The sequence below is a fragment of the Haliotis rubra genome, unplaced genomic scaffold, assembly GCF_003918875.1.
Source record: "Haliotis rubra isolate DU_JTF1 unplaced genomic scaffold, ASM391887v1 Scf2042, whole genome shotgun sequence".
Classification (NCBI taxonomy): Eukaryota; Metazoa; Mollusca; class Gastropoda; order Lepetellida; family Haliotidae; genus Haliotis; species Haliotis rubra.
In genome coordinates, this window is record NW_025766051.1 from 3,448 (window position 1) to 71,792 (window position 68,345).

At 40.9% G+C, this 68,345-nt stretch overlaps 2 protein-coding genes across 2 annotated transcripts; one reads left to right on the forward strand and one right to left on the reverse strand.

The window, feature by feature from the left end:
* The first annotated feature begins 34,566 nt into the window (after positions 1 to 34,566).
* On the forward strand, positions 34,567 to 40,609 carry LOC124275945 (GTPase IMAP family member 4-like). Its single transcript, XM_046711648.1, has 3 exons — positions 34,567 to 34,577; positions 37,419 to 37,458; positions 39,253 to 40,609. The coding sequence occupies exons 2-3, from the start codon at positions 37,428 to 37,430 to the stop codon at positions 40,377 to 40,379; spliced, it is 1,158 nt and encodes a 385-aa protein (XP_046567604.1). The 5' UTR covers positions 34,567 to 34,577; positions 37,419 to 37,427; the 3' UTR covers positions 40,380 to 40,609.
* Positions 40,610 to 45,810: 5,201 nt separating this feature from the next.
* On the reverse strand, positions 45,811 to 60,640 carry LOC124275944 (CUB and zona pellucida-like domain-containing protein 1). Its single transcript, XM_046711647.1, has 8 exons — positions 60,561 to 60,640; positions 57,100 to 57,269; positions 55,278 to 55,450; positions 54,223 to 54,376; positions 52,744 to 52,946; positions 51,233 to 51,561; positions 46,783 to 46,896; positions 45,811 to 46,138 (listed from the first exon to the last, which is right to left on the reverse strand). The coding sequence occupies exons 1-8, from the start codon at positions 60,638 to 60,640 to the stop codon at positions 45,880 to 45,882; spliced, it is 1,482 nt and encodes a 493-aa protein (XP_046567603.1). The 3' UTR covers positions 45,811 to 45,879.
* Between the last annotated feature and the right edge of the window lie 7,705 nt (positions 60,641 to 68,345).

Genomic DNA, 68,345 nt, shown 5'->3' on the forward strand with positions numbered 1-68,345 from the left:
AAAGAGATGCAAATTCTGCTTCATGAATACATAAGGATCAAGAAGGGGTTCATGAGGAGGGGCATGGACTTGCATAAAAAGACTGTCAGTGTCTGCCATGAGCAAATCTAAATGTTCAAGGTCATATTGTTTTTGCATGACATTGCAGTAAAAGTCATAAATTTCATATTTGGCCTAATCCAAAATGGTGAAACCAACAGTGATGGGTTGATCTAAATGTACACTCGTCTTTTCTAATTCAACAGCAACCACCTCATCTGAATACATTTTGATCTGCTTGGTTTTTACTGACAGTTTTTGAAGTCTAGGTCTTTGTGTTACCAACTGCACTGTTTTGTGTTTGCGTTTATTCATACAGAAACGACCAAAAACACAATTGTTCATCAATTTGTAACGGTCTTTGTCACAATTATCTTTTGCATTTTTACGATTTCGCAAGTTGAGTTCAACAAACGGTTTTAACCACGGTCCTTGGGTAAATTTTAAAACTCGGTGTATACAGTCCAAAATCAAACCATGATTCAAATACAACTGCAAGGTTTTGAAATGAACCACATAATGTGAATTGTCTTTCAATGTACAAAAAAGCTTTCTGCCAGATGATTTCTTTGGAAGTTTGTGGAGTGTTTTTTTTAAAGAAAATGAGCCAATAGCTCTTTGTGCTTGACTGATAACTCATCAAAGGGGGATATCATCATGTGTTGGGGCCATGGGGAAAGCTGCATGAGCTTTGTGTAAATGATTGGGGTATCATTTACACAAATCAACTTCTAAGATATACCCTGTGTCACCCTCTGCATCTATGGTGGACCAGGCTACGGAGTTGAAATCTGCAGGTTCAATGAATTGATAATTTCCTATAGGGAGTGGTTGCAACATTACAGTGGCAAACAAAGAATTTACATCAAAGTAGAGAAGAGTGGAAGTGTCTTTTTTCTGGATTAAAATCGGGCATGTGTTCATTGTTGCTTCCTGCATATTTTGACCTTAAACCAAACTGATAAACTGCTTCCTCTGGTTTAGGTAAAACAACTCTTTGTGCCTTCTTATAACAATAATCTTTGTGAGCTTCTAATCTTTCTTTACTAGTGTAAGTCCACAAACATTTTCTACGAAGTTGGCACGATGATTTCTTCCTCTGACTAATCCATTTAAATTATTAATGAGACAGAAGTGTGTTTTGGGCATGGAGTCTACATCCATGGTTTCCACATGACATTCTAAACCAAGAATTCCATCAAAATCATCTGGCTGACTTTCTTGTGACAGTAGCAATACATCTATTTGTCTGTTATCTTCTACATCCATCTCATTACTGATATACATTGTATACAAGGTTCCCTCTTCAAAACCATACACATTGATGCTCAACAAGTTCAGTTGTTCAAAACGTGTAATTTGCTTCAAAGTCATAGGGAAGGTAAACCCTTCTAAATTGAGCCTATGTAGATATGGGAGGTAATTGGTTTCTCTCTCCTTATGTTGAGAAGCTGGGTGCAATTTGGCAAGAATGGATAAAACAAAACATAATTCATTGTTTTCATTTTTGATATTGGTAATACTCTTGCTATGTTTTGCCAGTGCTGGTGGCAATGGGATGTAACTGCCATCTTTAAATGGAGTAAACTTCACCACAGTGTGTTTCAAATGGACAATGGCTGAGACATTTAAACCTGAATGAACCCCTTCATAATCATCTAATGTTTGTAGCATTTTGTTCATTGCTTACAAATATTGATCAATTAAATCAGTGCCTTCTGTAGCTATTTGCATCTCAGACCTGAAATAGGCTTCATTTCCACTTGGTTTTTCCATTTTGATGTGCAAACATAAACTCCATTTAATTGACTTTTTTTCATTTATTTCCGATTCAAGAGTTGGAATAACATTACTCTGTTCTCTGACTAGAAATTCTAATGGGTCGGAAGAATTCCCACCAAAAAAATCAAAAACCCTGACGTCACCATTGAAAGCCTGACTAGAACATGGTTTTGAAACAATGTCTTTAGCATTCATTACAACTAAACAGTAATGTGCATAACGGCTCAGAACCTGTGAAAAAGAGAAATACTGAATAATATATCTGCTTACAATGATCATCAAGCGGCTCCCGAACAGAACTCCTATTAAATATACTACTATAATCATCAAGTAAACAGTGAGCAAAACCCCCATTACCTATACATCAATAATGAATACCCTCATACGCAACATATGATATAACTCACTCAAAATTAAAATGTGCAGTAAAAGTTAGTGATAGCTTACCTTTCTATTGAGTGTATATGTGTGAAGGAAAAGATAAATTCGTAGTGATGCAGAAGACAAGGGTATGTTTTCCTTAGGTGTAAGTGGGCAATAATAGAAAGTAACTCTCTATGTTGCCTGATGAGTGTGACTTGAATAAGATTTCCCAAATTAAGGATGACAGGGCAAAATGTTTTGACATCTTGCTTCAAGAAAGTTCTTAAAGCATCAATAGGTATCACTATTTCCACGACACAGAGCTCAATTTCAATAGATAAGTTTGTGTGTGAAAAATCAAATTTCTCATGATCTGAAAATCACGTGATCAGAAAGATTGTGCATAAATACGGCTTGCAAGTCTGGTCTCTCTCACACTGCTTCCCACAGTGCGACTGGTCAAAGATCACCTCTTTCTGAAGATGAGCAAATCAATGTTTCAGTTCGCAGAAAAACATTATCTTTCAATCAGTTACTTCAATGGATGTGTGTACGTTCATCTTACTAATTGGAATACTCGGGGAATCAAGAAATCCATCTCGATGACTTCGGGAAATCTTCAAAAGTCTCATGCAAGCAGACTATACTGGAAAAGTTGAGGATTTTGAATTGATGTGTCATGTTGCAGACGATGTACCTGTACCTGAACCGGAAATTGGGGTCACATCTGTGGGGTCACAGTCGACTGCACTGATGATGACACCAGGAGTACCGACTCCTCCTGCAGCCGCTGGTCATTGTAGAGGAGGAGCGAACATGTCCTCACACCTGCTGCCTGTTGGTAACAGACCAATGTCACCAATTTCAGTCTCCAAAGCGCTTCATTCAGGAGAATGTTTCAATGGCCATGCAATAATATATTGGCCATGGGATTATTTCCATTGTTTTTGAAATAAGAAAATGTGTTTCACGGGAATTCCACGAAAACCACAGACAAATGCACGTGGCTTTCAATCCTCTCGTAACACAGCAATTCCACAGGTGTCACAAGTTTACAGGTATCAGTTTCAGACTAATGAGGACATTGATTATATTTGTAAGGACAATTTAGTGCAGCGTGCTAAACTTATTTGGTTGAGTATATACTACACTCTATGTAACATGTGGTGTTGCGAATGAACCAGTTCGTTAACTTCATTGCTGTGAAAGTACCCTTTACTCTTAGAGGTTTATTTAATAAGCAAGTTTATTCAGTATATCCATAGTACACACCCTGAATTAGTCAAGAAACATGTCAATCCCGCCATGAAGTAATGACAAAAAGCAGCACTAACGGAATGTGAATACAATGTTGTAGAGACGCTCGATTAACTCATGCTTAACAATAAGAGTTAAACAACATAGAAGTTCATTTATGTCGCGCAACACTGCGCATGTCAATGTTGTTGACCGTCCCCTATCTGCCGCACATGCCAACAGTAACAATGCAACATACCTCGTGTACAGATATTTGATTTTAGCGCCCATCTTTGTTGTGTTAATGGTGAGATACAAGACTACAGTGCATGTTTCTTGTGATTGACTTCTGGAAGCATTCTCTTTACCTGATCAAAGACAACCGTTGATCACCTGATTGTCTGGTCCATACTCATATAGCTGGAATATTGCTGAATGCGGCGTCAAACAACAAACAACATACAAAGAAAACCTTCATTTCAATGATTACTATTCGAATGAAATCGTCATGCAGTTACGAGAGTTGTGGTTAAGATACTCAGTACATGCTCTCGTAAGTCCATCTGGCTAAGGTAAAGAAGTTTCTTGACACGCTCGGAGTTCGGATTTGGCCCCTGTCTGCATTATGTAGACTTCCAAAATTGGAATTTACCCATGAGACTTGCATTTCACAACAAAAAAACAAACAAACAAAACAAAAAACAAACAACAACAACAACAACAAACAACAAACAATAGAACACACGAGTTAAGGGCTGTTCAGTTTTACATAAAGGTATTTTTAATTTTGTTTTTGAATTTAAACAAAAGAATGCATGAAGATCTTTGTTCTAATTCATAATCGTGTCACTTTCCTACGTAGGAATCCAATACAAATGTCTTAAGCTTCAACATATCATGCTTGTAGTACAGTAACTTAATATTCTTAAAGGTATTTTGTATTAATATCTTTTAGGCTCGATGATTTTTCATTTTGTCCTGCTATACGTATGTATCCATTGTATGTCCGTGATGCACCGTAATGGCATTCAGATCGGAATTCATTTGTATACGAAGGACGTGACTGAAGCATGTCAATGACAAGTTATAAATACCTTAATAATACTACGTACTAAAACTGAAAGATGTTCAAATAAATCAATGATAGGATTTGCCAAGGGTTAAATATATCAAACAACTACTATTTATCTATGAATTTGGAAACGTTCTGATTTCACTGACGGTGGAAACGAAACACCATTTACAGCGGATTTTGTCCAACGAGCGAAGGATTGTAATAAGCAAAATAGGACTAGGAATAAATAACAGTGAAAACAAAATGTCATTAATATTATTGCTGTTTAACTGTCAACCCATCCGACATAGAAACGGTGTTTTTAATATTATAATTAAATCATACAGCTAGTTTCTAATCGTTATATACCGTGAAGGTCCGGGTTAGAATATTGATCTTCAGTAATCCATGCTTGTCGTAAGAGGCAAGTAACGGGATCGGGTGGTCAGGCTCGCTGACTTGGTTGACACATGTCATCGGTTCCCAATTGCACAGATCGATGTTCCTGCAATGACTGAATTGTCTGGTCCAGACTCGATTATTTACAGACCGTCGTAATATAGCTGGTATATGACTGAGTGCGGCGTAAAACTAAACTCACTCACTCTAATCGTTAGAATATTTATGTTGTCAATCACAAAGGAATCTCGAAATCACACAACAAAGATTGAACATTCTCTGGTGTTTTAAATATTACCGCTGAGGCAGCCCACCGTTAGAGAAACAGTGCTTTTCTGATATTTTATGATTAGTGATACTTCTACATTCTAACCCTTAAGCCTAGGGACAGCTCACTGACACACAAAGCGTGCCTTTCCGATATTCATGTTTTAAAGATATTCCTGATCTTTAGCACAGCAGCAGCCTTAAACAGTTCAACGTTTTGAAAGTCCGGCTTTTCGCTGTGTGTAGCTTAGTTGGGTATTTTCAACTTTAAGCATGTTTTTTATGGAGAAACAAATGTATATTTTGTTATTACTATTTGCCGCAACAGTCTCCCATTACGCATGATCGAAAATGAAAACAATGATCGTTTGTTTTCTTTTAGAAGGATTCTGGTCGGAAATGACCATGGTGAGACCAACCAAACACTGCAGTTCCACTTTATTTGATCTTTTGACATATAGCCGCAATTGTTTTTCACTTTACCGCTGTTTATTACAAATTATTTTAATGGCGGCTATTTTAAACCGAACAAATAAAATCAAACATGATCAAAAGTGGGTAATCTGTATTAATCCAATGTTTCCAGTGTTCTGGTTTCTAAACAACTCATTTTCAGCTTTCGTGTATATTTCCTTGTTTAGTTGCACACTATTGTATTACCATTTATCAAAGTATTGTTATAGTGTAATGCACCTACATCTCCCTATTGTTCCGAGTCGACTTCCAAACTAAACCCGGAAATGTATATGCAGAAGAATTCATCCTCAAACCGATTTGCAGTAAAGAAATGTTTTACAATTAACAGTTGTACCATAAAATTAACTGAATTTACATGTCAAAATAAATGACTGCAAAATAATTTCTATAGCAGAAGACAATAGATTGGCAGTGCAAAGTTCAATGGCAGTACCATTTTTAAATATTTTAGTTCAGTGGGAAATTGACAACGGTAAAGGTGAACAAACACCAATTTTACTTTGAATTGTATGAAATATATTGAAACCTTAATGTGTTGTAATCTTTACCAATTCAGTATTTTCAAAGTCCGTCTTTTGCTTTCCAAATAGCTTAGTCGCACATTTTCAGCTTCATATATGAGTCTTTGCATATCAAAAAATGAACAGTATTCTGTTACCCTTTGTGTGAATAGTGATTATAATTCCCCGCATTTGAAGTTATTAGAAATTGCTTCAGCTTTCATTATAGTTTACCACAGTGCAGTTATTACGATTCGTTGCCGTTCTTATTCAATTGTATACTGTAGTATTACTGTTTACCTCAGTGTAAATACGTTTACCGCGTTATTACAATTTACATCATAACATCATTACTACAAGCTACTTCTCTCCTTCGAAAACTGATGATGATGAAGTTAAGCATTCTAGATGGTATGCTGTAGAAAAAAGCACTAATATTTCTCAAAATTGTTAAAATACTTTTACTTACATGACGGTAGTTGTTACTGTCAAATTGACCATGCCTAGTCAAAAACCCAGCAGTGCAGAATGTCCAGGCGAGTGTGTGTAGTTTACTCCCACACCGTGCATGAATGTGAGATACTGACCATGTGTTTAATCTATACCACATCGTGCATGAATGTGAGATACTGACCATGTGTTTAGTTTACTCCCACACCGTACATGAATGTGAGATACTGACCATGTGTTTCATCTATACCACACCGTGCATGAATGTGAGATACTGACCATGTGTTTAATCTATACCCACACTGTGCATGAATGTGAGATACTGACCATGTGTTTAATCTATACCACACCGTGCATGAATGTGAGATACTGACCATGTGTTTAATCTATAACACACCGTGCATGAATGTGAGATACTGACAATGTGTTTAATCTATACCCACACCTTGCATGAATGTGAGATACTGACCATGTGTTTAATCTATACCCACACTGTGCATGAATGTGAGATACTGAACATGTGTTTAACTTATACCACACCGTGCATGAATGTGAGATACTGAACATGTGTTTAACCTATACCACACCGTGCATGAATGTGAGTACTGACCATGTGTTTAATCTTCACCCACACCGTGCATGAATGTGAGATATTGAGCATGTGTTTAATCTATACCCACACCATGCATGAATGTGAGATACTTACCATGTGTTTTATCTATACCACACTGTGCATGAATGTGAGATACTGACCATGTGTTTAACCTATACCACACCGTGCATGAATGTGAGATACTGACCATGTGTTTAATCTATAACACACCGTGCATGAATGTGAGATACTGACCATGTGTTTAATCTAAACCCACACTGTGCATGAATGTGAGATACTGAACATGTGTTTAACCTATACCACACCGTGCATGAATGTGAAATACTGACCATGTGTTTAATCTTCACCCACACTGTGCATGAATGTGAAATACTGACCATGTGTTTAATCTTCACCCACACCATGCATGAATGTGAGATACTGACCATGTGTTTAATCAATACCCACACCGTGCATGAATGTGAGATACTGACCATGTGTTTAATCTATACCACACCTTACATGAATGTGAGATACTGACCATGTGTTTAATCTTCACATACACCGTGCATGAATGTGAGATACTGACCATGTGTTTAGTTTACTCCCACACCGTACATGAATGTGAGATACTGACTATGTGTTTCATCTACATGTATACCACACCGTACATGAATGTGAGATACTGACCATGTGTTTAATCTATACCCACACCGTGCATGAATGTGAGATACTGACCATGTGTTTAATCTATACCACACCGTACATGAATGTGAGATACTAACCATGTGTTTAATCTTCACATACACCGTGCATGAATGTGAGATACTGACCATGTGTTTAGTTTACTCCCACACCGTACATGAATGTGAGATACTGACTATGTGTTTCATCTACATGTATACCACACCGTACATGAATGTGAGATACTGACCATGTGTTTAATCTATACCACACCGTGCATGAATGTGAGATACTGACTATGTGTTTAATCTTCACCCACACCGTGCATGAATGTGAAATACTGACCATGTGTTTAATCTATACCCACACCGTGCATGAATGTGAGATACTGACCATGTGTTTAATCTATACCCACACCGTGCATGAATGTGAGATACTGACTATGTGTTTAATCTCTACCCACACTGTGCATGAATGTGAGATACTGACCATGTGTTTAATCTATACCCACACCGTACATAAATGTGAGATACTGACCATGTGTTTAATCTATACCACACCGTGCATGAATGTGAGATACTGACCATGCTTTTAATCTATACCACACCGTGCATGAATGTGAGATACTGACCATGTGTTTAGTTTACTCCCACACCGTGCATGAATGTGAGATACTGACCATGTGTTTCATCTATACCACACCGTGCATGAATGTGAGATACTGACCATGTGTTTAATCTATTCCCACACCGTGCATGAATGTGAGATACTGACCATGTGTTTAATCTATTCCCACACCGTGCATGAATGTGAGATACTGACCATGTGTTTAATCTATACCACACCGTACATGAATGTGAGATACTGACCATGTGTTTAATCTTCACATACACCGTGCATGAATGTGAGATACTGACCATGTGTTTAGTTTACTCCCACACCGTACATGAATGTGAGATACTGACTATGTGTTTCATCTACATGTATACCACACCGTACATGAATGTGAGATACTGACCATGTGTTTAATCTATACCACACCGTGCATGAATGTGAGATACTGACCATGTGTTTAATCTATACCACAACGTGCATGAATGTGAGATACTCACCATGTGTTTCATCTATACCCACACCGTGCATGAATGTGAGATACTGACCATGAGTTTAATCTTCACCCACACCGTGCATGAATGTGAGATACTTACCATGTGTTTCATCTATACCACACCGTGCATGAATGTGAGATACTGGCCATGTGTTTAATCTATACCACACCTTACATGAATGTGAGATACTGACCATGTGTTTAATCTATACCACACCGTGCATGGATGTGACATACTGACCATGTGTTTAGTTTACTCCCACACCGTACATGAATGTGAGATACTGACCATGTGTTTAATCTATACCACACCGTGCATGAATGTGAGATACTGACTATGTGTTTAATCTTCACCCACACCATGCATGAATGTGAAATACTGACCATGTGTTTAATCTATACCCACACCGTGCATGAATGTGAGATACTGACCATGTGTTTAATCTATACCCACACCGTGCATGAATGTGAGATACTGACTATGTGTTTAATCTCTACCCACACTGTGCATGAATGTGAGATACTGACCATGTGTTTAATCTATACCCACACCGTACATAAATGTGAGATACTGACCATGTGTTTCATCTATACCACACCGTGCATGAATGTGAGATACTGACAATGTTTTTAATCTATAACACACCGTGCATGAATGTGAGATACTGACCATGTGTTTAGTTTACTCCCACACCGTGCATGAATGTGAGATACTGACCATGTGTTTCATCTATACCACACCGTGCATGAATGTGAGATACTGACCATGTGTTTAATCTATACCCACGCCGTGCATGAATGTGAGATACTGACCATGTGTTTAATCTATACCACACTGTGCATGGATGTGAGATACTGACCATATGTTTAATCTTCACCCACACCGTGCATGAATGTGAGATACTGACCATGTGTTTAATCTATTCCCACACCGTGCATGAATGTGAGATACTGACCATGTGTTTAATCTATACCCACACCGTGCATGAATGTGAGATACTGACCATGTGTTTCATCTCTACCACACCGTGCATGAATGTGAGATAGTGACTATGTGTTTAATCTATACCCACACCGTGCATGAATGTGAGATACTGACTATGTGTTTAATCTATACCCACACCGTGCATGAATGTGAGATACTGACCATGTGTATAATCTATACCACACCGTGCATGAATGTGAGATACTGACCATGTGTTTAATCAATACCACACCGTGCATGAATGTGAGATACTGACCATGTGTTCAATCTATACCACACCGGCATGAATGTGAGATACTGACCATGTGTTTAATCTATACCCACACCGTGCATGAATGTGAGATACTGACCATGTGTTTAAGCTATACCACACCGGCATGAATGTGAGATACTGACCATGTGTTTAATCAATACCACACCGTGCATGAATGTGAGATACTGACCATATGTTTCATCTTCACCCACACCGTGCATGAATGTGAGATACTGAGAGTACCGACACGTACGCAATTCATTGTCATGTGAAACACGTGCAGGTCTTGACCGAAGATGAAAGGTGCGACAAATGACGGTTAACTTCAAAGACAGTCACAGCGTGCCCTACACCCTTCCCACCTAATATTGTGCGTGCAATCATGTTCGAGATAGCGTCGACCGGTAAAGTATGTTACACTTTGTATTGTTTTAGGAATCGTAGGAAAATTAAACACAATGCTAATAATCAGTATATGATATGAAACATAACTTCCCTAAGCTGACCCTATCACATTATATATGTCACCCATGTAGTGATACAATGAAATAAATCTAATCTACTGACCTAGCAATTAACTACGGTCGTTTACCATCCATTATATGCTGACAACTCAACTGATATCCTAATCAACAGAGTTACAAAATGATAACGGGTCTTACCTTAGGATGCTTGAATACGCAGCATTTGACACAACAACATATTTCTCTCGAAGGTTATCAAAGTTAACAAAGCTTGTTTCACTTCTTCTTTTCTCATCTGCAGGCGTGTTGTACCGCAATTAACATTTACAATCAAATCGTTAGATAATGACAGATTAAATTCAATTTCGCAAAGTAAAAATGTACAGAAAACAAGTTTTGTTGAAAATAAAAAGGAAAATGTTTGTTTTTCAAATAATTTCACTTGCTCTAAAAGAGCCGAAAAAGCTTTTTATAAAATCAGTAAATTTAAGATGACTGCAAATAACAATTTCGTCACTACCGTCTGAAACTTTAAATCCACCTGCAGATGAGACAGACAGTGAAGCAAACATAGCAAAAATTCTGAGAGAGGTTTTAGATGGTGTTTCTTATATCTATACACACCCTCTGATAAACTGGTTTTGAATAAAATTTCATTTCAACGATTCTGATAAAGTGAATAAGCCGCTGGATGAAACAGAGCGTATTGAAACTGACAAAGATGTATGTAGACTTAGAATTGAATAGCACGTTGCAGAGCGTATTGAAACTGTCAAAGATGTATGTAGACTTAGAATTGTGTAGCGCGTTATAACTTGTTACAAAAGATTCAATTATTAAATTTATAATTAAAACAAAAATAACTCACCTTCTTGAAAGGATTCATTCATAGTATGAATCTCTTGTTCAGCCTCGTGACGTATGATTGTTGCTATTATTTCCTTAACTTTTGTATAATGAAAGGTAACAGATTTTTGATTTCTAGAAAAATTTCTCTCTAAAAGTTCACTATGAAAATCGTAATCGAAATTCGAAATGTACATTGCATTCACTTGCAGTACAAAACCAAAGATTATGCACCGCACCGATTGCGTGCAAATTAGATTGATGAAAAGCTTTATGTAGGTCCAAAAGGTGCAATAAAATAGATTTTAACTGATTTTTTACTTTATCGCAAAGCGTAATTTTCTCAAGAGATGTAGTCATGAAACAATATTGGGAGTCAACTCCCTCAATACGAAACTGAGCCATTGGAAACAGAAAAAGGATATGATGTTAAATTCCTCATCTATCCATCCATCTATATCTATCTATATATATATATATAGAGATATAGATGGATGATAGATGAGGAATTTATATATATAGATGGATGGATAGATGAGGAATTTAACATCATATGCTTTTTCTGTTTCCAATGGCTCAGTTTTGTATTGACGGATATATATATATTGAAAACAAAAAGAAATGAAAGTCATGATGTAAAGATACTACAATTTATGAGGCTATTGAATCAAACTGGTTATGAAACTTCAATAGAAATTCAAAGTCATGGTAACTGCTTTATTGTGATTTTAAAAAGATTTGTACAGTGAATATATACATCTAAACGTTAATTAAGCACCACCCACTTTTTCAGAAAAGTTCAACATTCAAATCATGAAAAGTGCAATTACCTGTCTGACTCAATGTAAAGAGGATTGATTTTGCTCAAGGGATGTCCTGCACTATCACTACACAGAAAACGAAGCCGATGATTATCTTTGATACCAATTTATTGGAGTTATGCAAATAAGCGTCAAAACGACCATTTCATTAGGCCTGAAAAGTATCAGTGTCCAGTCCATACTGGTATCTGCAATGTCAAACGTTCAACTTAAATATGCTTGTTGTCATCATGGCTATCTCTAGAAACTGTTAAGTCAGTATCGGGAGTATCCACCTCTAACACGAATCACATTTTCAAGAAGCCTTCTCATGCTTGAAATGAGACGTCTGATTCTAAGCATCGGGATTCTCTGCCACTCATCGTGAAGAGCCTGTTGCAGTTCATCCATATTCTGCACAGGAGGATCTCTGGCTCTCACTTGGCGCCCAAGATAATCCCATAAATACTCTATGGGATTAAGATCCGGGCTTTTGGCTGGCCATGGAATAGTGTCAATAGCATTGTTCCTCAAATGATCGACTACTGCTCTGGCATGATGAGGCCTGGCGTTATCATCCATGAACAGGGGACTACTGGCAAGTGTGTGATTGTCAAAATTGGGTATTACGGCAACATCCAAGATGTCACGTTTATAACGTTTTCCGTTTAACGTTCCCGGTACTGTGATTAGGTCCAGCTTGCAGTCGTAGGACACACAATCCCACACCATCACTGAGCCACTGGCAAAGGGGACCATTGGTTCAATAATTTCCGGGTTATAAGCTTCATTGCGGCGGCGCCAGACACGGCTGCGGCCGTCAGTGACGTGCAAAAGGTAACGACTTTCGTCCGACCAGTGGACTCTGCGCCAGTATCGGAGATTGTGGTTTTGCCTTCACCTGCACCACGCCAGGCGTTCTTGCATGCGTCTGTCAGTGAGAAATGGTCTACGTGCACGCAATCCTGCAGCTCTTAACCTCTTTCGGACGGTATTCGTGGACAGTCTGACGCCCACTCGCCATTGTCTACGGAGGTTTTCAGCATGGGTAACTGGATTGCGTCTGGCTTAGCGAATTAAGGCCCTGTCGTCATGAGCACTAGTTTTTCTTGGGCGTCCAGGTCTGGGTCGGTCTTTGACGTCTCCAGTTTGCACGTGCTTTCGTACCAGTCGGTTAACAATGGTGTGACTGAGATTCAAATTGATACCAATTTGACGGCACGATAAACCGGTTTCATGCATGCCAATGATTCTCCATCGTAGGTTCTCGGATATCCTACGTCTCGGCATGTTGTATTGGAACAGTACAATAAGATCTGTTGCTTCAACGTTCAAATTTCAGCCACCAAGTATCAAACAACAATACTGTGTTTCCAGTCGAAAGACCCTGTTGTGGAGAACTGTGTTTGTAAACATAGAATATTCGCGTGCGTTTATGTTTCAAACAAACGAACATTCGCGCAAACGCAATGTACTTCTCGGAAGATTTTATTGCGTGAAACACGTGGAGCTGAACCTGCACGAGGTTTCTCCGATAGCAGTTTACAACATATTTGATAGAACTTCGGACATTAGCGGTCGTGCTTTCGACGAACTGACCAATAATAGGTTTTCGTTATAGTCAATGAACAGTGTACTATCTGTATACATATGTGCAAAACAAAACAGTGTACGATCTGTATACAAATGTGCAAAACAAAACAGAATTAAAGTTGAAATAGATTAGTCACAGTTTTGAAATATTTATTTGTAGAACACTGCGTAACAAAAATGGTAGCAGAGCGTGGTTGTGTAGTTTATTGTTGCCTTATCTGGGTATAGGGTACAGTTCATACAATCGTAGTTGTGTTTTTGTGTGGACACTTTTTAAGGTAAGTTGAAATTAAGTCAGTGTTTACAACAGAAGCGTTGGTAGTAAACGATGATGCGGTTTGATTAGTTCATGGTTAGTTGGTTAGTTGCATGCACTGAACATGTCACAAACAGGAACAAAACAGATTAATAATGGCTGCCCTGACCATGCGGCCCAGATAGCAGAACTTAAACGCAAAAAGGCTATAGCCAAATCTGCATTTACTAAAGCAACGAATAGACTTGAAAAACTTATTGATGAACAGAATGTTCAAACCCGGACGGAAATGAGAAATGCAATTGACAAAGTTAATGATCGTCAGCTTGAGCTCTCTGTTTGAGAGCTAGGTCCGATGCGAGCTCATTTAGCAGTGGTAGAACTGGAGTGTCTAGATTGTTTAGGACTGAAAAACAGGTTGAAAAAGAAAAGTATATTCCTGTTGTCACTTCTCACATAGAACAATTGGAACCACATGTTAAGCCATTCGTTGATGCTAACTCAGGTCAGAGGCCACAGATCAGTGCAAGTGATTTAGGTCACATGACTAGGTCTAAACCCCCAACACAAAGGCATGTTAGGCATGCACCATCCCCTGATATTGTAGCAGATTCGAGTAGTTACAATTTGGGAAATGATATGTGGAAACAATTGAGACGCGTTTCCATTCCTACTTTTTTCGGGTGATGCCAAATCATATGAAGGTTTTAAAGCGGCTTTCATGGCCTGTGTACACAATGCTCCAGCTACACCTGAGTACAAGCTTTTTACAGTTACGTCAGTACATCACAGGGGACGCAATGAAAGTCATACAAGACTTTGGTCATAGTGCAGCTGCATATGAGGTAGCTCTGGATAGAGTAGAAAGGAAGTATGGTGGCAAAAGACGCCAAATTACGTTGCAGTTGGAGGAAGTGTCAAACTTTAGGCCAATTCGTTCCTGGCAATGTTAAGGATATTGAGAGGTATGCAGACATGCTGGACATAGTTGTCATAAATCTCAGAGATACTGACAGACTAGAAGAGTTAGGCAGTGGAGCATTATACAATCAGCTACTGAAGAAAATGACAGAACCCATGTTAACTGACTATCACAGATGGGTCTTTGATCGAGAACGCCAAGAGTCAGTTGAAACATTGCGTCAGTGGGTGTTGCAAGTGGCTGAATTTAGTGGTATGGCATCAGAAACATTGTATGGTATATCGCAGAAGGGAAAGACTACAGCTAGAGGTCAGAACAAATCAGGTTCGTTCTTTGGTGATCGCCAGACTGACATGAGTGCTCAGTGTGCTCTCTGTAAAAGCTGCCATCACATTTGGAAGTGTAAACAGTTCAAATTGATGAGTGTTCCCGATAGATGGGAAACTGCTAAACATTTAAACCTTTGCTTCAGATGTCTTGGCACTAACCACCGTGCTAACAGTTGTAACCGTAGAATCACATGTGGAATAGATAACTGTACTGCATTACACAATAGGTTTCATCACTCAACAATAAGATGTGATGTTACTGAAACTAAAACTAATAGGCAGCTCGACAGTCAGTGTCCATCTGTAGTTACTATGTCCTCATCTGAATCCAGCAAGTCAACGTTGGTGTCATTGAGGACAGTGCCAGTAGTTCTTAAGAATGGGAACAAAAGAATTGTTGTTAATGCACTACTGGATGATGCCAGTACACAGACTTATATCAATAGGGATGCAGCCTTAGAATTAGGTTTATCTGGTCCAGCACAGAAAGTTTCTGTTAATGTCCTCAATGGGCAACATGAAATGCTAGACACCATGACAGTTCAGGTTGGCTTTGAGAGTTTAGATGGGTCGGTCAATACTACACTATCTGCCTTAACAACAACTAGGGTTACTGGACAGATGCAAGTTGTTGATTGGCGGAAGTTTGCAGGTAGGTGGAAACATCTTGAAAACATTGAGTTTCCCAAGGTTAAGTCTCCTCATATCAGAGATCTCCTTATTGGCATGGATTATCTTGAACTACATAGGTCCTATCAGGACATCACTGGCCAAGAAGGTGATCCAATAGCACGACTGACTCCATTAGGATGGACCTGTGTTGGGAGGATACCAGGATTAAGTGATGGCTGTCACAATTCAGGTACATACTTCTCTAACAGTAGGGAAATTGAATTGAGTACAATGTTACAGAAACTCTGGGACGTTGATGAAGTTCCATCTTTGACATCAACCCTTACCAAGGATGATGAATGTGTCATAGCATCGGTGAAAGAAACAGTTAAGTTTGAAAAATGGCAGATATCAAATTGGCATTCCTTGGAAGGAAAGTGTGGGTCCTTTACCAGACAACTGGGACATAGCTTACAAACGTCTCTGTAGCACAGAGAAGAAGTTATCAAAGAACAAATAGGTTGCTGTAACATATGATGGTATCATATTTCAGTATATTGAGAAAGGTTACATTGAAAAGGTGTCTCCTGATGAAAACGGTTCATCACGTGGATGTTACTTACCTCATTTTCCTGTTGTGCGTCCAGATAGGGAAACTACGAAGGCCCGAATTGTCTTTGATGCATCCGCAAAACGTGAAGGCATATCACTGAATGACACTATTAACCAAGGTCCAAAATTACAAGGTGACCTCTTTCAGATATTGCTTCGCTTTAGAAGGTACCCAGTAGCAATAGTTTGCGACATCGCAGAAATGTATCTTCAAATCGAAATGTTGCCAAAAGACAAGTCATTCTTTCGATTTCTTTGGAGGTCAAACAATCAGAATGAAATACCAGATGTTTACCAGTTCTCAAGAGTAGTCTTTGGGGTCAATGCTTCTCCGTTTTTGGCTCAGTACATTACACAAGAACATGTCCGACGATTTCAAGATACTCTACCAAAAGCTGCTGAAACTGTATTACAATCTACGTACATGGATGACAACATAGACTCGCTTAGGAATGAGCTCGAAGCCATTGAGCTGTATGAGCAGCTTACTGAGTTGTGGGGAAGTGCAGGTATGTGTGCTAGAAAGTGGTTAAGCAACTCTCCTGAAGTATTACAGAGAATCATCATAGAGAACTGGGCTACTGAGGTCGATCTTGGTAGAGATGACTTGCCTACTGCCAAAACACTTGGTTTGACGTGGGTTGCTAAAGATGACGAGTTCAGCTTTCATAATACCAATGCACATAGCAACTGGATACTTACAAAGAGAGGTTTCCTAAGAGAATTGGCTAAAGTGTTTGACCCATTAGGATTCCTGGCACCATTCATCATCACAGCCAAAATCATAATGCAGGAAATCTGGCTTAAGGGTTTAGATTGGGATGAAGAGCTGCAAACTGATTTGAAACAAAAGGCATTGCTTTGGCTCAGTCAAGTGAACGAGTTAGAAAGTGTTAGATTTCCAAGGTGCTTGCAGTACAGTTTGGATATTGAAAACAGGAAATTGCATGTTTTCGTTGATGCATCAGAAAGTGCATATGGGGCAGTCGTATACAGTGTGACTACCTATCAAAATGGGACATGGTCTAGTGGGTTGACGAGTGGCACCTCTTAAATCAGTCAGCATTCCTCGAATGGAGTTGATGACAGCAGTATGAGGAGTCAGGTTGATCTTGATCGTTATTAAAGCTCTTGAAATGAATATTGCTGCTGTGACACTTTGGTCAGATAGTCAAAATGTGCTGTGTTGGATAAAAAACAATAGCCGCAAATTCAAAACATTTGTAGCCAATCGTGTAGCTTTTATCCAAGAACATACTATTCCCAGTCAGTGGAAGTACATTCCTTCTCTTCAAAATCCAGCAGATACTCTATCTAGGGGTGCAACAATTGCTAGTCTTAAAAGCAAAGCATGGATGTCAGGGCCTGACTTTCTGGTAGAGGATGTGTCGGCAGAACCGACACAAACGGTGATCACACAAGCATCAGACGATCAGTAAGCAAAAATGCGCGTAGAAATGAAAAGGCAGTCATTTACAATAGTAACATCTGACTGGTGTTGGCGGCTTGATGCAAGGAGATATTCAGATTGGCAAAAACTACTGAGGATTACAGCATGGGTTTGTAGATTCGTGAACAACAGTCGGTCTGCACTAAGTTTGAGAATCTCAGGAGAACTTACTTATGAAGAGCTTCTTGATGCAGAGATCTATCACATAAGCCGTGCACAAAAGGAAGAATATAACAAGGAGGTCTCGGCTCTAGAAAATAGGAAACAATTGTCGGCAAGCAGTAAACTCCTTGGACTGGATCCCATGCTTGATGAAGATGGGTTGATCAGATGTAGAGGTAGACTGCAGCACGCCACATTTCTACCATTTGATGCAAAGTTCCCCATAGTATTGCCAAGACGAAACTGGGTAACTAAGTTGATAGTGAAGAAATGCCATGAAGATGGAAAGCACATCATTGGTACAAACCAGATCCTTGCTTTACTACACAAGAAAAAAAATGGTGATTTCCAAAAATTTCCAATTTGGAAAGATCATATTTCCAAAAATTTCCAAAATTGGAAAGATGATGTTTCCAAGGCTTGGAAAGTTTTGGAAATTTAGGAAGGATTTTACCACTACTTCTTTCAGTTTCTCCTTTTCCCAAGGATCCCCGTGAGTGTATAGACTGTGTATTCGTCCTCCTAGGAGTGTATTCGTCCTCCTATGGGATCAACTAGGAACCAGTTCGATATTTAGTATAACCAGGGAGACTATAAGACATTGCAGATTATCCCCGGTATAACTTCACTCATCTGCATCTTTGTTGTTCTAAGTGATGAAAATTGATATTGACTGTCATATTTGCCTTGATATGGCTAGCATTTTCCAAAATACCGTTTTAAGTGTATGTTTTACTTATTATCCACAGAAGCGCAAATAGTTTTGACCTGTCACGGTTTGCATAAACATAAATTACGAAGACCTACATTACATCATTGATTAAATAAAAGTTTACCGGACCCACTGACTAACTGGACAGGGTTTGTTACATGTCATAAAAGTGAACCCTTGTCAGGGAATAATAGGTTTATTGTAGTAGAATACATTCTTTAATGGGACCCTCTAATTAACACCTGTCACAAGGGATGGACCGTTTGGGTGGTTTATCATTGCGAAATCAACAGTCAAGACTGTTGTTTTAAGACTGTAGGCGAATAGAGAACAACCCATTTGGGTTTGTGGTCAGAGACGGTGTTATGCAGTTGGTGTATTCACGAAATATCATGAACTTGATAAAAGATAATTGGTTACATTGTCCACACACGGGCGGACTGAGGCAAAAAGAACCCAAATGAATTCCTTCTTAAAATCTTTATAGTGTAACTATTAATTTGGTCATATACAATAAAAGGTAACTAAATGTTTAATTTTAGATAACGTTAAATAATTTCTAGAGAAATCACTACATAAGTTCATATCACAGATGATTCCAGAGACAAATAGTTTATCAGATTCTAGTTTATGAAAAGCATTAAATTCCAAACAAGCCAATCTGTTCTCTAATGCTCAGGAATTATTACCACTTACGTGAAAATAGTTTGAGATGTCGACTCAGGGAGCCGACTTTCAATTTTTATAAGGCTGAGGACGTTGACAAGGGGTAGGCTTTGAAGTTTGTGTGTTATTTTAGCACATGGCTAATCTCATGTGACGTGTTATTATAAGCTGGTGGTTGATGGAAGTGAACGCATCGCACACGGAAGTCGACGGTGTAAAAACATGATTGATAAAATCATATGATGAACATATTTAACAAGGCACTGATCCAGAGCAATTTCCGTGCACTGGTTGTTTTTCTCCCCTGAGCACCCGGATGATATCCCAGTATTTTCAATGGGTTCGTGAGCTTTGCTGTGCCACCCGCATGCGCAATTGATCGTATAGGTATAGATTGATCAACAAAATGAAATCTTTTTTACTCGATAATATTTCCATCTTCATTTTTATTATAACAAATGAAAACAGTTTGAAGTTAAATCATCTACCAGTGGTAAAACATCATGACTGAAAAAGAAGGAAGTCAATGTATGTCTTTATAGTTTGTCTTATAATCCTAATTATTTTATTGCCATATTTGTATGCATTTTGAAACGTAATAAAAAGCATACGATCTACTTATACTTATAGCGTATTTATAACATGACTGTAATATCTAGACATATTATAGAATGCCAACATAAAATCATATTTCCCAGACGCCCTAGGTATGACCTAGTGTATGTTGTCTGTTGCATTACGCTACACGGCGAAAACAAATTATTCTGTTGAATGCTACTACAAATGAATAAAAACAAAATGCAAATATTAGAAATAAAACAGACTAAAGTCTGCAACAATGTCAGGTTATTACCTTGTTCGAGTAATGTTCCATCAATATCCACATATCCACATGTCATTCGAGAATAACCAATTACACCTCTCTGTCTCGCGATCTGCTTGATATTATCCACGGGTTTAGTCCCGATTTTGACAGCCTCAAATTTGACAGTGAAATTTCTCACTTCTGTAATTTATCTAGCCAGTTATCCCAATTTTGACAATGAACTTTGGTACCCTTGTCAGCTCTTCTCGTGCCCGTTTTTTTACATTACTGGTAAGGATATAGGAACCAATAGAGCTTTGGTCTGGATGTGTATGCTGTTTGTCCCCTCTTCTGACAACAGTCCCATCTGCTCTTGTAGTGACTGAGGCTGTTTAGAGGCACTGACATCTCCATATAATGGTACCATTCCTGTTGGCAGTTCGTCTAAGATACCTATATCCATCCAGCAACAATTCTCCACCTGCACTCCTACCATCCAACTTTGTACCTTTCTCAGCCATGACGAAATATGATAAGGACATGTGATGTATATGTGGGCATATATACTTTGCAAGTAATTGGTAAAGCTACTTCTCCCATCCTGCTCATGACGTAACCTTTTTTAAATATTGCATTCATACATCTCAACGGATAATGCTGCTTCTCGCATCCTTTCCCCTCAGTTGATTGTGATATTAGTGTTCAAGAATGTTACTTGTTCTGTACTTCTCTCGGGTGATTGCATTTACTAGTACATAACTACCCTTAATTGGTGCAGCTAGTTATCCCAAGTTTGAGAGCGAAACTTTCTTTAAAAAGGTAATTTAATTAGCCAAAAATGAGCAATCAATCCACTTGTGTTTTTCTTGGTCATCTCCTCCCCCCACAATCCCCACCCACCCGTACCATTGTCTTGCTAATTAACATGGTCTGGTGATCCTCTTGCGCCTTAAAGGTCATATGCAACCAAAAAATCAAACATAATTAAAACACAATTATCACTTATTCATGTCATATAATATACATTGCTGATTATGAAAAAAGATATAAACAAAATTATAAGCGTACAATCGCAAATCAAAAGTGCAATATTTTGTACTTGGGTTTACTTCCCAAGAAACGAAGCAGCCGGGATACCGAACCCAGTCAGAGCGGGTGGGTGTGCACTCAAGTGTAACGCCTGGTTCATTTGCAGATGCCTCACGCTTCGTGTGTGTATATATATATATAGACGTTAGGTTTTGTAAAAACATGCTCCTTTCTTGTGTGTAACATTTTGCAATCAACAGACATCATAACATGTCATGTGTACAAGTATCACCTGCCTGTCTGTGTAATTACATAATATGACAAAGACCGAGCGCGGGCCATAAATCAAAGCTTTTTGCTTATGGTGTGTAGCCTGATTGGTGTTAAGTTCAATTTGCATGTGGTCAGTGATCGAAGTTGTGTATTGAACATTGTCATTAGCAGACAGGCAGACAGACACACAGGTGTCAATAAAACAGACACTGAGTTTTGTCTGTGACAACGACATATCTATATCACATTTTTGCTACATAATAACATTGCTTTTAAGTATCAAACTGAGAAAGTGACTCGGTAAGAAGAACGTGTGGTGAAATAGACAAATGAAATTATATAAACAGTTATATCGGTAATCTACTCTCATAACATATAAAATGCTCGCACCTGTGAAATATCAACAACACATTAGAAATATAGCTATAAAATTATGGAATCCGATTTCGCGCGGGTTTTTTCATCGCGTTATTTTTCAACTTTATAAGTTGAATTTGCATTTTTGATGATTTGTTTCGGTAAGTCCATACCGAAAGGTATCAGAATCTGCAAAGTTGTGTTTTACGTTGCATGTGACCTTTAAATAAACAACATGCCCGACTAGCAAAAGAGGAACTCCCCCATCAACTTACTGGCAGTTAATACATTAAAGGAAAGATGTTGTTTTTACACAGGTACTTTACGACAGGGTGTAATCAGTATAGATTAGTAAATCTACATACATAAACACTACCTTTTGACAAATCCGCTGTGCAAGATAAAAGTAATTAATCAACCAGCGTGTTATCGGTTAATCCTTTGATCAATGTTTGTTTTGTATCTCAGCTGATAATTCGTCTTGCTGCACTACCATGAGCATATTACATAAAATGTAATACATTTGGTACATCAGACCTTAATTCATAATGCTGAGTATTTACACAAGAAATGCGAAATGGGAACCTCAGTCGGATAATCTGAGTGGTTTTACCATCATACCAGTTATACATTCAAACTGGGAATAAAATCCACGGTTACAAGCTTGGAAATGTCTTGGAAAGATGACGTTTCCAAGACATTTCCAATTTTGTAAAGATGAGATTTCCAATTTTGGAAATATCCGCAAGGGGAGATAACTGGTGGGTGATGGTAAATGATTGTTCTGCATGGGCTAATAGGGGCATGGGGACGGCATGAGTGTTTCATGGGGGCGTTAAGGCGACTGGCGGTAGTCTTTGATATTTGATGTTGTTTTAGTAATGATTGTTTAAGGGATTAACGAAAGGATTATCGACTTGATTGTCGAAATTGCAGTGGTGAACACATTTTAAATGTTCAATGTTTAACTGACCATCAAGTCAATTATGACACATAACATGTGTAGGTTTATACCACCAAATACTGGTTACAGCAAAGGGGTAGTAATCGCTGAATTGCATGCAATGTTAATTGACCCTGAAAAACTTATGGGCCGACACTGTTTGGAGGATACGAACGGAACTTCATTGTTGCATAAGAAATACATTTAAGCATTTGATGTGTACTGAAGTTAAAATTGAAGATACCTAAGTAAATTTTCATTTGTCATAAATATAATATGTAATAGACATCATATGTTTACGTGGCATGATTAAATATCGAGGTAAAAAAAACACAGAAATAATATCAAATTGGATCGGTCACTATGCCATCTATGCATTAGAAAATCCGAAAAGCATACACTGCTGGTATACTTTATTGCAATCAGACAGGAACTGCTGGGGGTATTCTCAAATAACAGCATCTGATGAGCATCCACCCTTCCTAATGTCCCGCTGTTTCGGTTGAAGAAATTTTGTTAAGGTGGCCAGAAGCCCAGTTCCTGTGTCCGTCACGGTCGAGGGAGCAGATACCGACACAAACTTGCAGTTTGGTTTGGAAATTAGACTGTTGGTGAGAAACATTAATCGCTCTGGATCAGTTCCCCTCTAATTACATGGGGATATATAATGAGAAGAAGCATGAAAGTGTACATTCGACTTCGAAATGGCTAATGCTCAACTTGAACAGAAGTTCATTCCTACACCTCGTTGGTGCAATATGCCGTGGGCCAAAGAAAACCCACGAAGAAGAAATACCGATACCTGGTACGTCGTCTTCAAGAACAGAGACACCTGTTTCAAAATGGAATTTTAACTGTTAGACAGTTTGCTGATTCAGCGTCTCTTCTTTCTCATCTTTAAAATATTTATAATATACTTATAAATGTGTATGTATATTTAAAATTTTGTAATATTTTGAAACATTTCATAATATGATGTAATATAACTATTTCTAATTCCTGTAAAATTTAGCATGTTGTAACATGATTAAATAAAATATGTCCATATAGTCTCCCGTTACCACTCGTGGTTTACGCTGTCTATGTTTTTTATGTGTTTTATATTTCAATGTATATATGCTAAGTGAAATGAGACTGAAATAAAACACTATCTTTACACATATTTTTGGCTCGTTTTCTCATTAGGTGTGCTCCCACTCGCATAATCCGGAATATCCTCTTCTATCAACACGTAGACCTATCATTGTCTCTATAATCCAATGTGAATTTGCTAACAGACGGGCATCAACATTTCTCTTAATTCACCCGTTTGGACCAAAGGTCGATAAAGTTTGCATGTATATTTTCACGCCGTTATCAAGATAAAAGTTACTACAACCAGGTGAATAGAAGTATATATGCATGGTGACAAGCAGCAAATTAACAACAGGTAATTCAGCAAGTAGCACATCGTTGGGGCCAACAGGAGAGTAAGATCAACAAGTCTAAATCCACTCCATTGTCCAAGTGATGGAATCAATCAACATTCAATCAGCTTGTTTATCCTGAACGTTGTACATCGAAATGCCGCTCTATGCAATAAACAGGGAATTGTTATCACGTAAGTGGTATGTTTCCTTTTGTATCCCCATACTGTTTACTGCAGTATAAGTGAGATCTGTTTCACTTTGCGCATGATCAATCTTTTGAAGTTGATTTAAGTTCTACTTTAGTAAACTGCTACCTAACAGATTGATCTCAGATTAAAACATCTCATCCCAAATTCGTGTTTTATATTTCAGGTACTAAGAAAATTTACTACTGAATTTTTACGTATTAGATATACATCTGTCGGTACCAGTTTGACGTGTCTAACATAGTGATTATATATTTTTGACCATTACATGTGCCATTCACACGTCATTTATGCCATGATAATGTTCTCTGATCCATTTCATCATACAGCATATATTTCATTCAATGTTTTGAAGCTCATATGAAAACATGAGAAATGTTACTGTTCCAGTTCCTTTTGAAGAGTGAAATTAGTTTTGTTCCTTAAGTGTTCCAACCAATATAGTCATTATGGTTACAAACGACCTGATTTTAATATCTATCAAGTTAGATGTTATACACGCTTGCATGCACACACGCCCACACAAAACATCCGTAATTTGTGAATTCTGTTCGGACGATAAAGAAATATTTAATTTGGTCAGAATCAGTATATAAATTATCTTCCCTTACTATGAGAGAAGCATGGCATTATTCGTTCATTTTTTAAATAATTTTATCTGCATAAAAGAAAGTATTATCAGAAATGCGGAACAAACTTTCCTATACTACCATATCACTAACATTGCGATATTGACCATGGAATAATGTTAAGCTTAGTCTGTTTTCAATGTCATAATATGTGAGGTTCCTCGTTCACACACACATACAAACTGACAGCATAACACAAAACAATATGCAACCAACCCAATGTAATACAATACTAGTTTCAACGCCTGTACGTGCATACCACACCGTTGACGAATCTCTCAGGTGTGTTAGAGCGATAATCACATCGCGACATGATTAACAAGCCTACAGCTCAGCAGATTTGAATAACTTACCTTTTTAATAAGAAAAGCAAGATTTATGGATGTCAACTTCTTTATTGTGAATAACACGAAGTTTCGGAGCATATGCTTGCTCCTTTATCAGGTGAAAATCAGGTCACAGTAATTCATTCCACTTCTTTATGCCAATCAAAGATTTAACTCACTTCCAGGGGCTTCTTTAAGAGGCATAACAACTTGTTAACTAACAAGGCAGTAGGCCTTGTTAATTGTTGACTATTAACTGCCTTGATTTACTCATCAATCAACAAGGGCTTAGGTCCCGGGGCGTGCAAATAACAATAATTTACCATCACCCACCAGTTATCTCCCCTTGTGGATATTTCCAAAATTGTAAATTTTTGGAAACATCATCTTTCCAAAAGTGGAAAGTCTTGGAAACATCATCTTTCCAAAATTGGAAATGTCTTGGAAACATCATCTTTCCAAGACATTTCCAAGCTTGGAAACATGGATTTTTTTCCAGTGCTATCTGCACGTTATTGGATCATTTCTGCTCGCGAAGAGATCCGTGAATATGAGAAGGAATGTTCATGGTGTCGCAGACTTAAGGCAAAGCCTGTTGTTCAAATTATGGCTCCACTTCCACAGGTAAGACTGAAGTACTCGTTAAGGGCATTTGATCAAACTGGTGTTGATTTCGCAGGACCTTTCATGACGATACAAGGTAGAGGAAAACAACGAGTTAAGCGTTATCTTTGTCTATTTACATGCTTGGCAACGAGAGCTGTGCACTTGGAAATGGCATATAGTCTTGATAGCGACTCATTCCTCAATGCCTTTTACAGGATGGTAAACCGTAGAGGTTTGCCAAGTGTAGTGGTGTCAGATAATGGTACAAATTTTACAGGAGCTGTTAAAGAGCTGAAAGTACTTGTCGACAGACTTGATGGAAAATATATCCAAAGTTCATTGCCAAATCGTGGAATTGTTTGGAAATTCAACCCACCATATGCTCCACATTTTGGTGGTGTTTTTGAAGCAATGATCAAGTCCTCAAAAAGAGCTATATATGCAATCCTAGGCAATGGTGACATTACTGATGAAGAACTAGTCACTGCCTTTACTGGCGCTGAATCGTTGATCAATTCAAGGCCTTTAACTTACCGAAGTACACATCCAAATGATGACGTTCCACTCACTTTCTTCATGGTCAGTGTGTTGGAATCTTTGCTCCACAGTCGGTTGATAATGCAGAATTCCGTCCGAGAAAACGGTGGCGAAGAGTCCAAGAACTGGTACACCACTTTTGGAAACGATGGATGTCGGAATGGCTTCCTTCTTTACAAGCAAGGAAGAAATGGTTTATACCAAGTCGTGATCTTGAGGTCGACGATGTTATTGTGGTTATCTCCACGCAATCTCCAAGAGGAAGTTGGATCACAGGAAGAATCATAAAGACACATCCAGGGAGAGATGGACACGCTCGAGTTGTTGACATACAGACGAATCAAGGTGTTATGACAAGACCAGAGACAAAGGTGTGTCCCCTGGAATGGAAGGTGTCAGAAACTACCACCGAAGGAGGCTTCAAGAACAGTACAGAAGATCAACAGCAGGATTCAACCAATGGATAGAGGAGCAGCAGACGGCTTCAAGAAACAGAAAAATTCATGGATACAGGATTGAAAGAATTCATGTGTGGAGAATTCGAGGATGAAGAATTCAAAGGATTGGTGGAAGGATTCAAGATTTCATGGATGGAAGATTCAGAGAACAGTTCATAAATGGATGTCGCAAAGGAATCGAAGACAGAACAGACAGTGGTATCCAGACAAAAACATTCAAGGGAAGTATTTCAGTTGATTGTATATTGACATGTTTTTCTTTTCAGGAAATAAATGTGTTTTGTCACAATGAACATTACACTTACCGATGTGTTATGATTTGGAACAGACATGCTTATTTTCATATTTCCAGGACTGGATGATGAACTTTCTTTGTATTTCAGGAAATGTGTGGACTTTTCTGAACTTTAGTTGCATAAGTTTCAAATATGTCTGCATATAATGTGCTATTTTGTGATTGATATGTTCGTTTGAAATGATAGACTTGGATCTATCATTTGTAGGGGGGAATGTTGAGGAGAACTGTGTTTGTAAACATAGAATATTCGCGTGCGTTTATGTTTCAAACAAACGAACATTCGTGCAAACGCAATGTACTTCTCGGAAGATTTCATTGCGTGAAACACGTGGAGCTGAACCTGCACGAGGTTTCTCCGATAGCAGTTTACAACATATTTGATAGAACTTCGGACATTAGCGGTCGTGCTTTCGACGAACTGACCAATAATAGGTTTTCGTTATAGTCAATGAACAGTGTACTATCTGTATACATATGTGCAAAACAAAACAGTGTACGATCTGTATACAAATGTGGAAAACAAAACAGAATTAAAGTTGAAATAGATTAGTCACAGTTTTGAAATATTTATTTATAGAACACTGCGTAACAGACCCCGTGCATGTGTATCGAGCGCGTGCATCTTCTGTATTGCGCAGTTTATGTCTGCGATACGTGTGATGCACGGGCAATACAGGCATATAGCATACTGTGAAATTTCATTATCTTTACTTGACACTAATTGATAATATTTACTTTTGAATTTGGTGGTGCTTAATTAACGTTCAGCTGTATACTATAGCAAACGAAGCGTGCATGTCTGTATGTGTGTGTGTGTGTGTGTGTAGGTCTACTCTCTGCGCAATGTGATTCAAAAGATATTACAAATCATGGCTACTTCTGCAGTGAGCGGTGTTTGTTAGCACTCGATGTCCTATTTTATCGCTTGGTATGAAAACAGGCGAGATTGCGCCCAACTACGGCGTTTATGTAAGACCTGCAACATGTGCGTCACCTGTAATCTCTTTCAAATCTGTATGTAAAAATAAGGTCGCTTGATTGCGTATCTGAGTGACTATTAACCCTTAATTCGCTACATTATAACTCAGTAATTGTTGAATGTGATTACAGGGTAAACAAATGTATATACAACAAGATTAATATGGAACTAACGTTCAGAAGTGTCTCGAGCCTGAATACTTCAGGCTCTTACCTGTGGAAAGTGACTCGAGCCTAACCGAGCCTGAATATTTCAGGCTCTCACCTGAGGAATGTATATTGTTCGGCTTAGGAATGTAATTGTTCTGGTTAGGAATGTTATTGTTCGGCTTAGGAATGCATTGTGTGTCCTGAACTTTGTAAAATATACCTACTCGTGTATATTTTCGTAAGTCGAAACCGTGAGAATATTCGCTGCAGAACAGGTTGAAGTCCGTTTAACTACATATGTGCTGGTACAACCCACGATAAGAGATAAGCATAGACCAACCTTTATTTTGAAACATCAAACTTTGAGATAAAGTATTTTTACTGTACTATATAACCATCTGATTATAACTTAATATGTCCGTGAAGATCCGGGTGTGAATTGGTTTTCAGCAACCCATTCTTGTCGTAAGAGGCAGCGTGCTTTCCCTTTATAAGTTGATCATTAGTTCGTCAAGCAGTCAGGGATTAGCGAACTTCGGGATCAAGTACGCCTGCAGAGATTATAACACTCATTCTGTTTTGAAACCCGTGAAGATCCAGGTCAGAATTGGTTTTCAGCAACCCATGCTGAGGCGACTGACGGGATTTGGTGGTCAGACTTCCTAACTTGATTGACACATGTCATCGTATCCCAAATGCGCAGGTCGATGCTCATGCTGTTGATCACTGGATTGTCTGGTCCAGACTCGATTATTTACAGACAGCTGACATATAGCTGGAATGTATACGTTCCATGAATGCTATCGCCAAGGTTCACACATCCGACATCTACTAACTGCATGTTTCAATCCACTGACGTTAAATGCAGTTCCGCTGTCATGCATTTCAATATGATCACTTTATGATTTAACATGGAGCGAGTTTGTTATAAACACTGAACTTTATTCACTCATGCTCAACCCATATAAGTAAAGACGGTGTTTGGAAAGACAGCTAAATGTTCTCTCGTTTTAAAGTTGTAGGCGTGGTTGTGAGAAGATTGAATGTAGACAGTGGTGAGAGCCACCTAACATGCTGTGAGTTGTTAAACACATTACACTGTACAAACCCTAAAACTGGTTTTACTGTTGGTTTGTGCATTCCGACTTAGTCACCGCGTACTCGTTTGTACAGAAATGAGAACCCGTGAAGACCCGGGTTATATCTGGTCTTCAGTAACCCATGCTTGTCATAAGAGGCGACTGGCGGGATCAGGTGGTAGGACACACACTGACTTGGTTGATACTTGTCATCGTATCCCAATTGCGCAGATCGATGCTCATGGTGTTGATCAATGGACACTGGAAAAAAAGTCCATGTTTACAAGACATTTCCAATTTTGGAAAGATGATGTTTCCAAAGATTTACAATTTTGGAAATGTCCACAACGGGAGATAACTGGTGGGTGATGGTAAATCATTGTTATTTGCACGCCCCGGGACCTAATCCCTTGTTGATTGATGAGTGAGTCAAGGCAAGTAATAGTCACCAATTAACAAGGCCTACTGCCTTGTTAATTAACAAGTTTTTATGCCTCTTAAAGAAGCCTCTGGAAGTAAGTTAAATCTTTGATGGGCATTAAGAAGTGGAATGCATTACTGTGACCTGATTTTCACCCGATGAAGGAGCACGCATATGCTCCGAAACTTCGTGTTATTCACAATAAAGAAGTTGACATCCATAAATCTTCCATTTCTTATTAAAAAGGTAAGTAATTAAATCTGCTGAGATGTAGGCTGGTTAATCATGTCGCGGTGTGATTATCGCTCTAACACACCTGAGAGATTCGTCAACAGTGTGGTATGCACAGGCAGTGAAACTTGTATTGTATTACATTAGGTTAGTTGCATATTGTTTTGTGTTATGCTGTCAGTTTGTATGTATGTGTGAATGAGGAACCTCACATATTATGACATTGAAAACAGACTTAACTTAACATTTATTCCATGGTCAATATCGCAATGTTAGTGATATGGTAGTATACGAAAGTTTGTTTCACAGTTTTGATCATACCTTCTTTTATGCAGATAAAATTATTTAAAAATGAACGAATAATGCCATGCTTCTCTCAGAGTAAGGGAAGATAATTCATATACTGATTCTGATCAAATTAGATATTTCTTTATCGTCCGAACAGAATTCACAAATTACGGATGTTTTGTGTGGGTGTGGGTGTGGGTGCATGCACGCGTGTATAACATCTAACTTGATAGGTATTAAAATCAGGTCGTTTGTAACCATAATGACTATATTGGTTGGAACACTTGAGGAACAAAATTAATTTCACTCTTCAAAAGGAACTGGAACAGTAACATTTTTCATGTTTTCATATGAGCTTCAAAACATTGAATGAAATAAATGCTGTATGATGAAATGGATCAGAGAACACTATCATGGCATAAATGACGTGTAAATGACACATGTAATGGTCAAAAATATATAATCACTATGTTAGTTAACTCATGACCAGACACGTCAAACTGGTACCGATAGATGTATATCTAATACGTAAAAATTCAGTATTTCTTAGTACCTGAAATAGAAAACACGAATTTGGAATGAGATGTTTTAATCTAGATCAATCAGTTAGGTAGCAGTTTACTAAAGTAGAACTTAAATCAACTTCAAAAGATTGGTCATTCGCAAAGTGAAGCAGATCTCACTTATACTGCAGTAAACAGTATGGGGATACACAACGAAACATACCACTTACGTGATAACAACTTCCCGTTTATTGCATAGAGCGGCATTTCGATGTACAACGTTCAGCATAAACAAGCTGATTGAATTCCATCACTTGGAGAATGAAGTGGATTTCGACTTGTTGATCTTACTCTCCTGTTGGCCCCAACGACGTGCTACTTGTTGAATTACCTGTTGTTAATTTGCTGCTTGTCACTATGCATACATACTTCTATTCACCTGGTTGTAGTAACTTTTATCTTGATAACGGCGTGAAAATATACATGGAAACTCCCCTCTATCGACCTTTGATCCAAACGGATGAGTTAACAGAAATGTTGATGCCCGTCTGTTAGCAAATTAACATTGGATTATAGAGACAACGATACTTAGCATATATACATTGAAATATAAAACACATAAAAAACATAGAAGGCGTAGTAAGCCACGAGTGGTAACGGGAGACTATATGGACATATCTATAAGTACGTTATAAAGATATTAAAGATGAGAAAGAAGAGACGCTGAATCAGCAAACTGTCTAACAGTTAACATTCCATGTTGAAACTGGTGCACCAACGAGGTGTAGGAATAAACTTCTGTTCAAATTGAGCATTAGCCATTTCGAAGTCGCATGTACACTTTCATGCTTCTTCTCATTATATATCCCCATGTAATTAGAGGGGAACTGATCCAGAGCGATTAATGTTTCTCGCCAACAGTCTAATTTCCAAACCAAACTGCAAGCTTGTCGGTATCTGCTCCCTCGACCGTGACGGACACAGGGACTGGGCTTCTGGCCACCTTGACAAAATTTCTTCAACACAAACAGCGGGACATTAGGAAGGGTGGATGCTCATCAGATGCTGTTATTTGAGAATACCCCTGGTAGTTCCTGTCTGATTGCAATGAAGTATCCCAGCAGTGTATGCTTTTCAGATTTTCTAATGCATAGATGGCATAGTGACTGATCCAAGTTGATCTTATTTCTGTGTATTTTTACCTCGATATTTAATCATGCCATGTAAACATATGATGTCTATTACATATTATATTTATGACAAATGAAAATTTACTTAGGTATATGCAGTTTTAACTTCAGTACACATCAAATGCTTATATGTATTTCTTATGCAACAATGAAGTTCCGTTCGTATCCTCCAAACAGTGTCGGCCCATAAGTTTTTTCAGGCAATTAACATTGCATGCAATTCAGCGATTACTACGCCCTTTGCTGTAACCTGTATTTGGTGGTATAAACCTACACATGTTATTTGTCATCATACCACTCAGATTACCCGACAAAGGTTCCCATTTCGCATTTCTTGTGTCTGGAGTAAATACTCAGCATTATGAGTTAAGGTCTGATGTGACAAATGTATTACATGTTATGTAATATGCGCATGGAAAGTTTGTAACTGGGAGAAAGATTAGGTTGTGTTTTAAAATTGATTAAACAGGTAGGTCTTTAAAGTCCATTTGAAAGTGCAGAGATTTTCCATTTTGTTTCAAGTGAACAGGCAGTTCATTCCACAATGTTGCTGCATTGAAGGAAAAGGACCTTTTCCCAAACCATCTAAGCATTGGGTTTGGCACACAGAGCAGACACAGGTCTTCAGATCGAAGTTGTCATGGTGGTTCCTTGCGTTTTGTGAGTTTTGACAGATAGGCAGGAGCAGAATGGTGATAAGCTAAGAATGGTATCATGTATTCAATCCTGGCTTGAACAGGAAGCCAGTGAAGCTGGATTAGAAATGGAGTTATGTGGAATGATTTCTTGCTCCTCATCACAATCCTCGGCTGCTGTGTTTTCAACACGTTGCAACCTCTGGTGGTGCTCATTTGATATGTTGGCCATACTGTTGCAGTAGTCCTTATAACACAAGAGCGCACAAGAGCATGGACCGCATTTGTGGAAGGAAGATGTCTGAGAGCCCTGGTGTTTCGCAGCTGGCAGTGACAGGACCTTGTCGTCTGACTGATGTTTCATGGTCAAGTAGGAAACCCTGGTTCTTGACTTTGTCTGAAAACTGAATGTCAGACTTCCCCCACACATATCTGAGCTTCCTTCACTTTGGCACGATTAGTACGAGTACCCACTAGCAAAGCTTCTGTCTTGCTGTCATTCAGATTGGGCATATTTGTGTTCATCCATTGCTTTATGTCATCAATGCAGACCTCCATGTTTAGACGATTCAACTGAGAGTCATCAACAAGTGATGACCTACCTCATTGACAGCAATCAGTTGACCAAGCTCACACGTATACAGGGTAAATAGAATAGGGCCCAGAACTGACCCCTGTGGAACGCCATACTGAGAACAGTCTGATCTGATGTGTGGCCCTGACAATCACAGATTGTGTTCGGTTGGACAGGTAGGATTCATTCCAGCTGAGGGCGGTTCCAGTCACACCAATGTTAGTCTCCAGTGTTCTGAGGAGTCTTTCGTGGTCTATCGTGGCAAACGCTGAAGACAGGTCCAGGGGTACGAGTAGTCCAACTTGTCCATTATCAACAGCAACTTGCAGATCATTGAGAACACGGAGTAGTGCAGATTTATAGCTATGACCCCTTCTGTATGCAGGCTGAAATTTGTCCATAAGATCATACTGAGATAGATGTGCAGACAGACGGACCTTAACAGAATGTTCCAGGACGTTCGATAGACACAGGTCTGTAGTTTTTGAATTCTGATGAATCCAAGTCAAGCTTCTAATGCAGTCATAATCTACAGATCATGAACTCAGACTTTCTTTAACGATTCCTGTGATAACCGGAGTCAAAACGTCAATATGCATCAAAAGAATTAGTAGCAGTAGTAACGTTGTTAGTAACAAAGTGGCAGTACCAGCAGTCGTTGTGGTGGTACTGGTGACATTGGTGGTGTGAGGTAGAAAAGTGAACATATTTTCTGTGCCTGTCTTTAGACGGAGACATCGTGTGTTACAGTGAGTGAGTTTAGTTTTACGCCGCCTTTAGGAATATTCCATTAATATCAAGGCGGGAAACACCAGAAATATAAGGGGTTCACTCACGGTACCCATGTGTGGAATCGAACCTGGGTCTTCGACGTGACGAGCGAACACTCTAGACTACGCTTGTATGTCACATAACACACGTGGCTATTGTACTGAACAAACATATGACGTATTTTCGTACATGATTGGTTGGTCTGGTCATGTGACTGAAGTGTGTCAGTACATACCTGAGGGACGAGATAACACGCCGCACATAGCTGGTGAGTAGTGCTGATAACTTTACTGTTACAAGATGAAAACTAAATATTTAACCACCTATCAAATGCAGTCATTTAACCTTGCACTATTCAACCATGCGATGAATTATTCTAATATTCTTAAACTATGAACATTTCCATTGCGCATAAGAGACAGCAGGGAAGTTTAATGGTTCAATCCCTCGCTCGTCACGTCTAAGTAAGTGAGTATGGTTTAAGCCGCCTTTAGCTCGTTCGTGACGAGCGAACGCTTTAATCACTGGGCTACCCCACCACCCCTCGTCACGTCTAAGACATGGTACAATGTGTGGAACCCATTTCTGGTGTTCCCCGCCGTGATATTGCTGGAATATTGCTATAAGCGGCGTAAAACTAAACTCACTACTGAACATAATGTAAATGGAAGCTTAACAGTACGTAACGATCCAAGACAAGGAGGCATATAGGAGTTCCAAGCTCAGAGTTACGAATTTCATACGCCTGCCATCGTTGGATGAAGTGTCACACACGTTAAGGTTTAACTGACACTAGTAAGTTGTGGTGTTCTTTTTGACTGAACTGACATAACCTCACATTTATATATAGCTATATCAAAACTCACTTAACATGTACTCATTATACAGGTATGCAAAAGGTACTGCATTCGTATGAAACCACGCGAGAGACTTCCTTTCATGTTCATGAAACCATGAAACCGCGATGTTTAACTTCAACACCACATATTTTCGAAACCATTAACTGATCCTTCCATGACATGTATTAATGCACCTTACCACTGGTTTGGCGCCTCAGTGAATATGTCTTCTAAAAGTGTCTTGAAATTAATTAAAAATAAATATTGAAAACAGTTATATAACTCTCTGTTATCGCGGGCTCTCTATTATCGCCGCACGCGAAAACACCGGGAAAGTAGAAACACCACGCCCCGCATCGGCTGTTTACATATGCAAATTACGTAAAATATATTCATCGCTCTTGAAAAAGTCATCTATTTCATTGGAATGTTATGTGTAATCGGAGAAATATTAAAGCATTCATCTTTTCAGTAAGTTCTAGAACATTTTGAAACTAGTATGACCCCTACTGCCATTACATCTAGCATGAATCAAAACTTACTTCATCAAAAGCAATCCTGCGACAGCTATAAGGTCATTTGCGTATTTTCCGTTCTAAAAAATATAACAGGAAGTGACGTATTTATGCAACTTCACTCTTTACACGGTAGCAACTTGTATGGTACGTTTTAAGCCGGAAAAACAATATTTTATAACATTATTGTTACCTTGTATCCAAATGAATAGAAGCTTCAGATGTTTGGGTGAGAAACATGATGATATTACTAATGTGAATGAAATTCCTAAATATTTTTAAATGATCAAACTATTTAGATTCGTTACTTGTCTTAGTAAACGTTTCACAGTGTCATCTGCTTGTACCGCGTGCCATAGTAAGAAAAAAGAAATACCGCGATAATAGAGAGTTGCTTCAATTTCCGGGTCAAACGAGGCAATCGGAATTGCCGCAATGGTATTAAACGAGTTGCGACCATGTGTCACATTACTTGTGACAGAAAAGAAGATTAAACATCAGTCAACTGAAAATATATATATAATGCTAAATGTCAGTAGCCGTTCATAATCCCGATGGCAACAACATTAACTACCGCGATAATAGAGGGTCCCATAGTAACTTTAAGATAAGAATTCCTGTGTGCACTGTATAGATATACACATCGAAGAATGTCTAATGGGAAATACTTATGAGGAAATCCAACAAAAAAGCAAGTTTGCACAAATAAATTATTATAAAAGAAATTATCATGATATTCCTTAACGTTTCCTTTTCAACATTTCACTGTTAATGCCTAGTCATGCTTGAAGTTTGCACGATCAACGTCATTTCTAAAAAAAACAATACCAGTTGAAGTTGTGCCTTATGCCTCGCTAGCTGCCTGAATAACACACGATGCAGTGAAGAAGTAGATCGTTCTGAAACTATAAGGGCAAGGGAGATAACCGTTAACTCCCGAAGCAGGTCAACCTGCTTGAATAAGATAATATGTACCGTATCGCAAATACAGTATGGGATACGGGCCTAAAAGTTATGTAAAGGAAATAGTCTTCAACGCCTAATACTGTATGTTTTCACATTGTGGCCATGGCAAAGTGTTTTTTGTGTGTTTTGGGTTTGTTTTTTTTGTGTGTGTGTGTTTATTTTTACACAGTATACTATTTGGAAAAGTATATATTATCACTGGAGGGGCGGTAGGGGTAATTATTTAATGAATGAATGAAGGAATGAATTAAATGGGCGGTGATTAAGGCGTTTACTCGTCACACAGATGACCTGGGTGAAGCCCATTTCTGGTGTCCCCGCCGTGATATTGTTGGAATGTTGCTAAAAGCGACATAAAACCATACTCATTCACTCACTCACTCACTCACTCATTTCTCTGGTTGGCTCTATGCATCCACAAATCATACTGTCAATAATATTTACTGAGAAGCAAGGCTTGATGTGTCTAGAATAAGTCCATACTTACAAATGTAAACAGTTATCGCTCTGCTTTTAAACATAGGCAAAGTCTACAATTTGATAACTGAACAATGATATACACATGTCCAAGATATTTTTATGGATTAAACTTCTTTTTTAATTTCTCTCACGTTTCGAGACCATTCCAGGTCCCTTCATCAGGAATGGTCTCGAAACGTTGTGAGAGAAATTAAAAAAAAAAAAAGTTTAATCCATAAAAATATCTTGGACATCAATGTACAACTTCTAAATGCCACTGAAAGAAATGATATACACAGTTGTGTTCATACCATTTTCTTATCCTTTCAGATTGTTCAGATGGCAACACCCTTCACAATGGCCTACAAAGGTATGTTCCTATCCAGTCGTTTGCTTAAGTTATACAATATTGCTGCATTGAAACTAAACTACTGGGCAAAAGAAAGTTATCCCAACTTCACTTTACCAACAATAGAAACAAAGACGTGTGTGATTTCTTTATGATAATTCTTTTACAAATAGGAATCATTTCCCAATAAATTAACTGAAAACGTATTGTAATGCCGGTCTTGCATTTGCCACAATTCATTTGGAACGAGTCAACTGGTCAATCTTAAACGTAATGCAAATCTGAGTCTTTTCAAAAAGTGCATAAAGAGTCGCATAATGAGACAGGAGTCTGGGGACGCGTCATCAATAGCGAATGTCACCACTCTGAGCACGTCTCCTCTATTGACGTCGTCAGTCGGCAGATGACGTCAGCAGGAATGCTGTTCCGTACGTCCAAGAGAGATTGTTCGGGTTGTGAGGCCTTGCGTGGTCGTGCTGCAAAATGACTCCTCTTGACTCTTGGCTCGCGTAAAGGGCACTAAAAAGAGGTATCAACACTTCATCCCGCTGGGCAACGTCCTTGGATGATAAGCAGTCTTATTATTCTCTGGGCACAAAATGAGTCCATGACGCCTCCACCATCGAATGGATGAAATTTTTGGCGCCAGTCGCTCTCCTGTAGAACCCGAACTCTGCCATTGTACTGAACCAGCTGTGAAGAGTACTTTAAGTCACGTCTTTGCCACCGACGTACAGTTTGTGCCCATTGCAGTCTGCGTTGACGGTGTAGACGGGTCAGGGGCCTTCCAGGGAAGGGGCGGTAGGCTCGTATACCATCCACACCAAGACGTCAAAGGACTGCTCACCTGCTGAGAGCGTGTCCTCGTGCAATCTAGGTAACGAATCTGTTCCGGAGGTGAATCTGCCGGTGTTACCGGTCTTCGACTGGTGTCGTGACTCTTGGTCTTCCCTATCTTAGCTATGGTCTGTTTGCTGGCAGCAGTTTATCAATTTGCTGATGGTGGTCAGGATACAGTCCTTGCCAGCTGACGTTGTGAAGTCCCCATATTGGCCATACCGATCGTCCTGTCTCGTTGTACTTGGGCAAAGTTTGGAATATTCGTGGTGGTGTTTTGATGCTTGCTCTGTCCAACATCGATTCGTTCGAAGTTTTCGGACAGCTTCACTGTTACCGGGACCATGTTGCATTTTGGTGAATGTTTTTGCTTGGGTTCAAACCTGTTTTCGTTTTATGTACAATTACATTTATCATTTATCATTTTGATCATTAGTTCGTCAAGCAGTCAGGAATTAGCGAGCTTCGAGATCATGTACTACTGTTGAGATCAGGACCCTCATACTGTTTTGACACTCATGAAGATCCGGGTCAGAATTCGTCTTGAGCAACCCATGCTTGTCGTAAGAGGTGACTAACGGCATCCATTGCTCAGGCCTGCTCACTTGGTTGACACGTTTTATTGCATCGATGTTCATGCTGTTGATCACATGATGGTCTCGATTATGATTACTTACTGACTGCCGCCATGTGGCTGGAATATTGCTGAGTGCGGCGTTAAACAACAAACCTACCATACTGAACAAAAAACAGACACACTGATACAAATATTTTGCAATTGGTTCTCTTTTTGCAATGACACACACACGTTCCCAATGAATAATCTGGCTATAAAAGTCTGAAATAGGTCCACTATAATGAGTGCCTTGAAAATAACGCTTAGAAATAGTTCTTATCAAGGAGTTCAATTTGCTGTCAACTGATGTAATTAATGTTCTGTTAAGTAGAGTGTCTTAGGACCGCTATTCTCCTTCACAGGAAAAGGTTCCGGTTTTCTGGAGAGGGAAGTTCGAATGGTACTTGTTGGAAAGACTGGAGTAGGTAAAAGTGCCACAGGAAATACAATATGTGGAGCCGGAAAGGGGGCACAGATATTCCAAGCATTAGCGTGGGCAATGTCTGTTACAAAGAAATGTAAACAGCATTCCTTCAAACGTTTTGGGTACGACTTGCAACTTGTTGATGCCCCGGGTTTTGGTGACACAAGCAGATCACCAGAAGACATCCAGAACGAGGTCATGAAATGTGTGGGTATGTCATCTCCTGGAATACACGCCATTCTTTTCATTGTGAGAATAGGAAGATTCACCGAAGAAGACAAAAATGCACTGGAAACATTCCTGAAGTGCTTTGGAAAAGAAGCTAAAAGATTCATCATTGTTGTATTTACTGGGAAGGATGACTTGGACGAGGCCAGTGACACCCTTGACAACTATCTTGGACATATTCCAGAGAGACTGAAACAGTTTCTGTTTGATTCAAGTCTTCGTTATATTGCTGTCAACAACAAAGGGACGGTTAGAGAAAAGGACAAATTTACCAAAGAATTAATTTACAAGGTAACAAGCATGGTTGACAGAAATGGAGGCAAATGCTACACAAATGAAATGTACGAGAGATGTGAAGCTGATCTGCGGGAAGCTGAGAAGATCGAAAAACTTGAAGAAAAGAGGCAGAAGCTACTCGAGGAGGAACTGAAAAAAGAAGCCGCTGACTTGGAAGAAGAGTTAAAAAGACAGCGTATTCAAATGCAAGAATTGGTGAAACAATTTGAAAAAGAACGTAGAGAAAGGGACGAAGCAGATCAGTTGAGAAGACAACTTGAAGCCGTAGAACTGAGACAAAAGGAAGAAGAGGAAAAGAGACGTCTGGATGAAGAAAAGAAACGACAGGCAGAACAAGATGAAGCGTTGGAAAACAGGAGAAGAGAACTTCAGAGACGGATAGATCTTCAGCAGAAACAGATGAAAGAAGATTTTGAGAGTAGGAAAGAGGAGCTGCGACTTGAAGAGGCTCGTAAACAGATACGAGAAAAGATTGAAGATGGCGACAAAAGTTACTTGCAGCGTTTTTGGGGATGGCTGATGGAGAAGCTTCCATGGTAGCCTAACTTAACAACAAGCAAAGGTTAAACGATAGAATATAGTATCATTGTTTTTGGGTGTTTCAAACATATAATTTTCATCACTGTTTACTTTGCCTTTTAACCACCACCTGAATCCGTGAGACAGATAATTACGTTTGGTGTTTGTCTAAAGATTTCAAAGTGCGTCATATTTTTGACAAGATGACAACTGTAAAGTCAAGAACATATCCACATATTGTCCAACCTGAACACATGTTCTTGTTTGTTTTCTTGTTTGTTTATCATTACAATCTGCAATATCACCCGTAGATATTCGAGTCAGAATTGGTCGTCAGCAATCCATGCTTGTCGTAAAAGGCGAGTAATGGGACCGGGTGGTCAGGCTGGCTCGCTGACTTGGTTGACTCATGTCATCGGTTCCCAAATGAGTAACCGGTGAAGGTCCGGGTTAGAATGTACATTCAGCAACCCATTCTTGTCGTAAGAGGCGACTAACGGGGTCGGGTGGTCAGGCACGCTGACTTGGTTGACACATGTCATCGGTTCCAAATTGCGCGGATCGAAGCTCATGCTGTTGATCACTGGATTATCTGGTCCAGACTCGATTATTTACAAACCACCGCCATATAGCTGGAATATTGCTGAGTGTGGCGTATTACTAAACTCACTCACTCACTCACCAAATGAGTAGATTGGTACTCATAATGCTGATCACGGAACTGTCTGGTGAAGATTCGATTATTTACAGACCGTTGTAATATAGATGAATATTGCTGAGTACAGCGTTAAACAACAAACTAACGGCAACCTCGGGGGCGTGGTGGGTGAGCTGGCTATGGTGCCAGGATAGTGATCCAGCGAGCATGAGGTCCCGGATCGAGCCCACCTGTGACCGGGTGTAAAAACCTTGGAGTCAACTTTGTGTGCAGACTCTTTCAGTGTTGTCACAACCCCTAGTGTACAACTCACAACCCTGTGTACTTAAAAGAACTCACGAATCCGTTGGTATATGACCAGATGGTGGCCACATGAATACGTGCAAAAAAAGTTGCTGGTACAGCAACGTGCAGTTAACGTGGACAAAGTAATGTGACTATGTGTCCCAGTCCATCCAGCTGTGAATGGGTACCTCGTAACGATGGGAAAGCCGCACTAACTCGGTGCGCCTTGTGGCAGCAAGAGTTGTATACTCTCCAGGGAGCTGAGACTGATAATAAGATGTGCCGTTGAGATTGACATCCAATGATCGAGGGGGAAAAATACCAGCGCCTTGAGCATGCACTAGTGCGTGGATATGTGCACTATATAAATAACCAATAATAATAAATAACAGTTGCAAGTCCGCGCGCAAAAGACGCGTGTTATCGGGACCCGCACGTAAAATCTCCAAACTGTTATCATCAGGTCACAAGCACCCCACAACAAAACGGAATCACATGAAAACACCGTGCCCAGGGTTCGCTCTCCTTTGAGTGTAAACAGTCCACATTCTAATTATTTGTACTATGTGAATGTGTTTCACTTACTTGGTGTTTTATGGGTGTATTTGTATTAGTTCACATAGTTGAAGTCACGTTGCATGTCTCAGTGTTAGCCTTTATCGTAATAATGTAATTAGAGGCACAATGTCAAACATTTCCGCAATATTTTGGCCCATATTAATTGGGGCACATGTACTCACTTTAGCTTCCTATTCATGCAACAAAAGACTTTTATCCCTTACGACTTGGCTGAAAACGATAATTGAAATTTCGAAGCAAACAGAGAACACTTTCCATATATGGAATGTAAACAACTGTCGCACGCAGTGTTGTCGGTGTTAGTCGAACTGGTTTCAATCACATGTCATTCATAAAGAGCACTTCAAGGAACATAACCCTTGAAATCATGTTCCGCCGGTAGAGGGCTCGAGTGTCCATAAATTCTATATGGTAACTTCCATGAAGGGTGATACTATTATGGGGAGGTATGCATTATATATTTTTAGGGAAATATGGTGTGATATAGTGCCTTTAACCCAAGTAATCATAGCGTTATTTGTATTTATGAAAGACTTCATAATTTGAAAATAACCGACTATACTGTGAATAAGAGGAATCTTTGTTGATACTGTGTAATGTTCATACTGATTTATCTCTTCTTGTTACTAGGGACGAAACATTCTAACACTGATTATCTCCCTTGTGTACAGGTGTATAATCATATTTTTGTATATTTTGTTTAATTGGTTTTGGGTTGTTGTGTTTTATCATTTAGTTGTGTTTTGTGTGCTAAATAATGATAATTATACATGCTAAAAGCTACAGTAGGTGTGGAGTTTAAAATGTCCGGCTAAAGTTGTATGTGCTCTTTGTATAGATAACATTCTTCGCCATTTTTTTTGTTTTGTTTTTGTGTAATTTTCATTTTCATTTTTGCTCCATCAATAAACAGAATTTCGTTAAAACACGGACTTCACACGGTGTTCAGGGATTCTTTACAAGGTTCCTCGCGCAAACAAACGTCTACTACTAAGCGAGTCCTGTTCGTGGTACTGTAAGGAGGGGTCTGATATTTACCGTTACAAAGTGATGAAAAATAGCAATGTCAAGATTCTATACTCATGTCAATAATGGTTGTCACCCCCGTCATTTTTTTTAATTAGAGAGGGGGTATGGGGTGGGGGTGGGGAGGGGGGTGACAACCATTATTGGCATGAGTATATAATAACAAGAGGTGAAGTAAAATGGAGGCTCACGTCGCGTCCAAGATTGCTACAACTTCCATTCAAATACTCATGTCTGCTGAATTGTGTTTGAGTGTGAGTGAGTGTACGTGTGTGTTTGTATAACTGTGTGTGCTTTTGTATTGTGAGAGTTGTGAGTCTTTGTGTGTTTACATAATATATGTGTGGACTTGGGTGTTGGTGTGCGTGTGTGTGTGTGTGTGTGAGAGAGAGAGAGTGTGTGTGTGAATTGTGTTTTGCGCCCGTGTGTATGTGTGTGCGCGCGTATGTACGTGCGTGCGTGTGTGACTGACTGCGTATACTCGTCCGACTGATGTTGGTATTGTGGTGCTGCAGCTTCAGACAGACACACCATACTAGCATTGTGCTAATAAATGCACGTTTTACAATCTGTAAATCCCGAGCGCCTCCCACAGCGGGAGGGCAACGACTTCTGGTTTGAAGCAGCCTTGGAATCGAACCTCCGACCTTCTTCTCTACTGGCAGGCACTCTATCCACCGGACTAGGGAATAACATGTGACCATGTTTTGTCTCTCCCCCTTTCTATCTTAGAAACATATTTGATAATACCTTGTTTTCTGGAAGTAACACGGTACAAAGATAGAATAAGAGAGTACAGTCATTCCTGAATATATGCTTTGTTTAGGTCACAAAAGATGTCACTACAGGTTAGTACCAAGCAAATGTGCATTTTAGTTTAGAAATGATCCATCCTTTTCAACTTGGTATGTACAATTAACAATTACGTTATATTACAAATAGTTTCGCATGGTAAAGTCACATTACAGTGATTTTATTAATCTTTCTTTTAAGAAATATCTGTCTGAATTGCTATAATACCTATTTTGATTCATACCACGTTTTTTTTACTAGGAATAACTATAGATGCCTATTTTAATTGGGTATCATCTCTTTGAATGTGTGAGTGAGTTTTGTTTTACGCATCTTTTAGCAATATTCCAGCAATATCACGGCGGGGACACCAGAAAATGGCCTTCGCACCATCTCTCTGAATTATTTTGTTTTTTTGTTACACAGATAGGACAATCGTTGAAGCGTTAAACCCAAATATATCACTCACTCACTCTTATTCAGTACTGTGGAAATCTTACAATATTTACACCTAAAACATTAGGTCCATCAATGTTCTGGGACTGGCACTAATTCTGTAATTCATACTGTCAATAGATTCTAAATGCTCTATACGCCGCCTGTGTCCACGTACTGTGTCCACATTTAACCACTCAGTGCGGCTGCTGCTGATTATTTTGAGATTTTACGTGCGCTTTGGCACACGGCACCAAATGCGCTGCTTCAGCGTTTGTCATTGCGATTTCAGACCTCTGATTGGCCAAACAGATTAGAGTATATTATATTTATTCAACTATTCATTACGTGACTAATTGAAAGTAAACTGACTATACTGGGCTCAGAAAAATGGTAACGCGATGTCTGTGATGACACTGGTCACATTAATGGAAATAGGCTGAGAAAACGTTTAGACGTTTCCAAGCCCTCTTTATACATCGTGTTATGTTCAAGCGGTTATTTTTGATAGGCAACACAGAAGCATCGTTGGCCAAATTACGTTGCAGTTCTCTCCCTTTGGAGATAGAAGTTGGGAGATATTCGCGTCCCCACTCCATCTGGGTGTAGGTAAGCTTTGTCACAGCCATTGCGTTGGAAGATGAGATACATTGTTTGACTGAGTGTGAATTTTATTCCGATTTACGCTACGAATTGTTCAAGTTGGCTGCCTCAACTGATACCAGCATCTGCAGTAAAATACACAAAGATGCAAAATGATAATCTTAATAAAACCTTAGCCGTAGTTGTAACTGCTTTTCATAAATGGAGGAAACTCCACTATGCAATATACATACTTTTCTCAATTACTAACCTATTTCCAGCATCAAATGTATGTTCTGGCTCTGTGTCATTGGTACCGTGGCGGCTCACCTTGGGACCCGCCCGCAACCACCGCCTTCCTTCTCTCACTCTCCTTCCTCCCCCTCCCCACCGCAGTGATCACGGCCAAGTGCGTGTCAGGAGAGAGGGTGGGTGGGGTGGGCTGCCATGTTGCCGATGTCATAGAGATAGAGCATGCACAGCACCTCAGTGATGCATAAGCATACATGTGTCTTATCGTTATTTACGATTTTATTTATGATATCTATCTGTGATAGTGTCTCGTAAGCCTTATGGCCGGATGGTATACTTTTTAACCGTTTTTTTCTGTGTGACACTTTTTTTAGTAATGTATATCATGTGACACTCAAATAAAATATTATCTTATCTTATCTGTATGGAGTAGGCCACAATCCCAAGCTATCACAACATTCCGACTTCACGGCAGACAATAACAGTAGTAAATGATGTGGAACAAAGTAAAAACTGTGGAAGATTTCAGGCATACGCCTCAATACTAGCAAACGTTGTGTATACAAACCCTTGTTTATTAGCAAACGTTGTGTACGCAATCCTTTTGTTTATCCCCGACGGAAATGCTTTACAGTAAAATACAATCCTCGTGAGTCATTTTGGGAGGTCATCTAAAGATTGTTTTAAAAAACAAAACAACTTTTTTATGATATGAACCCCGACTCGAAATGCTTCACAGTGCATTAAATCATGAAGACCCCAGACACGAAATGCCTCACAGAACAATACAATCATGATTTATTGTACTGTGGAGCATTTCGAGTTGGGGGTCATCTCAAAATATATTTTTTATATCTTTAATCCTCGCAAAGGCACGTGGGCCTGTAACCACTACACACGTTGACAACAGTCTCAGCTGACAGGTAGGTCCTCTACTATGACAGGACCAAACCTAACTCTGTTTGTCCCTGTGTTTCTTTCACTGCTTCTCTTCCCGGGCGATGTGCAGGTCTGTTGGCAGGAGGGAGAGTTATCCGTGACTGGACAGACTCTGACGTCACATGTGATGTACACCGTGTTGTAGTTCCCAGCGAATTTGAACACCTTCATCTGAAAGTCTGTGTGGTGATTGGTTGTCCTGAGGATGTGGGTACCACTGTCTACTGCGCAGCTGGAACATACGGCATCATCGATAAAGGGATGCATTTATAAACTGGTACAATAATGTGATTCCGCCAAAATGAACTGCCATTATAATGTATCTCTGAAACAGAATAATACTAATGCATATGTAACAAAATACTGCTTTGCATAATAATCTGCAATAAAATACTGCTGCAATAATGTACCTCTGAAACAGCTACAATAATGTACTGCTACAATAACATATCTCTGAAAACAAAATACTGCCACTAATGTGAAACAAAATACTGCTACTGCAATCTCTGTAACAAATTACTGCTGCAATGATCTCTGTAACAAATTACTACAATATTGTATCTCTGAAACAAAACACTGCTGCAATTCCATACAATGATAAATACAATATACACTAATACATTAATGCACTGCAACAATGTTAAAACGACACACTTCGCAAAATACGCCCCTACAATAATACACCAACACTCTCATACATAGCTACAATAATACATAGTAACTATTATACAGCAATAACAAATTCCCCAAGATATCATATACCGCTTCAGTTGTACAGCGGTACATTAATACACGTTCATAAAAATACTTTCCTCTGTTAATTCATAATTTCAATCATACAAATTGACGGCTACAATGATACAGGTGTGTACTAACCCTTCCTGAGCGAGGATGTACTTAGTGCTGCTTGTTGTCTCAAGATATGTCGGTAGAGCAAAGCATGACGTCACCACCAGCTTCAAGTCCGAGTCAGCCTGATCCAGCTGTACCCTGGCAAAATAAAACAAATATCTGACATGGCACAGCATCAGGTTATCATCACAGTGATTGTATTCTGACATGACACAGATATCAGGTTATCATGACAGTGGTTGTATTCTGACATGACACAGATATCAGGTTATCATGACAGTGTTTGTATTCTGACATGTCACGGGTATCAGGTTATCATGACAGTGGTTGTATTCTGACATGACACAGATATCAGGTTATCATGACAGTGGTTGTATTCCTGATTATGACACACGCATCAGGTTATCATGACAGTGGTTGTATTCTGACATGACACAGCATCAGGTTATCATGACAGTGGTTGTATTCTGACATGACACGGCATCAGGTTATCATGACAGTGGTTGTATTCTGACATGACACGGATATCAGGTTATCATGACAGTAATTGTATTCTGACATGACAGACACATCGGGTTATCATGACAGTGTTATCATTATAATGGTTGTATTCTGACATGAGACGCATAAGGTTATCAATGGACAATGGTTGTCAGGTTATCATGACAGTGGTTAACATGACATTGGTTGTATTCTGACCTGACATGACTGACATGACATATCAGGTTATCATGACAATGGTTGTATTCTGACATGACACGCATCAGGTTATCATGATGGACAATGGTTGTATTCTGACATGACACAGCATCAGGTTATCACGACAGTGGTTGTATTCTGATTATGACACAACATATCAGGTTATCATGACAGTGGTTGTATTCTGACATGACACAGCATCAGGTTATCATGACAGTGGTTGTATTCCTGACATGACACGCATATCAGGTTATCATGACAGTGGTTGTATTCATTCATGAGACATGACACAGATATCAGGTTATCATGATCGCAGTAATTGTATTCTGACATGACAGCACAAAGGTTATCATGACAGTGGTTGTATTCTGACATGATCACGGCAGTGGTGTCAGACACGGTTATCATGATCAGTGGTTGTATTCTGACATGACACGGGCATCAGGTTATCATGACAATGGACAATGGTTGTATTCTGACATGACAGTTAACATGACATCGGGTTATCATGATAAGTTATCATGGCAGTGTTGTATTCTGACATGACATAATGGATTTGTATTCTGGTGCATCAGGTTATCATGACAACAGTAATTGTATTCTGACATGACATTCTGACGCATAAGGTTACTCGCATCAGGTTATCATGACAGTGGTTGTATTCTGACATGACACGCATCAGGTTATCATGACAAGTGGTTGTATTCTGACATGACACGCATAAGGTTATCATGACAGTGGTTGTATTCTGACATGACACGGGTATCAGGTTATCATGGACAATGGTTGTATTCCTGACATGACAGACACATCGCATAAGGTTATCATGACAGTGGACAATTGTGTATTCTGACATGACACACACGACAATCAGGTTACCATAAGGTTATCATGACAGTGGTTGTATTCTCATGACACGCATCAGGTTATCAATGGACAATGGTTGTACGCATCAGGTTATCATGACAGTGGTTGTATTCTGACATGACACAAGGTTATCAGGTTATCATGACAGTGGTTGTATTCTAGTTTGACATGACACAGATACCAGGTAAGGTTATCATGACATAATGGTTATCATTATAATGGTTTATTGGTTGTAGCGTTATCTGACACGCATCAGGTTAACATGACAATGGACAATGGTTGTTTCTGACATGACAAGGTTATCAGTTGTATTCTGACACGACACGCATAATGGTTATCATGACACGCATGGTTGTATGACAATGACATGACACGCACGCAAGGTTATCATGACAATGGACAATGGTTGTATTCTGACACATCACACACATCAGGTTATCATAGGTTATCATGAAGATGGACAATGGTTGTATTCTGACATGACACGCATCTGTTTATTATTCTGACGCAGACGCAAGGTTATCATGACAAAAGGACAATGGTTGTATTCTGACATGACAGCGCATAAGGTTATCATGGCAGAGTTGTATTCTGATGACACGCATCAGGTTATCATTATAATGGTTGTATTCTGACATGACACGCATCAGGTTATCATGACAATGGACAATGGTTGTATTCTGACATGACACGCATCAGGTTATCATGACAATGGACAATGGTTGTATTCTGACATGACACGCAGGTTAATCATGACGCGGATGATGGTTTCGACATGACACGCATCAGGTTAACATGTAATGGTTGTATTCTGACATGACAGGCTGCATCAGGGTTATCATGACAGTGGTTGTATTTTGACATGACATGCATCAGGTTATCATCATAATGGTTGTATTCTGATAAAATGACATCGGTTATGTCACACAGTGGTTGTATTTAGACATGACACACACAAGAGGTTACCATGGCAATGGCTGCACTTTGGCAGGACAGATGTTGCAGGTTATCATGACAGTGGTTGTACTGTGGCATGAATACAAACTGACATTTAGAAAGAGGTGAAATATAAAACAGCTCTCAGTAAAGTACAGATTCAAGTCCGATTGGAACCTTAGAGGCAGGCACAGCGATTAAGCCCACTCAGCCGTCGATGCATACACCGTGAACTGAACTAAGTAGGTGCAATCGTTCATATAACATGTGTTACACAATAACATGACAAACACATTACCTTATGACGTCAGTGCCTTCACGACATTGTGAACACATCATCGGAAAAATCACTGTATCGTGAATACCACCGAATAAACTGGCCATATATCATGTACTCTATAGAGAGAGTGAGTGAGTTTAGCTTTGCACCGCACTCAGCAATATTCCAGCTATATGGCGGCGGTCTGTAAATAATTGAGTCTGGACCAGACAATCCAGTGATCAACAGGATGACCAGTGATCTACGCAATTGGGATACGATGGCATGTGTCAACCAAGCCAGCGAGCCTGACCACTCGATCCCGTTAGTTGCCTCTTACGACAAGCATGGGTTACTGAGGACCAATTCGAACCCGGAGCTTTCGCTTAGATACCAAACCATTCACTCGTTTCATAAACATGGTACTCCACGGGACATCGTGTAGTATTTTCTGTATATCATATATGTCACCTATATATCATGTATACTAGCGAACTGATTACTATGTATCAGGACTTCCATCGAATTGATGGCTATACATTGGACATCCTACCGAATTGCTGGCAAGACATCATGTATCTTATTGAATGGATGGCTATACATGGTCACACAACAGATACTAGTCACCAAGAATCTGCATAACAAACACGATTCGGCATTTACCAGCATCCCATCTTGTGTTGGTCAGCTGGTCACGCTGGCTGACTTTGTGAGTGAGTATTGTTTTACGCCGTTTTTAGTAACATTCCAGCTATATTACGGCGGGGGTCCCAGACATTATCTTCACACATTATACCATGTGAGGAACCGAACCCGGGACTTCGGCGCGACGAGTGAACGCCCGGAACACTAGGCCCCCTTACCGTGTCCGCTGAAGTGGTTGATACGTGTCATCGTTTCCTCAAAGACCAAGCAGCATATCGGGGCGCTGGGGTAGCCTAGTGGTTAAAACGTTGGCTCGTCACGCCGAAGACCCGGGTTCGATCTCCCACATGGGTACAATGTGTGAAGCCCATTTCCGGTGTCTCCCGCCGTGATATTGCGGGAATATTGCTAAAAGTGGAGTAAAACCATACTCAGTCAGTCAGTCAGTCAGAAGCATACCCCTGGGTGACTGCGTGACGAGCGAACGACTTAACCATTAGGCTAGCCCACCGCCCCGACGTCAATAGAGAACGTGTATATCCTAAGCAGTATATATTATGATAAAACACAAATACAGTGTATGAAACAAGGCCCGTCCGACGGTTCGGATCGGGCTAGATTTCTGACGGACAGTCTAAATTTACAACAAACCAGCCTGATGGTCTGGCAATTTTTTTAGAAAAGTTGTTAAAAGTACATCTGATCTTAAAGTCTATTTTTCAAATTGAGCGTTACATTTAGACTTGACAATTACTGCTTAAATATTGAACTATCGTATCGCAAGCTCAAAGCACTGCGTTGACATATTATCACTAAAACAGCGACACCTATCGACGCGCGGAGTCGGATTTCTCTGAAAAAGACTGCTAAGGCAGTAAATACATGTCTCCGGTTCATTGAATTATTCATTGTAACAAAACAATTAGCTTTTTCTTTGGATTGTCTGGCCTGGTTCAATTCAATTTGGGCTGGTAACATTTTGAAGTTACTAGCCCTGATGTCTGACTGGGTTTTTGGCTTATTTCATACACTGACAATAATCTCGTCGTTTTATTGCCCCCTGTTTACCTGAAAAAGAGATCCTCCCCGAGTCTCTTCTGTGGAGCTGTGAACTGTCTGATAGTCATCGCCTGGTCTTCGAAAACACTGATGCTTGTCGGGAAATTCTGCTGTACCCGGATATGACCTTTGACTTCCCTGCTCATGCGTTCCACTTCGGATCGTCTTCGCGTGCCTACATCCGGGTATGGATGGTAGTGGATGGAGAAGGATTCAGAACGAGGCACGGAGCACGTGATAGGTATCTTCCATCTCTCACCTCTGACGATGTTGTTTGACTCGGTTGCGAATATTCTGTCCACGAGGAAGTTGGTGTAGACGTGTCTGTCTGTCTCTGTCTGTTAAAGATACAACACTGAGCTACAGTAATTTGGATATTAAAGGGGTGGTGTGGTGGGGTACTGGGGAAAGTATTGTGGAGCGCAATTGTGCAGTGGTAAGGCGTCTCCCTGAAGGCCCGGGTTCGATCCCCGGTGGAGGCACCTAGGTTCGGGTCCCGATATGGGCACATTTGCGTAGTATCCTTGGACAAGATACTTAGATCCACATTGTCTCAGTTCACCCAGCTGAAAAATGGGTACCCGTGAGGATGGGCTAGCAATGTGAGTGTGTAGTTCATTGCGCCTAACAGGCAGCATGGCTGTATGGTCCTCAGGGAGTTGAAAAGGTATCGCAAAGTACGATAGTGTCCTATGACCGGAGATAGTCATGTACGTAGCGTCGTGAGCAGGCAATGCGCCTGCATATGAGCGCCACATAAGCAGATTATTACTATTACTATTACTATTACTATTCGCTCATGACGCCGAATGCCCTGGTACCTTTACCTACGTGATGCAACACGTGAAGTGTTTTCTTGGTGTTCACCGCCGGGATATGTCTGGGATATTGCTAACAGCAACGTATGAGAGGGAGTCAAACTCGGATCTTCGACGTGACGAGGGAACAAGAACCCTCATCCCATTACTCTTGTTCTACTGTCCCTTCTAATTCTGATTGTCTCACTCACTGTGCATCAGGTCGTCTTTCTTTGTCCCTCTTACACTTCCTTTTTCATCGCCCGAGCGACATACACACGCACGCACACACACACACGCACACACATGAACGCATGCACGTACGCACGGACATACATAAGTCAATGATCTTTCCACTATAATCGTTGGATTTTACTACAAGATCGATTGAATATAATTGTTTTTTGGGTTTTTTTTGCTTTTGTTTCTTTCTTATTTAACTTTCAGAGCAACACACAATTGTTTGGTTAAGAATGAAAAGCGACATAGAAAATAAACCCTCAAACGGGGTAGTTTGTGGCCCACTGAAAAACTGCAGTATTTCAAAACAGTATTTAATGGCTCTTTAATCATCAACATTTCCCAGCCTTGAGCAGTGGACGTAACATATATTTCATGAAGTATATTCTATTTACGTCCCTGCTAAGGGGTTATTCTACGAAAACAAGACACTGTGAAAACAAAAGGATGACGTCACTTTGGGTTATGTCGCCACACACCTACCTTGACAATTGTCCCGCAGGAATCGGCGTCTGTTTTTATGACGATGTTGTCGTTGATAATGGTGCCGGTACAGGAGGAATCAGCCAGAGCGATGGTTCTCTCTGAGGAAGCTGGGTAGAGTCGCTTCAGGAAGGTGAGGTCAATCTGGATATTGAAAGTCCCCGCGTCACACGACATGTTGACGACATCCTGCACCAACGCCGCTGTAGATGACAAAGTGACCTTGACAGTGCCGCCAACATACGTTTGCATAATGTTCACAGCTATTATATAGTGTACAGTACAGATTGTATAACAACGGCATTTCATACCTGACATTATATCTCAGGCAGGTGTGCATAGAGTTAACGGAAGGATATACTGGATGTTGCTGCTTGTAAAGATAATTAAGCGTCGTGCCCTAGGGGTAGTTGGTTGGTTTTTTAGTGCCCCACTCAGCAATATTCCAAACAGTTTGTATATAATCGAGTATAATCGGACCACACAATCAAGTGATCAAGAGCATCAGCTTCGATCTACGCAATTTGGATATGATGGCATGTGTAGACCAAGTCAGAGAGTCTGACCACCCGATCCCGTTAGTCGCCTCTTGCAAGCATGGGTTACTGAAGATCAGCTCTAACCCTGTTCTTCACGGGTCTGTGTCATAAGGCACTTTATAAGGATGTATATAAGCTCGTTTATTCGAGTTGTTTAATTATTTGTACGTGTAATAAATAAACCAGTCAGATGGGAATGTATACTATCAGTTTAAGGACATCACACTCAACGCCCCTGAGACAGCGAGACATCGCCATTTGCAGTATCTGAAATAAGCCAAAAACCCAGCCAGACATTAGGGCTGATAACTTTTAAATGGGTTTTACAGAACAGACAGTCCAAGAAAATATCAACTCAATCTTTGGAGTGAGTGAGGAGTGAGGTGAGTGAGGAGTGAGTGAGGAGCGGAGTGAGTGAGTGAGTGAGTGAGTGAGTGAGTGAGTGGGTGGGTGGGTGGGGTGGGTGGGTGGGTGGGTGGGGTGGGTGGGTGGGTGGGTGAGTGGAGTGAGTGAGTGAGTGAGTGAGTGAGTGAGTGAGTGAGTGAGTGAGTGAGTGAGTGAGTGAGTGAGTGAGTGAGTGGAGTGAGAGAGTGAGTGAGTGAGTGAGTGAGTGAGTGAGTGAGTGAGTGGAGTGAGTGAGGGAGTGGTGGAGTGGTGAGTGAGTGTAGTTTTCGCCGCGTTAAGAAACATTCCAGCAAAATCACGGCAGGGATACACCAGAAATTGGCTTCACGCATTGTACCCGTGTGGGGAATCGAACCCGGGTCTTCGGCGTGACGAGCGAATGCTTGAACCACAAGGCTACCTCACGACCCCAGTTTTATCGCCTCGGAAGATTGCTCATTAAACCAATCACAGAACAATCTGATCCAGACCCAAAACCAATAACGAAGTTTTCTACTTCCCTCGGTATGTCTAATTTGTACGTTGAAGTACTCACGGCTCCACGTGGCTTGGAAACCGCCCATGTTGTTGGAGCCGTCGGTATCGAAGCTTACGACAAAGGCCTTGCCGAGGAGGATGGGGGGTTTGCTGCTGCCGCTGTAGGTGGAGCCACCGACTGGGATGCTGGAGGAACTGTTGAGTGTAGCGACCTAGAAAACAGTATAGATGTTTTTATAGGAATGATCCCACAATGATCAAATTAACACATTTACATACAAAAACGTCAGTGGTACCTATATGTACAATGTCACAACAGGGCTCTGTCTTGAAGTCAGTGTGGTACCTGGGTATGAACAACGACACAGCAGGACTCTGTCTTGAAGTCAGTGTGGTACCTATATGTACAATGTCACAACAGGGCTCTGTCTTGAAGTCAATGTGGTACCTACTACATCACAACATGTACGATGTCACAACAGGGCTCTGTCTTGAAGTCACTGTGGTACCTACATGTACAATGTCACAGCAGGACTCTGTCTTGAAGTCAGTGTGGTACCTACATGTACAATGTCACATCAGGCCACTGTCTTGAAGTCAGTGAGGTACCTACATGTACAATGTCACAGCAGAACTCTGTCTTGAAGTCAGTGTGGTACCTACATGTACAATGTCACAACAGGGCTCTGTCTTGAAGTCAGTGTGGTACCTACATGTACGATGTCACAACAGGGCTCTGTCTTGAAGTCACTGTGGTACCTACATGTACAATGTCACAGCAGGACTCTGTCTTGAAGTCAGTGTGGTACCTACATGTACAATGTCACAACAGGGCTCTGTCTTGAAGTCACTGTGGTACCTACATGTACAATGTCACAGCAGGTCTCTGTCTTGAAGTCAGTGTGGTACCTACATGTACAATGTCACAGCAGGACTCTGTCTTGAAGTCACTGTGGTACCTACATGTACAATGTCACAACAGGGCTCTGTCTTGAAGTCAGTGTGGTACCTACATGTACAATGTCACAACAGGGCTCTGTCTTGAAGTCAGTGTGGTACCTACATGTACGATGTCACAACAGGGCTCTGTCTTGAAGTCAGTGTGGTACCTACATGTACAATATCACAGCAGGACTCTGTCTTGAAGTCCGAGAACTCCAACTTGTACAGCTGGCCGGTGTTGGTGGGACGGATGATATAGAGACAGTGGACGTTCCGAGGGTAAGGCTGGGGGTAGTTGTCAGACTGCAGGGTGCCCGCCTCACTGGAGTACTGGTTTCCACAATCTGTAACAAAGGGCTGTATCAGGTTGGGAATGTAAGGTGGGGGCACACCATTCGTTGTATTAACTTCACAAGATTTACAGCGTTTCCAGTGAAGGTACGACGACACGATTTGTCCCGCCATATACTAGGACTTTGTACGACACTGTGTTCTTCAAGTAATGTAAACGGTGACGAATCACGTTTGGAAAAAAACTTTCATGAATAAATACTGAACCGTTATAATAGAACACTGAGACAATAATTTGGGGTTTGGGATTTTTACAGAATCCTATTTTTAGTAAAGTACTAACTATAACACTCTCATCGCATGGACAATATTTTTAATTACTATAACACTCGACGCCTGCTTGGCCAACATTATATTCACTATAACACTCGACGCCTCAATGGTGAAAATTGTATTCACTATAACGCTCGGCGCCTGAATAGCCAACATTGTAGTAACTGTAACAGTCCAAGCCATAATAGTGAACGTTGTACTCACTATATAACGCTCGACGCCAGCATGGCCGACATTATACTCACTATAACACATTGTACTCACTATAGCAGTCGACGCCAAACTGGTCAACATCACACTCACTAGAACTCTCGACGCCCTCTTTGGCAAACTTGTACTCAAAATAACGCACGACGTCCGACTGGTCAACATTGTACTCACTATAACGCTCGACGCCTCAATGGCCAACATTGTATTCACTATAACGACCGACGCTTGAATAGCCAAAATTGTATTAATTATAACGCTCGACGCCTGCTTGTCAAAATTATATTCACTATAACGCTCGACGCCTCAATGGCTAACATTGTATTCACTATAACATTTGATGCCTGAATAGCCAATATTGTATTCACTATAACGCTCGACCCCTGAATAGACAACATTGTACTCACTATAACGCTCAACGCCCTATTGGTCAACATTCTACTCACTATAACACATTGTACTTACCGTTACACTTGACGCCTGCTGGGTCAGCATTGTACTCACTATAACCACATTGTACTTACCATTACACTCGACGCCTGCTGGGTCATCATTGTACTCACTATAACACATTGTACTTACCATAACACTCGACGCCTGCTGGGTCATCATTGTACTCACTATAACACATTGTACTTACTATTACAGTCGACGCCTGCTGGGTCATCATTGTACCTCACTATAACACATTGTACTTACGCCATTACACTCAACGACTGCTGGGTCATCATTGTACTCCACATTATAACGCCATTGTACTTACCATAACACCTCGATTAGACTCGACGCCTGCTGGGTCAGCATTGTACTCACTATAACACATTGTACTTACCATTACACTCGACGCCTGCTGGGTCAGCATTGTACTCACTATAACACATTGTACTTACCATTACACTCGACGCCTGCTGGGTCAGCATTGTACTCACTATAACACATTGTAACTTACCATTACACTCGACGCCTGCTGGGTCAGCATTGTACTCACTATAACACATTGTACTTACCATTACACTCGACGCCTGCTGGGTCAGCATTGTACTCACTATAACACATTGTACTTACCATTAGACTCGACGCCTGCTGGGTCAGCATTGTACTCACTATAACACATTGTACTTACCATTACACTCGACGCCTGCCTGGTCAACATTGTACTCACTATAACACTCGACGCCCGCTTGGTCACACGATGTCTGCGCGGGAGTGACCCTCGTGGCCGGACAAATGGATATGTCTGTCTCAGTCCCCACGCAGGTGGTGCTGGTGATGATGGGAGGGTTGGCACTGCGACCGTACTTAGCATCATTGTGTGCAAGCCCACCCTGGGACCTGGTTGTGGAAGACCATTAATAACCTTAGGATTCTCTTACATTAATAGTAGGGGTGAAACAATGCAGCAAGGTCAAAATACGGCACGTATCACGGTATGATACGTATTGCAATACGCATATTTACGTCTAATCGTAAAGAACAAAGAAAAATTTGACTGACAAAAACGCTGGAGGGGTGAAACGATGCAGAAATGTCAAAATACCGTACGCTTTCACAGTGCACAAGTCACGATATGGTACATATAGCGATACGTATGGTAACGTCTAATCGTAAAGAACAGGAACGTGTGAATAATTGACTTATAGTATGGGTGAAAAGATGCAGCTAGGTCAAAATAACATACGTAACACAAAGTAGAAGTCACGATATAATGCGTACGTATGTTTACGTCAGAGACCATATCTAGTTTACATCTAGTAGTAAAGAAACGGGACGTTTTTAACATATTTGACACAAAAAACGCGGGGTTTTGGTTGGGTGTGATTCAAAGCAGAAATTGAAACGTTTTGTTTCCCAAGGAAGCCCCGCGTTTTTTATTGATAATTTTTCCAAAACGTCCGTTTCTTTACGATAGATGCCAAACTGGATGTAATGATTAACAGTGTAAACTATGCATTGCCGTTATGTCGTGACTGCAACATTGTTACGTATTCTTCACCCATATAACAAGTCAATTATTCACGTTCTGATATTTTACGATGAACGATTACCATACATCGCTATGCTACTACATCAAACGAACTTATGCGCTAATGAGCGTACGTATTTGGCTGTTCTGTACCGTTTTATCGATCAAATTTCTTTCTTTACGACCAGGCATAAAATATGCGCCATTACGAACCGCATCATACCGTGATTCGATACCTATTGAACTGCTGCTGCGATTATTCTATTAATGTGGAAAATCTGAATTGGTAATGGTCTTCCGCAATAGATCCCGAAGTGGTTGCCTGATATGATAAGTACGATAAACATCATCACCAGCACTGCGTGGGGACTGGTTTTGAACATCGATATTTTTTTTGAATTCCGCGCGGCTATCGACGAATTAGCGTCAATGTTATAATTGATGCAATGTTGACCGAACGGGCGTCGTGTATGAACGAATTGATATTGATTATGGTAATTGTCTTGCGACCGCGGGCGTCGATAACGAAGTACAATGTCGATTATGGTAATTGTGCTTTGACTGGCGAATCGTCAGCGGCTACAATCATCGACCGCCAGCGAAACCGCAATGACCGTGGTACAATATTATGGTGAACGACGGCGATCAGTATGGTAGATACAATGTGTTATAATTGATTACAATGCTGACGGCGGGCGCGTCGTATAAATATTTCGAAACTATCAGACCGCTGGTGGTACGGCAATGACCCGGCGATAAATGATGCATGACCGAAGCCTGATAATCGTTATGACAATGATGCCCGGCGTCGTTGATAACGATAATGAAATTACAATATTATTCGCCAATTGATACGATGATGACGGCGAGGCGTCGATATTACAGTAATGATCATAATTGATACGGCAACGAGCGTCACGAAATGATTATGGCTGAACTATTATTGTTATATTGATGCAATGATGACGGCGATCGTGTGATAGTAAAGGCCTATTATTGATTATGAATGATACGACCAACTGACGAAATGTAACGTGAAACACAATGTTATAGTGGTAGAGATGACCGACCAATAGGCGTTATTACAATGTTGCTGATCGAACGTCGTCGCGTTATTAACAGTCACAATATTTATTCAGCATCAAATGATATAGTGAATAAATGTTAACCGATGGCGTCGGCGATATAGTGGTATTTTTAGCAACGGGCGATCGTATATTAAACATTTTGGCTTGTTCGGGCGTCGGTGTTATGGTAAATTACAATGTTGACCGTTAACGTCGAGCGCAATGATTTACAATGTTGACCGGTCGAACGTCGTGCGTATTACAGAAGTTGCCAGAACGTCGACGAATTGACCGGTTGGCGTCGCTTTGCTGTAATTGGTGTCTGTTATGGTATAATGTCGACCGTAACGGCGTCGGCGTTCCTGCGAATGATGCGGCGTTCGCTATTATGGCTTGGACTGTTACGGTCCAATGTTATCCGGCTTCATAGTGATGCAATTTTTCGCCGTTGGCGTCGTGACCACAGTGAATATAATGTTGACCGAAGCGAGATGGGAGATGTTGTAACCGGTGAAAAGTATTGATGGCGATAGTGTTATGGTGTGCTGCCAAAATGAAATTACAGGCCCCAGGTATTATGCTCGATGACTACTATAACAACGTGTTTATTCGTAATTTTTCAAACGTGATTATCACCGTTTATTGAAAGGTTTGGTGTCTGCAAGTCTGGTATATGGCGAGGCAAATTTCACTGGGCTTCAATCTTTATTGAGTTAACGGCAGATGGTGATGCCCCCACCCATTCCCCAACCTGTTTGACCGCTTTATGTGAATTGAAGCCATCCCGATCGGCAACTTTGACACCCTCGGGGCGATCCGCTGTCTCTATCGTCAGATCACCAACGCCATTTCAGCTGAGTTGAGTTCTCGGATACTAACATGACCTGCGTATTGATACCGCACCGACGCGGGGCCCACTGTTGTGACATGGGTACCTCGCGTTTGAACGCTATTTGGCATTGGCTACGTAGCCCAGGCCTTTCACTGACGAACGGCCTGTTGTGACGTGTATGGTACCACGGTGACTTCGAAGACACGAGTCATAACATTGGCATTGGGCTAAATAATTACGGCGGGAACGGTGATACTAACAATGACATTATTGCCTGTGGTACAACGGTGACTTCGGAACAGAGACCTGCTGTGAACATTGGTAATGTGGAGGCCGCTGACTTCGAACGATTGACTGCTGTGACATTGTACGTAGCCAGGCAGCAGTGACTTTGAACTGGTGACATTGTACAGGTACCGCGCCCGACTTCTTCGTGCGTATGAGTGCCGCATATTTCGGGTGAGTTATAACTCGAGCATTAACGTAACTCGCTCGCTCGCTCGCTCGCTCGCTCGCTCGCTCGCTCGCTCGCTCGCTCGCTCGCTCGCTCGCTCGCTCTTTCGCTTTCGCTCGCTAATTATAATGTCGGTATGGCGCCTGATAACGACCCGATACTGATACTGGCGCTGGCCCGCTACATGCTAGCTGTTAACATTTTTGCAGGCTTTCTGTTGGCGGCATAATCAGGTACTTTGTCGTCTGGCGGCGTGATGCGGGATGTCGTCAACAATCGATGACGCAGTTTAATGTCAGATGATCACCTTCCTGAGCATTTCTGCCCGGCTTTCTCAGAGAACTTCTGTTGTTCACTCTGCGCCGGCACCGTCATCAGCGACGGCATCAATAAAAACAGACGCCGATTACCGGACTGTTCTTCGGGTAGTGATGGCGACATAACAGTGACGTCATCCTTTTGTTTTCACGGTGTCTTGTTTTCGTGGAATACTATCTTGGCGGGACGTAAACGGGGTATACTTCGTGAAGGTATATGTTGATCCTTTAACTCCAGGCTGTTGATGATCAAAGTCGCGTGGCTGACTGGTGTTCGCTGCGGTTATTTTTCGGTGAATTACAAACTGTTGAAGGTTTATTCTTATGTCGCTTTTTCGTTCTTAACAGGCTGATTATTGTGTTGCTCTGAAGACGTGAAATAAGAAGAGAACAAAACAAAACGAAACGATTACATATTCGATCGATCTTGTAGTAAAATCAACGTTAACAATGGAAGATCATTGACATGTGTCGTAACCGACATCGTGTCGATATTATATCGGTACCGAACAGGTGTGGAAGGACGGAGCGACCTGATGCACGGTGGACTGTCGAGTTGAACATTGGAGTAATGGGGGATGAATGATTCCCTCGTCGTCGAGTTGTCCCTCATGCGTTGCTGACCAACGATGTCGAGAACATTGTTGGTACCGGAAACGCTTCGCGTCATTGGGCTGGAACCGGAGACGTTCGTCATAATGGTAATAATTGATGATAATCTGTATTTCGTATCTGGGCGTTACCTTCTTTCACGCTGCGTTTATGACTTATCCCCGGTCATGGAACATGGCGTGCTGCCTTTCCTCCCTGAGGATATGCGGCCATGCTTCTGACCCTGCCGGCATCTCGCAATTTGCCATTTTCGGGTGAACTGGATATCGGATCTAAATATCGTCAGATACTAAAATATATCCGGTTGTTTTCTTCCGCAGGCCTTCGGCATTGATGAACGCTTACCGCCGCTGTTGCTCACGATAACGTGCCGCCACGCCCTTTATTATCCGAATTACTGAAATGATTATCGCGCAAACGAACGAACAGAACCGCGATCACTTTTCCTCAAATCAGGCAAAATCAATACGCAAAACCGGGGATTTCGAAACTAACATCAAAGATGTCGAAGATATCATAATGCTCGTTGGTTCTCCATCCGCTACCGTCACCGGATCGGCGCGAATTGAACATGGTTTGATGAATCGGAACGAATTCCCGACAATCGGTGTTTTCGAACCAGGCGATGACTTCGGACAGTTCACGGCTCCGCAAATGGGGAATCTCACGAGGTATTATAAAGGCTGTCGATTAATGGTCGTAGTGGTATCGGTGTTACCGGCAAATGAGGTGAACACTGATGCAATGGTAATTCAATCCGCTATGTTGCTGTCTTCAGCGATCCTTCGAAAAATTGACACCGGAATGATAATATGTCGGCGCAGTGTACGTTGACAATTTAAACGTATTGTCGAGTCACAAATGTAACGCTCAATTTGTGGGCAGATAACCATTGGCATGTTGTCTAAAATTTGCCGAACCATCGAGCACAGTTTATTAAGACGTCCGTCGAAAATGGCGACGATCGGCTGAGCTTTGACTGCTGGCGGTGGCTATTGTCATAATATACTGCGTATGATATGCGTTCGCCTATCAGGCATCCACATGGACGGCCTGGTGTTGAAGTCGGCATCGCACCCAGTGTTGCTGCTGCTTTATAACGACGCTGACGTAATGGCAACCGCTCGGCGGTAGCAGGCCTTCTGTTCGAGATCTCGCATGTCTGTGAACTTCTGTTGCCCCGCCTTATGATATTTAAAAGCGACGTGTAATGCTCGCTCGCTAAGAATAAACGGCATGGCACCTCGGCGGTGCTGTTGTGCCGGGTGAATCTGTTGTGTCATAGCCATTCAGCGTAAGAATGCATGTTCTTCCGGCAATTCGACAGCAATTCGATGAGTCTGATGCATTTAAACGCCTGATATAGGTAACAATGCGGTGCCAAACGATATGTAGGTGGTGCCATGTTTATGAAACGAAGTGAATATGGTTTGGTATCTGGCGAGCGAAAGCTCGGGTTCGAGCCGATTCTTCGGTAAAACGTAACTGTCGTAAGAACAGCTAACGGAATCGGCGCGATTTTATGCCATCATCTCCCCGAGCTGCGTACCAGATCAATGATCATGCTGTTGACCGACGCCGTAACTGGAATGTTTCCGCCCGGTGCGGCAAAACAAACTCGCTTTCGCTCTCGACCAGAGGCCATCGATGCGCCAACGGTTATTCATTGACGATACGTTTCGACTGCATCATTGATGTGTTGCAATGCGTGCGGTCATAAGAGATGTTTGTCATGTTGGTAACGCGGTATAACGATTACACCCGGATCGTTCACGTGGCGTCGCTTGGTGATTAATGGCTGTGCTTCTTTCTGAGTTCAATCGAGACTTTCAACTTTACTGAGCGTACTTGCTGAGAACTGTATTATGTTTACAAATGATAAGTTTTGTCGACTAAACGCGGTACCTTGTCGCTTAAACTGTCCGTATCGTGCTGAAATATCGTTGACGCAACACTCATGCGGCTGTCGCTATCGTGCTGGCCATTGTCATGATAACTGTTGCGGCTGTCTTCAAACGCTACTGTCGTCTGTGCGGCTGTCGCTATCGACGCTGGCTACCGTGTCGCTTACGATGCGCTTTGTCATATGCGCCATCGTCGCTGATAACGATGCGACGAAGCCGTTATGATGCCTTATTGTCGATCAACCTGATGCGGCATCGCTGTCTGCTGGCCATTGTTAATGATAACTGTGCGTATCATGACGCCTGGCTTTGTCGCTGTCGTTGCTTTGAAAACATCGTTACTTTGTTCATATCGTACTGAAGCCATCGTCATGTTGATGCGGCTGTCATCTTCGGCCATTGTCGTAACCTGTGCGTATCTGCTCAATGGAATAAATGATGACCTGATGCGCTTTGTCGCCTTCGTGCTGGAACCGTCGTCGTGGCTTTTGTGCGGCGATGTATCGTGCTGGCCGTTGTCGTAACAACACTGATGCGGCTTTGTCGTATCAAATTGCTGAAGCCGTCGTTATGTTCTGGCCTGATGCGGCACTGTCATATTCGTGCTGGCCATTGTCGTAACCTGATGGCGGCGATATCGCTGAAGCCGTCGTTATGACGTATTTTGTTTGGCGCTGATATTATCACCGCTGAAACCATCGTCATATTCAACTTCGATCGCGTCGCTCATCTTCCGAGCATTGTCGACTGCGATGCGGCTGTCTGCTGAAGCCGTTATAGATGACTGATCGCCAATCATGCCATTGTCATGTTGATGCGTCTGGAAGCCGTAACCTGATGCGGCTGTTTATCGTGCTGAACCGTCGTTATGATGCTGATGCGGCTTTGTCATCGTCTTTGCGTGATAACGATGCGTTTATTAATGTCGTCGCTGGGCCGTTGTCATGATGGCTGTCATCGTGCTGAAGCCGTCGTCTGACGGCTGTCGTGATATCGTAACGATTAGTATACCTTCGTGCTGAACCGTTGATAATGACAATGATGCGACTTTGTCGTCGTATGGAATCATCGATGACGATTTGTCGTCGTATGGGTGTCATGATGACGATGCGCTGTCTTCGTTATGATGACGATGACTGTCGTGCTGGAGCCGTGATAATGATGCGACTGTCGTATCGTCAACTCCGGGCCGTTGCCATGATGATAAACTGTCATCGTGCTGAACCGTCGTCATGTTGTGCGTATCTGCTGGCGTTGTCATGATGACCTGATTGACTGTTGCTGGCCGTTGTCGTGATGACGATTGTCATATCTTATGACCTGATTAAATGTCGTCGTTATGATGTTTGATCGACTGACCGTCGTTATGATGATGTCGTGCTGGCCGTTGTCGTAACGATATCGTCGAATGCGTCGTCGACCTGATTATCGTTGCTGGAGTCGTCATGATGCGATATCGTGCTGATGATATGATATTCATCGTTATGATAACCAAACTGATCGTATCGACTGATACCGTCGTTATCGATGATGTCGTTCTGATGACGGACGATCTTCATCGTCGCTGGTCGATGATCATCGATGACCTGATAATCGTCAGCCGTCGTCGATGGTCATATCGACTGGACGATTGTCGTCATCTTTGATGATGATCGTCGTTATCGATGATTGATCGTTGTCGTCATCGATGATGTCATCGTCAGATTGATGATCGATGACCTGATATCGTCGTCGATAAATCATGATGATGATGATGATCTTCAATCATTCGATCATATCGATGCTGGTCGTCGATCATCGATGATTGATCATCGATGATGATATCATATGACGATCGTTATGATGATGCGACTGTCATATCATCGATAATGACCGTTAATGCGTATCATATCGTCTGGATATCGATAATGATAATCGATGCGATGATAATATCGCTGGATAAATCGATCGATAACGACTGTCATCTTATGGATATGATTGATGATCAAACTGTCGTCATCGATGATGATGCGTCGTATCGACGATAAACTGATATCGTGCTGAAACCGTCGTCGATCTGATTAAATAAATGATCGTCGATAACGATGCTATCGTCTTCGATTGATGACCTGATGATCGCTATCGTCGATGATGATTCGATATTGTTATGATGACGATGATAAATTGACCGTCATCGATATGATGATCGTCGTTATATCGTACTGATCGTCGTTGATAACGATGCGTGATCTTCGATGATCGTCATCGATGCTGATGTCGTCATGATGAATATGATGACTGTCGTAATGCTGATGTCGTTAATGATCATCAATCGTCATCGACGATTATTTCGTCTGGAATGATCATCGATATATTCGATTCGATAACCGCGGCTTTGTCGCTTCGTACTGGCCATTGTCATGACTTAACCTGACAAACTTTGTCTCAACCATCGTTATGACTAACCTGACGGCTTTGTCATATCGTATTGTCATGATAACTACGATGCGGCTGTCATATGGCTGCTGGAAATCGTTATGATAATACCAGATGGCTTTGTCGCGCCGTTAACAGAGCCATCGTCATGATAACCTGTTGCGGCTGTCATATCGTACTGAAAGCCGTCGTCGCTAACCTGATGGCTGTCATCGTAATGGCGGCATCTCGCCAGCTGTGCATATCGCTATCGTCGCGAGCCGTTGTCGCCAAACAACTGATACGCTACAGTCGCCGGCTAAACATATCATTGTCATATGGACTTGATGCGTATCGCTGCATGATATTACCTGATGCGGCTGTCAGCTATCTGTAAACAGGCCATTATCGCGATAATGATGCGGCTGTCATATCGTACTGAAGCCATCGTTATGATGATAATACAGTGCAGCTGTCATATCGTACTGAAGCCATCATCATGATATTCTGATGCAGCTGTCATGTCGTGCTGGAGACCATCGTGCTGATAGCCATATGCATGTCATATGGCTGATGTACTTTAAGCCATCGTTATGGATTAACCTGACGCTTGCGGCTGTCATATCGTACTGAAGCCATCGTTATGATAACCTGATGCGGCTGTCATATCGTACTGAAGCCATCGTCATGATAACCTGATGCGGCTGTCATGTATCATAGTGTCATCATAGCCTGATGCGGCTGTCATATGATAAGCCTGATAACCTGGCATGTCATATCGTACTGGAGCCATATGTCATGATAACCTGATGCGGCTGTCATATCGTACTGATAGCCATTGTCATGATAATACTGATGCGTGCAGCTGTCATATCACAACTGAAGCCATTGTCATGATAACCTGATGCGGCTGTCATATCGTACTAAAAGCCATCGTCATGATAACCTGATGCAGCTGTCATATCGTACTAGCAACCATTGTCTATTGATGATAACTATTGATCACGGCTGTCATCGTATCGTACTGGAGCCATTGTCATGATAACCTGATGCAGCTGTCATATCGTACTGAAGCCATTGTCGTGATACTGATGATGCATCTGTCATATCGTACTGAAAGCCATTGTCATGATAACCTGATGCAGCTGTCATATCGTATGAAGCCATCGTCATGATGACCTGATGCGGCTGTCATATCGTACTGGAGCCATTGTCATGATAACATGATAAATGCAACCGCTGATAAATGACGACTTGACCAACATATTCATCGGGAAACTGCAACCGCTTTAATGATAACCCGATGTCGGGCCACAACCGCTGTTTTAACCTGATACCGACATTTTGTCGCGCCAATTAATGACAACCTGATAACGATAGCCGTAATCGAATATTTGGGCGCATTTGCCGGAAATTTGGCTGAGCTGTGTTGACGTCATCTTCATATCTTCGGACAACGAGCGGCACTGAAAATTGTCTCGCTCGAAGGTTGAAATACCGTGGCAGCCGTAGGCTATGGTGAAATTATGAATTAACGAAGAGCTATTTATTATGAGCGATAATGTACCGCTGTGCAACTGAAGCGTATCGCGGGGAACTGTTAACAACTGTAACAATGTGTCTGTATTGACCCGACCCAGCTGGCTGTGTATGAGTGTTGGTGTATTAACAGGGCTTTGTGACCTAGAGAGTGTGTTGCAGTGCCGACCAATACCCATTTGTTATGTTAACGATATATTATTGCGGTTATTCAATAATTGCGAAGATACTGAATTGCGGCAATATTTGTTTCAGAAGATACGATGACAGCACCAACGTGACACGTTACGAAGATATATTGTGGCAACGTATTTTGTTACGAAGATATGACAGCGGTATTTGTTACGAAGGCCCGATGACAACAACATTATTTTGTTTCGAAATTATATTATGGCGGTATTTTGTTCGAAAAGATATTGACAACGATGTTTACGTTGCAGAAGGTACGACCAACGTCGAAATACATTATTGTAGCGATGTTTGTTACGAAGACATTATTGGCAACGGTATTTGTTCGAAGATATATTAGCGAAAAGTATTTTATTGCGAAGATATATTATTATTGTGGCGGTATTTTTGTTTCGAAGATATATTATTGTAGCGGTGACATTTGTTACGAAGATACATTATTATGGCGGTATTTTTGTTACGAAGGCAACACGTGTAACGGTGTTTTGTGCGAGGCTCCCCGATATTAGCCAATGCATAACGGTATTTTTGTTGCGAAGATGCGTGTATGGCCAACGGTATATGTATTCTGTTTCGAAGATGCGTGTACCTGGCGGTTCATTTGGCAGAATCATTCTTGCCAGTTTATAATTGCGTCCTTTTATCGACAATTGCCGTATGTTCCGGCTGCGCGGTGAACAGTGGTGCCCGCATCAGGACAACCAATCGCCACGAACTTTCAGGCATGAAGGTGTTCAAATTCTCTGGGGAACTGGCACGGTGGCCAGCATCGTAACGTCGAAGTCTGTCCGGTCTGCGGATAACTCTCTCTCTCTCTCTCTCCCTCCTGCCAATGGCTGGGTACTGCATCGCCAGGCGGAAAAGAAACGATGTGAACGCAGGGCAGAAGACACAGAAGTTAGAGTTTGGTCGCAATGCAATGTCAGAAGAGACACAACACCGTCAGCTGGTTCGATGGTCGAAGGACGTTGACGATGGGTCGTTTGGTTCGATGGATACCTGGATGAACGTTACTCGCGTTTATGGTCATATGCATTTGTACGGTTTCATGCTGTTCGAACATATCTCGCCAGCGAATATCAGCGTGGAACGTTGCGATGGCGTTTTATTAACGGTTGCGTTTCCGCGCACCGCGGG

Bases quoted from the DNA above. Each gene is read 5' to 3' on its own strand.
- LOC124275945 (XM_046711648.1), top strand. From the start codon at position 37,428: ATGGCAACACCCTTCACAATGGCCTACAAAG. The intron at 37,459-39,252 runs GTATGTTCCTAT...TCTCCTTCACAG, and splicing joins CTTCACAATGGCCTACAAAG to GAAAAGGTTCCGGTTTTCTG.
- LOC124275944 (XM_046711647.1), bottom strand. From the start codon at position 60,640: ATGCCGTCGCTGATGACGGTGCCGGCGCAGAGTGAACAACAGAAGTTC. The intron at 51,562-52,743 runs GTAGGTGTGTGG...TATCTTTAACAG, and splicing joins CCTGCGGGACAATTGTCAAG to ACAGAGACAGACAGACACGT. The intron at 46,897-51,232 runs GTAAACAGGGGG...TTATTTTGCCAG, and splicing joins GGGGAGGATCTCTTTTTCAG to GGTACAGCTGGATCAGGCTG.